Below are 72,089 nucleotides of genomic sequence, written 5' to 3' on the forward strand. Positions count from 1 at the left end.
CAGAGTAAACAATATGTCATTTTCATTTTTTATCTTTGCTTTGTTAGTGGTTTTTTTTTACCAGATTTTAATAAAATTCCAGAAAAAATTAAAACACTATTTCACATTGAGAGATTTATAACTTTCTATTCCAACAAAGTTCTGATTTTTTTTCTCCCTGATTGAAACAATTTGTCCTAATTTGGAAATAGTTTCTGTCAAAGCAAATAAGCACAAAACAGTTTTTCACAAAAAAAAAAAAAAAAAAAAAAATCAGCTTTATTTGTAAGGCTCCCTGTCCCCATGCTACCTACATATTTTTAACATAATTGGTTTCTGAATGTTTGTGAAAGTTACTGCACTGCTGGAGACTTATGTCCTACATTTATCCAAGGAATAGATACATCGTGGGTAGTGATGCAAATTTTCAATCCCATCTTCTCACTTCATCTCATCCCTCATTTAGGGTATGTCTAGACTACATGTCTTTGGCGACATAGGCATGTAGATTAGGCTACTGGGAATAGGCAAAGAAGCGGGGATTTAAATAATCCCCGCTTTGTTAAAATAAACATGGCCGCTGCGCTGTGCCGACGATCAGCTGATCCGGCACAGCGCGGTAGTCTAGACGCGGATCAGTCATCTGAGGAAGCCTTTGCTGATTGATCTCTTATGACTCGTGAAATGAGGCTTACAGGATCGGTCAGCAAAGGCTTCGCCAGCCGATTGATCCACATCTAGATTACAACGCTGTGCCGGATCAGCTGATCCATGTTTATTTTAAGGAAGTGGGGATTATTTAAATCCCCGCTTCTTTGCCTATGCCTGGTAGCCTAATCTACATGCCTCTGTCGCCAGAGGCATGTAGTCTAGACATACTCTTATAGAGGTCACTTTGTTAGTCTTCACAGGAGTCATCACATGCTGACCTCTGCCATAAGATATGGATATGATCTTCTGTCATGAGACTAGGGCTAGTATCTTAGGGTATGTCTACACTACAATGTTAGTTCGAACTAACGGACGTTAGTTCGAACTAACATTCATAGGCGCTACACTAGTGCTCCGCTAGTTCGAATTTAAATCGAACTAGCGGAGCGCTTAGTTCGAACTAGGAAAACCTCATTTTACGAGGATTAAGCCTAGTTCGAACTTACTAGTTCGAATTAAGGGGTGTGTAGCCCCTTAATTCGAACTAGTGGGAGGCTAGCCCTCCCCAGGTTTCCCTGGTGGCCACTCTGGCCAACACCAGGGAAACTCTATTGCCCCCCTCCCAGCCCCGGAACCCTTAAAGGGGCATGGGCTGGCTACGGTGCCCATGCCAGGTGCAAGCCTGCCAGCACCCAGCCAGCAGACCCTGCACCTGGCATGGCACAGAGCCACCCACCCGATGTCCCCCAGCCCACCCCCTCTTCCCGGGACCAGGCTGGCGGCTCCCGGGAGCTTGCCCTGGACCACAAGAGGTGGGCACCTTCCTGGACTAGTGCGGACATCGTGGACCTCGTCCACGATCTCCGCACTAGGCACAGGAAAGTGGCCGTCTAGGGCAGGCGAGCTGCCAGCCTGGCCACCCAGGAGCAGGTGTGCATGAAAATCAAGGGGGTCCACTGAGACCCCCGAACCTGAGCCCTGAGCTTACAATGGCCGTCCTGGGTCAGACCAAAGGTCCATCTAGTCCAGTAGCCTGTCTGCCGACAGCGGCCAACCCTAGGGATCCTGGAGGGGATGGACCGAAGACAGTGACCAAGCCATTTGTCTCGTGCCATCCCTCTCCAGCCTTCCACAAACTTCGGGCAGGGACACCACTCCTACCCCCTGGCTAAGACTACTCCATGGACCCAACCTCCATGACTTGATCTCACGTCCCTTTAAACTCTGTTCTAGTTGTAGCCTTCACAGCCTCCTGCAGCAAGGAGTTCCACAGGTTAACTATTTGCTTTGTCAAGAAGAACAACTTTCTCTTACTAGTTTGAAGCCTGCTACCCATTCTTTTCCTTTGGTGTCCTCTAGTCCTTCTTTATGGGAACTAATGAAGAACTTTTCTGTATGCACCCTCTCCACCCAACCCCTGCTTTTAGAGACCTCTATCTCCTCTTTTCTAAGCTGAACAGTCCCAGTCTCTGTAGCCTCTCTTCATCTGGGACCTGTTCCCAACCCCTGATCATGTTAGTTGCCCTCCCCTCTCCCAGCCTTTCTCTTCCCCCTCCCACCTCCTTTTCCCAGTCTCCCCCAGTTTTGTTCAATAAAGACAGAGTCAATGTTGGAAGAAACGTTATCTTTATTTTGTACATCAGGAAGGGGGGCTAGGGAAGGGTAAGTGGAAGGAGGTGAGGGAGGAATGGGGTACGAGCCCCCGATGGGGAGGACTGGGCTGGCTCTGCTGGCTTCTGGGGGTGGAAGCTCTCCTGCAGCCCCCCAATTGTCCCCTCTCCCCAGATGGCAGCCTGCAGCAAGTGCAGCCGGGCTGATGGCCGAGTGCTGTGATGTGCCCAATGTGGGCACTCCGGGCACTCCAAGCCAGGACTGGTTTTCACGCGGGGCACCCCTGAGAACTGTCTTTCCGGGGTGGGGGTCGGGTCCCTTTAAGCGCAGCCCTCGGCTAGCCTGAGACAGCATCTCCACGCTATAAGTCCTCCTCTGATGCCCTGCCGGCACTGCTTCCGGCCATCCTTAAGCCCTGTTCAGGGTCCACTCAATGTGGACATGCTAGTTCGAATTAGCAAAACGCTAATTCGAACTAGTTTTTAGTTCTAGATGCGTTAGTTCAAATTAGCTTAGTTCGAATTAAGTAATTCGAACTAAGTTAGTTCGAATTAGCGCTGTAGTGTAGACATACCCTTACAGTTAATCCCATGCTACACCTTTATTACAAATATCCCTAATAATGACATGATGGTTTAATTCTCATGGCCCTTTCAATCCTTAGCCTGTTCACTGAGTCTGGCAGCAAGGCTGCCAATTAATGCCAGTTTTGGAGATGATCATTTTTGTGACTCATTCACAGGGAAATAGACTGAGACTCACCATTCTTCTTCAGTGAACTGAAGGAACTTTAACAGCCTGCCATGTCCCCAAAAGATGGTATTAATAAAACTAATCATGATAATGAAAGAACATCAAGATCAAATTAAATGGATCCCAATCCTGTAGACCTTATTATGTGAGCAGACCTATTGAAATCAGTGGCAATGCTTGTGCACATAAGGATTGCAGGATAAAGTCCATAATTATTTTTTTCTAGTAGTGAAAATCCAGTGACAGTAAACAAGAAGAAATCAAGACTTTGGTATCAGCAGAGTTGGGTGAGTAAGTAGTTTTTCAGTTATGTGGCAGTTTAAAAACATTGGTTTGAATCAAATTGTTCTGAAATTTTCAGTGAATCAAAAAAGCCCATTTTAGGTCTATTGTAGAATGGGGATTTGAACATCTCAGCTGAGTGCCTCAGCTGTTAGGCTAAAAGTTATGGATGAGCAGAAGGGAAAATGGTGTGGCAGTACCACCCTTTCTTCCTGTTTTATGAATAGCCACAGCTTTTGTGTCAAATTCACAAATAAGTTTAAGTTGATCGAAACTGCAGTTTTAGTCAAATAAACTAGGATGAGTGTTCCACACAAATGTCTCAAATAGATGTTTAAATTGGAAGAGGCTGTATGTCTATCAGAAACAATAATAAGAAAATGTTATGGCCTAAAAAAAGTCTAACATCCAAGTTCTTTATAAAGTGACAAGCATGCCAGTAAAAGTATGCTGTCCTCTGTAGCCTGCCATAGGGCTTGATCCAAAGACCACTGAACTCAATGAGGGTCTTTTTATTGGCTTTCCAAATCTTGAGATTAGTCCCATACTACCCAAGGGTGAAGATTTCAATGTTTGACCTACAATGAACAGCAGAACATATTTCAGACATATTACTTCCAGGCATCACCCCAATAGTAGAGATTATTATTAAGTATATTTTAGTAGTAATAATATTCACTTTCATTTCAGAGTCAGATCTGGACCAAGACATTTCTTGACAGTATATTTGAAAGAATTTGAGTGAGCAAGTGAGTGAATCTGTCTACCTGTTCAAGAACTCCTCTTAACTGGTAAAAGCTAGGACCACAATATTTAGTATGTGACTTCCTCTTATCATAACTTAAGCAAGGTCAGGGTTTGGTTGGGTGTGTGGGGGGGATAAAAATTCCCCTCCATCCGATTCATACCGGAATGCATAAAACCACACAGAAAAGAGACAGCATTATCAGGCTGGTGAAAAGGCAGTCTGGGAACACTCCCCTTCTGGCACTGCCCCAACCTTGCACACCCCTCCTTGTAGGCACCCTTTAGGAGGATCAGGGGGACTGAAGCTCCTTCCCCAGATTTATATGGGAACATTGTTGACTGTTTCCTTTTGTCAGGGAGCAAGGGTAAAAGTGCACAGTGTGCTCCATTCCTCAGTCTGGCTGTGGGGACACAGGGGACAGACGAACCGGTTGGGAGACATGCACCCCTCCCCTGACTGTGCCTGTAGTGCTGCTGCGGCCATGAAGCAGGGCTTCTTAGCTGGTACCAAGCTGATGCAGTGAGAGAGGACTGGGGTTGTTCTCTCCCCCTGGGGCAGCCTCCATACTGAACCCCTCATCCCAAGCTCCACCCTACAGCAATGATTTAAATGAAGAAAAATAAAAAGGAATTGAGTTAAGGACCTGGGCAATGCAGGGTAAATATTCTAGCATGAGTATAAAACAAACTGAAGACTTGTATAAGATGCCTCTTTCACTAAACTCCAAAATGATTTCATGTTACAAAAAAAGATTTTACCTAATTTTTTTATTATTAACTGTGTGGGTGTGTGAAAACAAGGAACCCAAAACTGAATAATCTCAAACATGTATGTATCAATAACTTCAGCAATAGTGTGACCTTACTGCTTTGACCTTTCCCCTCCAAAGTTTTTTAGTGACACTTCCTCATACAACACCATCCCTCAGACCTCACTTAATGTATAGCTGGATCCCTTTGTTGCTTACTCATACAAAACTCAACTGAGTTTTGCCTCTATTAGCTAGAGAAGGATTGAGTCCTTAGATTATTAACTCTTTGGGAGTAGGGAAACCATTTTATGTCTAAAAGCACTATGCACCTCTATAGCACTCTACAAATAATAATAAATAAAAGTAACTATGAAGAACTATTGTGTTTCAGAGAACTTGATGCATTTCTCATTCCTCAATTCTAGTAAGTTATGAGTATCTATAGACAATATCCAATAAAAACAATGAGGTTATGTCTACACTGGTGGGTTGTTCTGTAAGAACATCTTACACAAGACTTCCTACGCAACAACACTTGACAAGAACACATCTACACAGCCGTGTGTTTTTGCACAAGAGATGTGCTTTTGCGCAAGAGCATCCATGGCAATGTGGATGCTCTCTTGCTCAAGAAAGCTCTGGTGGCCATTTTAGCCATAGGGCTTTCTTGCGCAAGAAACCCCTGCCGCGCATCTACATTGCCTTCTTGCGCAAGAGCTCCTGTGTAAGAGGGCTAACACCTATTAGAAAAGAGAGTAGCTCTTGCCCAAGAAGCCCTCTCTTCCGATGCTGTACTGTAAATCTTCTTTCGCAAGAGTGGGCAGGCAGTGTGGACGCTCTGCGGAAGAATGGCCATTCTTGCCCAAGAACCCGCCAGTGTAGACATAGCCTGAGAGTTATGTGCTCAGCACCCTTCTGGACTAGGTGTAAGCACAGCTGTTTAATGTGGAGTGTCCAAATGAAATGAAAACCATAATTCTGAATTTTCCTGCCTTTCCTGGCTAAATTTTTTCAAACACCTATCATTTTGGAAACTTGTTTCTTTGCATTCAAAATCAACAAGTTGTATTTGTGCTAATTGATTTTGCCATTGGAAAGTGCAAGTGACCAAGTACTCAAAGTTTTGTTGAGATTGAGGAACCTTCAAAATTTTGCCTAAGGGGTAAAATTCAGACATATAAAATATTATTTCAATGTAGATTTTTGTGGTTATAATTTTTTTGCAGTGCATTTGGCCTGAAATATGTTAACAAAATTGGAAACAGCTGTGCAAGAGACTGTTCTCTCTTCCATTTATAGTGTTGTAGCCCAATATAAACTTCATCATTTTCGTATAAAGCAACTTCCCCCTCCCTCCATCCAGATGTTTATGGATTTCTCAAATAATCTTCAGTGAAATTGCCAAAACCAACAAAAAGTCTTAACATGTAAATTCAACATATTGTTTCATACTCATCACAGCCTTTTCTGCATCAACGCCAATCCTCATCAGATTTCAGATGTACTTCAGTTGACACAGCTACAGTAGAGGACTCTGAGTCATCATCCCATTGTGGGCTGGGTTCTTTTTTATTTTATTTTGTTTGATTCATGAACTGCTTTTTGAAATTCTAAAAATGGTTCATGAATTGCTTGAGAGATGGCAAAAATTAATAATGATCCAATTTACAGTACATTGAAATGTACTGATTATGAGGCAACAAGATGATAATTTGAGTTCTTAATGGCAAAGAGGACTCTATAGTGACAGGTTCTTTTTGCCCTCATGCTGGGCACATGTCATTATATTATAAAATAATCATTAAACACTCAGGCCCAGATCCAGCAAAGCACTTAAGCACTTGCATAATTATAAGTTTATATAAACTATAACTATAAAGTTAAACAATAAAGGAATCAAAATGACTGTAACTTAAACCTTATAGTTAAGCATGTACTTAAGTGCTTTGTTGGAGCTGGGCCTTACATACTATGGTGACTGACACTATGCAGAACCCTAAAATAGATACATTTTAATAACATTATTTGCATTGTATTGTTACTGTTATGTGTCATTACCAACTATCTGCAATAGGGATGTTAAATACCGGTTAATTGTACAGTCAATTAACCACATTAATTCTTATTGGTTACTTGACTATTCTATAGTCTCCGAGAGTGGAGCTGGCAGTCAGTGCTCTCCAGCCCCACTCCTGAGGAATCCCCTGCCACTCCGTGCTGCTACCTCTATATCAGAGGCAGCAGTGTGGGGTGCCAGGCGGAAGCTGGTCTGCAAGGGGAGCCAGTTTAAAAACCATCTCCCCTTGTGGACCAGCTGCCTGTTGCCCCACGCTGCTGCCTCTGGTAAAGGTCCAGGACCCAGCGCAAGCCAGGACTGAGCCAAGCTGCCTGCCCACCCAGCTTCTAATAAAATTTAAATGCAGAGTCACAGTGGGGGTTGGTCCCAGACCCGGCACAAGCCAGGACTGAGCCAGGCTGCTTACCAGCCTTCTAAAAAATTTACTGTCAAGATGGAGGAATGCGTGTAGTCTATAGCATTAACCTATAAACTTTTGCTTATCGGTTAGTACACTATTACCTTCCTAATCTGCAACATAGGTGTTTCCATACTGACACAACCATTAGTTGATATATTATTCCATCTAACTCCAGTTGAAGGTAATGGAAAAATTCCCATTTAATTGAATGGGAATGGAAACGATCATTACTTCAGTATACTGCCTCTGGAAGTAGCTTATGCTGGATGCTTCATAGAAAGTATACTCTACTGAGCCTTTTACTGGAAGTGTTTATAAGAGATGAGACCTTTCTGTCTTCAGCTTGTGGTCAACTTATCCACTGATACTGACTTTCAGAAGGAATCAGGCACAAAGATTTTTGTAAGTTTGAAAATCTCACTTTATGATTTTAGCTTAGCTATTGTAACAGGGCAATAGTGTTACAGAAAGTGAAGTTTTTCTTATTCTAACCAATATACTAACCAAGATACTTCTTTCAATGCACTCTTTGTTTATATAAAATTTATCAAATGAGCAATTTTAAGTGTGTGACCTTTTTGAATAATTAATTATACCCGGTTCTTGTGAAAGAATGACAATTAAAATATCTGTTTGAACTTTATTGTACTACTCAGATGCTATTTGGTTATAACATATCAGCCAGAGACTTTTTACCTTTTTTTCTTACATATATCACCATCCAGGTCAGTAAAAATGTTTTGCTCATGCTTTAATGACCTCACTGGGTAGTGAGCTCAGGCCACATTTATAAAGGAATGAGGAAACTTACATTTAGGTGCCTAAATATGAATTTTCATTACTTAAAATTTGGATCCAGATGTAATGTTACACTCCAGATTCCTCATGAAAACATGCTTATGATATGGATGTGACATAACTGAAGTATTCTTTATGCAAGATGGCTCATGTAATATAGCATTGGAAAGGTTATGATTTTCTGAATGTGATTATCCAATTTGTATACAAGTATCATTTCTGAATCTGAAGTTAGAAATATTGACCAGGTATCTGTATTCCAAATGTGCCACCTTGGGTCCCCCTCTCAACTAGCCCTTCAGGTACAACAATGAAAACAATGGGCTGATGGCCCATTAGCCGTGACAATGGACTATGAAAGAATTTAGTCTTCCTGTGGACATTCAAAACAACCTGCTACAAGAAATGGCTGCCATAGCCTTGTCTGGACACCTGTCCTCCCCTTTTGGAATATCAGTGTTTATCCACTGAGGCTATGTCTAGACTGCAAGCCTCTTTCGAAAGAGGCTCTTTCGAAAGCATCTTTCAAAAGAGCCTCTTTCGAAAGAGAGCGTCTAGACTGCACGGAGAAATTTCAAAAAAGCGGCTTGCTTTTTCGAAAGAAAGCATCCAGTGAGTCTGGATGCTCTCTTTTGAAGAAGCCCTATTTACATTGAAGAACGCCTTCTTTCAAAAGAGGAACTTTCAAAAGAAGGTGTTCTTCCTCGTAAATTGAGGTTTACCGCCATCGAAAGAAAAGCCGCGTTCCTTCGAATTAATTTCGAAAGAACGCGGCTTGAGTCTGGACGCAGGGGAAGTTTTTTCGAAAAAAAGGCTACTTTTTTTGAAAAAACCCCTGAGTCTGGACACAGCGGCTACGTCTACACTGGCCCCTTTTCCGGAAGGGGCATGTAAATTTCACTAGTCGTCGTAGGGAAATCCGCGGGGGATTTAAATATCCCCCGCGGCATTTAAATAAAAATGTCCGCCGCTTTTTTCCGGCTTTTAAAAAAGCCGGAAAAGAGCGTCTAGACTGGCCCCGATCCTCCGGAAAAAGCGCCCTTTTCCGGAGGGTCTTATTCCTACTTCAAAGTAGGAATAAGACCCTCCGGAAAAGGGCACTTTTTCCGGAGGATCGGGGCCAGTGTAGATGCTCTTTTCCGGCTTTTTTAAAAGCCGGAAAAAAGCGGCGGACATTTTTATTTAAATGCCATGGGGGATATTTAAATCCCCCGCGGATTTCCCTACGACGACTAGTGAAATTTACATGCCCCTTCCGGAAAAGGGGCCAGTGTAGACGTAGCCAGCCTGAAAGACAAAGGGCTCTTGCTTTACTCAAGAGCTATGGTTCTCCTGTGCCTCCCACCCAAGGAGACTTTGAAAAACATTTGGAAGCAACAACTGAACTGGTGGGGAGAAAAGTTGGGCCCAAGCTTGTGAGTAATAATACTTGAAGTTTCAAGCTGCAGGCCTGTGCAATTGCCTTTCAAGACTTTCTGAAATGTGTTTGTGACAATATCTAGAATGAGGAATTACTATTTGCAACCAAATCGTTTAGTGAATCAAGCTTAGTTTGTGTGTTTTGTTTTATTTGCTTAGTAAAATGTTTTGTTCTGTTTGCTACCTCTTTAACTGCATAAAATCCACCTTTTGTAGTTAATACATGTATTTTTTGTTTATAATATAACCATGTTCATACAATTCATGCTTGGGGTGAGATGGGGTTAAGAGACTGTGAATACTTTCCTCCACATGGAGGGAGGAGGCAGATTTCATCATATACCTTTTGGTCTGCACTCCAAAGGAGGTAGATACCTGAGTCTAGGGGTAAGTCCCTTAAAATGAATCTTCCAAGAGCTTCTCTCATTTAGATAAGTCTTGGAAATCTATTTTCCTGCAGTTGGGTGTGGCCCTGCCTGTGTGTGTGTGTGTGTGTGTGTGCTGGAGGATGTTCAATTGCTTGGCAAGACAAGTACAAAGGGAGCCATAACAAGCTGCCACAACAGGTGGGCTCAGTGGTATCTCAGCACATCAGATGGCCTCCCAGGAGGGCAACCTGTCACACCAGGTTTGAAAATTTTGTACTTGACTTTTAAATCTTTGTGTCAGGCAGTGAGACAGAATTATTCAGAAATTGGTAAAGTAAAACTCACAGTATGGCTTAATTATAAACTTAATGAGAGTTTACATACTATTGCTAAATATTGAAACCATGGGATAAATCCTCAGGTGGTGTTTATTGACATCTCTGGAGCTAAATCCCTTTACAGCAGCTGAGGATTTGTCCTTATATTCAGGAGAATTATGTGTGTTTTTGAATAAAAGAAAATAAGAAGTCTTCCATATCAACTACACTTCACAAAGATAACTTTGTAAAAGAGTGGAATTGCTGTAAAACAGGATTGGAAGTCTTCCATTGAATGATGCATTCAGAACACTGCTTCCTTCCATATTAACATAAATATTCTCTGCGATGTATTGTTCTCTCTTCAGTTCTGTTTAACTGATTTCTTTTCATGGCAACAAAATTAAGCACACTATTGCTCCAAAAAGCTTTCAAAGTTGTAAGTGAACACCTGACCTGATACACGATAGCTATGTAAAATCATTTAATCAGTGCTTCATTTTATATTTTTATAAATAGGATGTGGCATATAAAATCTCAGTTTCCTTAGTAATAAAAACAAGGACAAAATAGATAAACAATGTAATTGAGAAGCATGGAATGAAGTAGCAGAGCAAGAAGAAACATAATGAAGTATTTTGAATAGGGCTGACAACATTATTTGAGAAAGAAGACAAAAGAAATACAGCACAGAGATAGAAGAACTTCAGTGCTGGCAAAAGCATCTGTCTGCCTAACATTATTTGCCTAACATATGGATATTTAAATTCATAATTCCTCTAGATATTAAAATAATGTTCTCAACAGAAACATAGGTTTTATGGCTACTTACAACAATTTGTAACCTACTTATCTCTCCTTTGTCTTATGATTACAGAGGTATTAATTGCCCACTTCATTTTAAGTGGTTTCTTGCAACGTGTGTTTACTCCTTATACTTTACTTCTTGTCTTTAGCTGGAACATTCTTGTTACTTTTCACAGATGGGGCATCTGCCCCTAACTGGCCCTTGAAAGGTTATACCCCAGCCCTGGGAGAGGACTGGAGCTGTGGAGCCAGCAGCTGTGGCAGGTATGAGCCAATTAGGGCCCAGCTGTGTGCAGTATAAATAAAGGCTTCTGGAGGGGAGGAAAGAAAGGCTTACTCTTGCTATGGAGCAGGAGGGACCTGGTTGCTAGGGAAGCTGGAGGCTTCCTGACTTAGCGCAGGGATGGGGAAAGTTAGGCAGAACTGAGGAAGCCCTGGCCAGGCAAGCTCCTAGGCTGCAGGGCCTGAAGGAAGACCTGAGGCTGCTAGGGCTAAAGAGAGTCAGTCAGTGCAAAGGCAGCAGGTCCACACCCCTCGCCAATGGTGAGTGGCAATTTCAGACTGCAGTTTGCTCCTGAGGCAGGGGCTAGATGAAAACTGGCAGTAGGGTCACTGAGGCAAGGCGGGCATAGGAGAGTGGGGGTTCCCAGAGGAGCACTGCAGTAGGGTAGTACCCAGAGAGAGGATGCCACAGTCTAGGAGAGACGTGGGTCCTAATACACAGTGATGAAAGAAAAAGGTAACCGTCGGTAAGACACTGGCTGAAAGGAGGTGCTGCAGGGGCTGAAGAACTAATTCCCAAAGTGACCAGCAGAAGGCCCTGTGGTTGTGAGTCCCACCGTGATACACAGGGTACGTCTAGACTACATGCCTCTGTCGCCAGAGGCATGTAGATTAGGCTACCAGACATAGTAAAATGAAGCGGCGATTTAAATAATCGCTGCTTCATTTAAATTTACATGACTGCCGCGCTGAGCCGACAAACAGCTGATCAGCTGTTTGTCGACTCAGCGCATTAGTCTGGACGCACGGGTGTCGACATCAAAGGTATTTGTCGACCACCCAGGTATACCTCCTGGGATGAGGTTTACCTGGGTGGTTGACAAATACCTTTGATATCGACACCCGCACGTCCAGACTATCGCGCTGAGCTGACAAACAGCTGATTAGCTGTTTGTCGGCTCAGCGTGGCAGCCATGTAAATTTAAATGAAGCGGCGATTATTTAAATCGCCGCTTCATTTTACTATGTCTGGTAGCCTAATCTACATGCCTCTGTCAGCAGAGGCATGTAGTCTAGACGTACCCACAGACATGAAGAAATCTGAAAAACTCAAAAACTTGTTTCTTCTACCTGAGGAAGTTGGTCCAATAAAATACATTATTTAATATTACACATTAAACATTCTTCCAAGAGTCTCTTAAGTCATGAGTTAACTAAAATCTCAAAGATATTCATGTTTAAATTAAAATAGTGTCCACCCTATTTCAGTAAAGTGGCAGATATCAGTATTTCTCACTCATGCTGCCCTTTTCAAATGCAGAACTCTGGTTAAAGTCAATAGGAATTTCAGTGGGAAACAATAAAAGGATAAGGAAATAGTCTGATCCTGCAACCATAGCATGCATGTCCCTCCAATTGAAATAAGTTGGATATCATGTATGCATACTTACTATTTTATTATTGCTTACTGTTGATATTACAAGAGCACCTGGAAGCTCCAAAACACCTACAATTTATATGATCAAGCTTGTCCCTAGTTTATAAGAACAAGTGCTTTTTCAGAGTGCCTGAGGGAGGATGCAAGGGTAAAGCCTTCTTGAACTTCCTCCACTGTTTTGTGTGCCAATACAGAGTCGGTGGTAATTTGCTGACAATCTATTAATTTTGAGAAAAAAAATGATTAAGTGGATAAATGATTTTATATACAGTTAAAGCTTTATTATCTGGCATGTTGGAAGAATGGGAGTGGGGGTGCCAGTTAGTCAAATATTATGGTTAATTAAGAGTTCAGAATGTGAGATGGAGCTATTGGCTGACTCCAGGGGATGCGGTGTGGGAGGAGATATGGGATCTAGGCTGGAGGCGCAGGCTCTTTCATGAGCCCAGAAATGAGGTGTTCAGGGTGCAGGAGGGGATCCAGGCTGAGTCAGGTGCAGGAAGGGGTGAGAGCTTCAGTGGTGGTATGGGCTCGGAGATGGGGCTGGGAATGAGGGATTTGGTGTGCAGCAGAGAGTGCGGGGTGCTGGGCTTGGGGAGGAAGTTTAGGTATGGGAGGAGGTTCGGGGTAAGGGGGTTTGGGGCAATGGAAGGATTTGGGGGTGCAAGATCTGAGCATCACTCACCTCTGGGGGCTGCCTGAAGCTGCAGCATGTCCCTACTACACCACCGCTGCAGCTCTTATTGGCTGTAATTCCCAGCTAATGGAAAATGCAGAGCCTGTACTCGGGTGGAGCTGGACTAGGTAGGGGCAGAACACAGTGCCTCCGTGGCTATTCCTCCGCCTATGAACAGCAGTGATATATCACTGCTTCTGGGGAAACATCCAGAGCCAGGTATGAAGCCTGAAGGACTTTAAATGGGACATTTTAAATGAAGATAAAAAATATAAAGACTAAGTGTGTTAAATTAAGCAAAGGTTGGTGTTTTATCAAAACAGTGGAGTTGGCACAATATCATCTTTTTAATGTATTTCAGCAAAATTAGGGAAAGTTTCTGAGGTAGGAAATTAAACTATTAAGGCAAGATATGATAAATATAATCCCACAAACAAATGTGTGACTTTCACACATCTACCCTGTTAACATGTTATGCTATTGAAGTACAATCTTACTTTTACAGCCCTTTATCCTTAATGCTCACAATTTACATTAAAAATCTCTTATCCTATGTATAAAAAGTACACAGTAAAGAGATTTTGGGCTCATTTAAAAAATAGATATAAGGCCACATGCATATGAAGATAAGTAGTAACTGGAAGTATGACATAGTGAATATAAGTAAAAATGAAGCAGGATCAAAGGCTAAAATAGGTAAAACCAACTTAAAATTACTTTATCAAGTTAGATGTCTTCAAGTCACAATGACCTCATGGAATACATCCTAAAATATTCAACAGCTGACTGAGTAGGTATCTGAGCTGAGCTATCAACGATTATCTTTGAAAGCCGATATAAGACAGGAGAAATTCCAGAGAACTGGAAAGGAGAAAATACGGTGGCCATTATAAAAAGAAAAATAAGGACTACCTGGGGAATTATAGATAGATCAGTTTAACTTCAGTATTTGGAAAGATAATAGAACAAATAATTGAGCAATCTATTTGCAAATCCCTAGAAGATAATAAGTTGATAAGTAACAGTCATCCTGGAGTCGTCAAGAGCAATCATGCCAAACCAAGATAACAGCTTTTTTTGACCAAGTAACAAGCCTTTTGGGTGGCAGAAAGTGGTAGATGTGATGTGTTTTGACTTTTGTAAGGCTTTTGATTCTGTGTAGTACATGGCCTTCTCATAAGCAAACTAGGAAAATACAATCTAGATGAAGCTACTGTAAGGTGTCTGAATAACATAAAACTGTTACTGGACACTAGTTAACAGTGGTTCACAGTCAAACTAGAAGGGCATATTGGGTGGAGATAAGTTATAGGCCCAATTTTGTTCAATATTTTCATCAATGATTTAAATAATGATGCAGGAAGTACACTTATAAAGTTTATAGACAATACCAAGTTAGAATAGTTTGCAAGTTCTTTAAAAGGAAGATCATAATTCAAAATTATATGAACAAGCTAAAAACTGATCTGAAATACTAATACTAATACATAATAATACATAATAATTTATTATATTGATATTATAGTTACTGATTATTCCTTGTTAAAAGGAATAATTTGCATTTGTCCTTATTAAATAATAATAATAATAATAAATTGTTGTTGTTATTAGGAAGGAGAAAGAAGTTCTGCAGAAAGGGATCTGAGAGTCATATTGCATCACAATCTAAACATGTGTCAACATTTATGTAACATTGTTCCAAAAAGCAAAACATTCTGGGATGTATTAGCAAGAGTGTTATAAGCAAGAAACAAGAAGTAATTTTTTTGCTCTACTCCAAGCAGATTAGTCCTCAAAAAGAGTAATGTGTCCACATTTGGGCATCACATTTCAGGAAAGGTGTGGGCAAATTGAAGAAAATCCAGAAGTGCAAAAAAAGATTAAAGTTCTTGAAAACATGATCTGTGAGGGAAAACAGAGAAAATGGTGTTTGTTTAGTCTAAAGAAGAGAAGACTGAGAGGGGACATAATAACTGATGTCAAGACCATAACAAGTTGTTTGAAGGGAAAAGGGAGAAAAAATGTTCTCCTTAGGCTCTGAGGGCTAGACAAGATGCGATGGACTTAAATTACAGCAAGGTCAATTAATGTTTGACATTGGGGAAAACTTCCTATCAGAGGCTATGTCTACACTAGGCCCCTAGTTCGAACTAGGGTGGCTAATGTAGGCATTTGAACTTGCAAATTAAGCCTGGGATTTAAATATCCCGGGCTTCATTTGCATGTTCCCAGGTGGGCGCCATTTTTAAATCCCCTTAGTTCGCACAGACTTCCCGCGGCTACACGCGCCAGTCAGAAGTTAATCCGAACTTAATCCTTAAGGACTTAGTTCGGATTAACTTCTATCTGCCGTGTGTAGCTGTGGGCAGTCACTTTGAACTAAGGGGATTTTAAAATGGTGCCTGCCTGGGAACATGCAAATGAAGCCCGGGATATTTAAATCCCAGGCTTCATTTGCAAGTTCGAATGCCTACATTAGCCACTCTAGTTCGAACTAGGGAGCTAGTGTAGACATACCCAGGGTGATTAAGTGTACCACCTGGTAAATTTGAACCTGGAACCTCAGTATAGGAGCCTCTACAATTTGAGCTATAATGCCAGCTGGCTCTCATCTTAGGCTATAGATCTCCTTTGTTCTTATCTCTCACTATAAGTGGTATAAGGCTACATCTAGACTGCATCCTTCTGCCGACAGAGGGATGCAAATCAAGCACATCAAAATTGCTAATGAAGCAGGGATTTAAATATCCCAAGCCTCAGCATAAATATGGACGCCGCTTTTTTTCAAAATGGAGTTTAAAAAAAAAAGGAGTCTAGATGCGGCTCTGTCAAAAATAAAGTATTTTTCAACATATCCTGTATTCCTCAAAAAATGAGATTTACAGGGTCTGTCGATAAAGGCTTTATTTTCGACATATCCGCATCTAGACTGCTGTTATTTTTCGAAAAAACTCCATTTTGAAAAAAAGCGGCGGCCATATTTATGCTAATGAGATGCAGGATATTTAAATCCCTGCTTCATTAGCAATTTTGATGTGCCTAATCTACATCCCTCTTTCGACAGAGAGGTGTAGTCTAGATATACCCTAAGTGTCACTACATGGGACAGTGGAAAAACACTAGGGGTAAGTCTACACTGCATATCTATTTTGGTGTACCTCTGGTATGCCAAAATAGCTACCCCACATCTACACAAGCTGCCTGTTATTTTGAAATATTTTTCAAAATAATGGGCATGCTATTTCACCATCCTGATAAACCTCGTACGAGGGTTAAGGGATGGCTCGAAACAGCATGTTATTTCAAAATCTGGCACTGTGTAGATGTGCCAAATTTCAAAATAAGCTATTTTAAAATAGATTCAAAATAAGATTCACAATTTGTGTATCTTAAATTGTGTATCTTATTTTGAGCTTAGGGTGCTGTGTAGGTGCACCCTAGGTGAGTGGGTTACATACATCCCCTTGCTGGGACAGTGAATCACATTAAGTGTGTGGGTTACATAAGCACTGGAATAAATTGCCTAGTGAGGTGTGGAATCTCCATCACTGGGGATTTTTAAGAGCAGGGTAGCAAACACTTGTCATTGATGCTATAGGTAATACATTCCCTGCTGTGGATTAAGGGACTGGACTAGTTCACCACTTGAGGTCCCTCCTAATCCTACAATTCTAGGAAAAGGGATTTCCAATGCCAACTATTTTAACTATGTATGGAAATAAAGTAATTGGATATTCAATCCATGGACATGTATAATTATCCTGTCTATGAATGGGTTCACAGTTACTGAATGAGCAAGTGTGGTTTCACATGTATTTTTTTCACATACAAATGGCTTCTAGCTTTCTAAATGTGCTCCTTTCACATTTTCCCAACATTTCCGGAAGAATTAAAGTCCATAGTAAATAGTTTTTACTGAAGCTCTAAGGCAATTATTTAAAGAAAAGTAACTAAGGAAAAGCCTCAATTTTTCAACAAAAAAGTTCAATTTTTCAGAAATAACTGCTTCCATTTCAGAGACACTATAAAGGTTTTCCTTTAAGACTAGTTCCACAACCAATCAGTTTCCAAAGGAATTATCATAATTTATAGAATGTGTTTATGATATCATCCATTGTGAATATTATCACATCTCTTATGCTTCTGGCCAGAACTATTCACATTGGATTTGTCATTTTCATCCCTAACAAAACTTTCTACTGTTTTCATTATAATTATTCATAATCATTATGCCACTTCATGTGAAAACTCTTCACTTGTTCAATAATCTTTAGCCAGGTAACAATCTGTAAATGTAATTTTGCTTTCTCTCCCTAACTTTTTCAAATTTACCTGCCTTTGAAGTTGAGCAATCTCTTTATTTTAACTGAAATAATGTGCTATTTAATCTGTGTGCAACTAAACTTTTGAATATCCTCATCATTTCTGTCTAATTTTACTACATCTATATTGTATGAGCCCTCACAACAAACACACTCACACCCTACACACTCACGCTTATATACAGCCATCGAGCTGCAAGAAATGGCATCAGTGAGTAAATAGTTAACATTCTTCTGTCTAAATGAGCACTGAACCAAAGACACAGGTTCAAATAAAATTGCAATCCCTAAAATAGCAGAACTAAGTCTGAGTACTGGTCTACACTACAAAATTACTTTGGTATAATTACATCACTCAGAAGTGTGAAAAATTGACCCCAACTCTCCAAAGCAATGCAGTTATACTGACCTAATCCCCAGTGCAGGCAGTTCTATGTATGTTCTTCTGGTGGCACAGAAGCATCTTCAGTGAAGTACTACAGTAGTGCACAGTTATCTTTTTCATAGACCTGCCATAATGTCTTGTCTGCTTGAATTTTAACCAGTTCCACCTATTGTGGTACTTCAGTGAAGACATTATACTAATGGAAGGACTTCTTCCATCAGCATAGTTCATCCACATCCCCAAAAGGCAGAACTAGGTCAATGGGAGAATTTTTCCCTCAGCCAAGCCCTGTCAAGAACAGGGATTAGGCCAATTTAACTGCATCATTCAGGGCTGTGGATTTTTCACATACTTGAATAATGTAGTTATACTGACCTAATTTCCTAATGAAGACCAGACTTGAGATTCAAGATTACTGGCGCAGTTTGGATCTCCAACCCGGGAGCTGAATGTAAGTAATTTGTGACTGGAACACAATGGGACAGTTATTGCAAGGGAGAAGCAATGCCTTCCTTCAAGAGAAGAGGGGACTACATTAGAATCATAGGGTGTGTCTAGACTACCTAGTTTTGTCGACAAAAGTGGACTTTTGTCGACAAAACAATACCAGCGTCTACACTACCGCGGAGTTCTGTTGACATAACGTCGACAGAACTCCGCGGTTTTGTCGACGCTGGTATACCTCGTTTTATGAGGCAAAACACCTTCTGTCGACAGAGTTCTGTCGACAGAAGGTGTTATTGCCTGTAACGTTGCGTCCAGACTACGGAATTCTGTCGACAAAGCGGCTTGGTTTGTCGACAGAACTCCATGTGTCTGGACGCAAATTGTTGATGGAAGTTTTGTCGACAGTATCTGTCGCCAAACTTCCGTCGACAAAACGCGGTAGTCTAGACGTACCCATAGAATCAAAGAGCTGAAAGAGACCTCAGGAGCTCATCAAGTCCAGTCCTCTGCCCAAGGCAGGACCAATCCCAACTAAATCAACCCAGCCAGGGCTTTGTCAAGCCCAGACTTAAAAATCTCTAGGAATGGAGATTCCACCACCTCCCTAGGTAACCCATTCACCAAAAGAACTTAAAGGTCACCACTAAAAAATACAGTGAAAATGTTCAAGCTCAGGTGGGAGCCTGGACTCTCATATTATACAAGTGGGGTTGGGTCTCAGAGGTCAGGGTCCATCCCAATCCTAAATATCTACATGATAATTTTTAGCCCTGAAGCCCAAACCCAGTAAGCCCAAGTCAGCTGAGTGTGGGCTCTGGGACTAAGTGCCAGGGGTGTTTTACTACACTCATTTAGGCACTGAGTAAGTCTGGGAGCATACAGGCTTTGTGGCAGCTAAGCCAGGGTTTTGTTAATACTAGTGGTGCCTGGCACTGTGGTTTAGGTTGCTTAAAAGGGCAGTTAGATGCCTCAATACCTTTGTGAATCCAGCCCCAAGTCTCTTAAGAAAATAACAGTTATGCTCTTTCTCAAGCAGGTATCCCTTGACAATTAGAAACCAGTCCAGTTAACAGGGGAGAGGGAGAAGAAGGGCAAAGCGGCAGTTGCTCCAGGGCCTGGTTATTCAAAAAGGTGTGGGACTCCCACCCAGTACTGCTAAGGTAGCAGTGGTAGTAGCTGAAGCCCTAGACCCTTTAAATCACCTCTAAAGCACTGAGTGGCATGCCCTGAGTGGTGCCCAAAGGTTGGCAGGGGGCCCGCCCTTTGTGTCCAAGGCCATGCCCCTTCTGCAAAAATGGGGTTAGGGTCCCCTTTCCCAGAAGCCCAGCAATTGTGTTGGCCCCCTTGTTCGAGTCTGGCTTTTTTAGAGAAGATTATTGACAGCATCTGGAAAGATAAATATCACTGTTGAAAGTTCTGATGGGACAGTCAATGGGATTTTCAACTCCTAAGTATCTGAATCCTTTTGAAAATGAGATATAGGCTCCTAAATCTGTGAGGTGTTGTGATGTTGTGTGCCACAACACCTAAATACCTTTACAAGTCTGCTCTTTAGTCCCTATACACTGTAATAGATGTTACTTTGCATGTGGTAGAGAAGAAAAATGTAATTGTTGCGGTGTCGTAAGGCACCATAAGTTTAGCTGTGAAGGAAATAGATTTACACTTTGTCACAATTATCTTTAGAAAAGTACACTATCTACATGGAGCCAGAACCAAATATAAACACTGGATGATGGATCTATCAGGCTAATTTTCAGCATCATTGCCTATACTGTATATCCCAAGAACAGTGGCAATACTTGGGTGAGATAAAATAAAGAGAATAAGATCTCAAATGTTGTTATACAAATTAGTTATGTATTATAATTACTTATTGCATCTTGATATTTCAAGACCTACTAGAAGCAAAAGCAACTGCTATCATGCCACAATAATCACATTTTATAAGTCTATCTGGCTACCGTGTACTGGAATTACAATGTAATCAGTTCATAATTTCAGTATACTCAGTGTCAGTGCAACATAAAGTACACCCAGAAGTTCTTGAGTAACCTGTTGAAAGTTTGTGACCTGCACTAAGTGCATCTTCTATGACACCCTGAAGGACTGAGACACTCATTAAATGCAATGCACTCCACCAACATTATAGCAGCACCCTTGGAATTCAAGAAAAAGGTGTTAACAAGATAATTAGAGTGGGCTTGATGTAGTTTGAAGCTAGCATAGTGTAGTAAGTAGTTTTGTACTAGAGCTAGTGGTAGATGACACAGCCTTATAATGAAGCTGAGTGTATGTCTGAAATTTTTAGGAGTGTGAAAACTGAAAGGGCATTCTTGCAATGGTATAAGTGACAAAATAGGCATCAGCAGAATTATACAACAATTAAACCATTTTCTTTTCCATATATAGACAAACAATCTTGCCCCAAAGGACCAAACTTTCAAGCAACCTTCTAAAAGAAAAAAGAAAATATAGTACTTTCAGGATAAATACTTTGATCGGTAACAGCCACCTGTGTCTTTTAAACTAGTGAAACTTGATGATATCTGTATATAATGTTTAAAATGTTACACCAAATGAACAATATAAAGCCTTCCAGATATGAAATATATATAGATATTTAATCACTCTACAAATGTGTAGACTTAAACAGCAATATTCTTCACATTTATTTCTTGAAATGCAGATTATTAATCTAAAGTTTATTTTAAATTAGACCTAAAGTGGTTCTATTTTAAGGATTTGACATTAGCTTGGAAAGATTATGGATAATTACAATTTTATCCAATGTAGGGATAATTTATTCTGAAGATGAAACATTCAAATAGGTATAAATCTGAAAAATTTCAGTTGAAATCTCAGGCCAGATTTGCAAAGGCTTATGCTCTCAGGAGAATTGTTACTGAACATAATGATGGGCTAATCATCACTAGAGTGCAAGTTGGTTAGAGATGATTTGCATACTTGTTTTGTAAATGTTACATGGCTGAAATTATTAATTAGCATCTAATTAATATTTGTATTGCTGGAAAAAGCATGCTTTAAAGCTTGGAATCAAGTAGCAAATATGGACTAGTTAATTATCCATCTGTAATTGTTGCAATCCCTTTATGGTAAAATAGATTAATACAAGTGTTTTTCATGGACCCATAGGAGTGACTCCATAGTTAAAGCTGTAAGGCAATTTTTATAATGAGCCTGATTTTAATAACCCCTCTGATAATTCTCAGAACAAAACTCATTGCTGCCCGATGTTTCTCATATGCGCTCTCTAGCCAGAGGACTTTATTTTTTAAATAAGAGGGTTATGGAACAAAATATTTCTGAGGCCATGTTTACACACAGAATTTTCAGTGATTTAAGTTGAACTAATGTTAGGCTAGGTCTATAAATGTCACAGCAGCATAGCTTCAGCACAACAACTATGACACTGTAGAACTTCAGAGTAGATATTCTCTAGAGTGATGGGAAGGGACCTCCTGATGCTGTAGTTAACCCACTTCTCCAGAAAGGTAATAGCTAGGTCAACAGTAGAATTCTTCCATCAACCTACAACTGCCTACCCCAGAGGTTAGGTTGGTTCTAACTACATCTCTCAGAAGAGTGGGTTTTTCACATCCTGTGAGATTCAGGCCATGTCTATACTACAGAGCTAAGATGATTTAAGTTACAATCATAAACTGCTGTAATTACATCTCTTGTGCATGTTCACACGAAGATCCTTATGTCAGGAGAGTCTGTCCACAGTTGGTGCTCTAGCACTGACAGAGACAGCAGTGTACCACAGGAAGCTATTCCACTGTGCAAATTGCCAGCTCTTTCTGCTAGGAGTTCTGAGAATGTTGCGGGATCACTGTCCCATGATGCAGTTTTCAAAGTCCCATAATTTCAAGTGCTTGTGACTACATTTCATGCCAGTTTTCAACTGTAAACTCTGAGCCAGCCACCTCTGTCGAAATGCGTGGACCTTGCACTGCTTATCCCTTGTGCAGCTGGACATAAGAATGCCATGCAGATGCAAACCTGCTACTGTTGTTAACTGTGTAACAAAATAAAGGATACATCTGCCTCGTGTAATCGAGTGCTATCAAAACAAAATGAATAAATACCAGAGTTGCCATTTTTTGCTTCAGGCACACCCGAGCCAGACTGCTGTGACCTCTCTGGAGTCAAAAAGAGTTTCTGACTCACCATGCTACTGGATGAGCCTGTCTCCTGTCCCACTTTCTCCTCTAACTGGATCTTCTTGTCTACCACTTCACCCTTGGAGTTCACTCTGCTGGTCACTGCCTCCAGTTCCCCTGTATTATCTATGAGACGCTTGGTGGTACAGATGGGGTTGCAACAAGGATGGTAGTGCAGATGATGTTGCAAATCTGTGTAGAAGCAGTGTGTTTTCAGTGCTGACCCCACAGCAACTGTTGGCCTCCCTTACCTTCTGGTATTCTCGCCTCAGCTTCTTGATCTTAGCATGGCACTGCTGCATATCCCTTTCATACCCCTTCTCATCAATGCCATGAAAAAGCTACTTTTAGTTACAAGTTCCTACAGCCGGATTGGAGCTGCAACTGCACAGCCGTCTCTCCTCACAGACCCAAGAGATTCAGCAACTCCAATGTAGTCCATGTTTGCTATGGGCATCTGGGAAGGTGGAATGTGAGTTTTCTATGCCAAACAAACAGGAAGTGGAATTTCAAAAATTCTCTGGACTTTAAAGAGGATGGGTTGCATGTCTATGTACCGGACTGCAGGACAGTGGAGTAAAAACTGCTTACCAGAGAGGTTATGATGGGCATTGTGGGACATCTCCTGGAGGCCATATAGGGTGACATAAGTTTGCACAGTGCCTACACTGATACTGCATCACTCTTAATGTGTTGCAAAAAGCTCAGTGCCACTTGTTGACATGGTTTTATTATGCTGGCACAAGAGGAGATTTAAATCAGCAGGGAGAGCATTTTTCCGTGTATGTCTCTGCTGTTTTGCTGATGAACCTAACTTTTGTTGACAAAACTGTGTAGACAAGGCCACAGCTAAGTCGATGTATTTTTTCAGTGTAGCCCAGCCCTTGAACAGATTTAATTAAACTGGTGCAAAAATCTATTCAGATGCTCTTATTTCAGTCTTAAAGTGGCTCATCCAGGCCTGGTCTACACATTGACATTTGATTGGTGCGATCATGTCGTTCAGAGGAGTGAAAATATAAACCCCTGAGTGAAACAGTTGAACTGGCCTAATCCTGGGCACTAGGCCTAATCCTCGTTCCATGAGGCGTACAGATAGTTTGGAATGGCTTGCTAGTTCGAACTATCTAGCCCGTGCCGCGTGTAGCCGCGTGGCACGGGGTTCGAACAAGCCGGCATTTAAAAATGGCGCCGGCCGGCTTATGCAAATGAAGCCCAGGAAATTCAAATCCCGGGCTTCATTTGCAAGTGCGGTATGCCTACATTACCACCCTAGTTCGAACTAGTGGGGTAGTGTAGACATACCCTAAGTTTGGAGAGCTCTCTATTTTTTTAATGTATCTCAAGAACAACATGTTATAATATTTGAATTTGCTACAAAAACTATAACATCATGAATCATTAGATATTATAAACCACACCATAGATCTTGAAGAAATTCAAAGGGCTGGATTATACAGAAAATTTACACTGGGATTGATTGCTGTCTCTTTTAGGGCTGTGAAAAATCACATCCCTGAGAGATGTAACTAAGTCAACCTGGAGTAAACAGTGCTAGGTGAAGGGATGGAATCTTCTGTTTGCTTCTCAGGGAGGTGAATTAATTATGCTGACAGGAGAGATCCTCTCCCATCACTGTAGGGAGTGTCTACACTGAAGCATTATGGTGGCACAGCTGCTGTGCTGCCATAGTATTTTCAGGGTAGACATACCTTACGATAAGCTATTGATGCTTTTTAGCTACACTGAAGAAGATGGCAGGAATTATAATAGTGGGATAAAAACTCTTGTTCAGGGAGTTTTAGAAGCTCTGCCAATGTATTTGATGGAGCTTGATGAACACTTAAAAAGTGAAATAGCTGACAGAACTTGGGATTGCCACAGAAATACCATACATCAAATCATTCCTGTTCAAAGTATATCAAAGCATACCAAAGTATACTGAATACTCCATCCCTTGTACAAATTCTAATGGTTGCAGATTCCAGTGTGTCAAATTATCTGAAACATGAAAGGTAAACTTCAAAATGGGTTCCACATGTGGAGAGATGGAAACTGCTAGGTACATACAATTTATTGCTGATTCATTAATTTTAATGAATTAATTGTCAAAGAATGATTGTCAAGGACTTGAACAAATAATGACCAATGAATAATTTATTTGATCCTTTTTGTCTGTTTTCAAATGTTCTGTGAAATTATCAGACATTTCTCGTGTTTGTCATTTAAAATTGTTCACTAATTTTTTACATCAGATACATTTCTGGTTTGCAGATTGTTCATGTAAGTCACATAGCACATTTTTGTTTAAAACCTCAACTCTAAAATTTCTCATCTATATGGATAATGGGTATTCAACCATCTCTACACCAATATTTCTCCTCCCCTTGGACACTTGAAAGACGAAGAGCTGAACAAATGGCACAACAGAGAATGGAGTGGGCAAGGAGTAAGCAAACCAGAGCAACGTCCCTGCCCTGTGGAGCTTGGAATGGAAAATAATAATATAGATAGTGATTTCTTCCTGTTCTGTGTGCCCCCAGCCTTCCTTGCACACTGAAGATGCCCTTTGATATGAATCCCCAGAATAGTGGCAAAGAAATTTGCAGTGGTTCAACTCAGTAAAACCATGCTGTCGAGGCATGGGGCCAGATACTGAATATAAGGGAGGCACACAACCTCTACAAGGAGGTCCCTAGCTTGCTGCAGATCCCTGGGGCTGACACACCTCAGCTGCTCCATAGTACATGTGGGCAGGCCTTGAAAGCAATTGTGGCAAACCATGACCCCCAGTTAGAATACAGAAAGTCTTTGGACTTATGACGCCAGACTTACATCAGAGCCACTTACCATGCTTTTCAATTGACTGCTTGATTCACCCCTAGTACATTCAATGTGCATAAAGTTTACTTGAAATTGATTCCTGGTTGGGTTATACTGGTCTGGTGCTGGTTCTATTCTGATTCATTTTGAGGCAGAAGGGTAGCTTGTTGCTGAGTAAGGTCGCTGTGGTTTTTTGATGGTCTCCACGCCTAAGGCTCAGCTAGTCAGAAAGCTCCAATAGTGATTGCATGAGGATCAACATTTGTGTTGTTTTCCCTGGCTTTCTGAACCTGTGTTGCTGGCATTCTGAGCAAAACATATGTGAGATTATATGTGTATTAAAATGGTGCTTGCAAAATACAATGTACAGTAAATACATGGAAGTTGTAACAATCATATATAATTAATTTAGAATAAAAATCTGAATTGTTGTAGTGAAAATAGTTCTGGTTTGGGAATCATTCCCCCCCTTTATGCTATCGATTCCTATACGAAAAGCTGGTTTGACTTATGAAGAACGAATTGTGTTGTAAGTCCAAGGACTCCCTGCAAATGGGAGGAAATGTCCATATGGAAAATCTTATAGATTTCCATTACTTAGATTCCACCTGTGAGTTTCTTCCTGTGGGTGTGCAATTGGGTCCCAAATTAATATTTACATAGCAAAGTAAATGTGTATAGTGCTTTATTATTTGTAAATCATGCCAAATATAAAACAAAAAGCATGTCCCAAAGATCAGATACCAGTACAGTGTTGCTGCATTCTTCCTATACCCAGTAGGGCTAAAGCTGAATTGAGCTATGCAACTTCAGCCAAATCAATTGCTTAGCTGAAGTCAAAATAGCTTAATTTGGCTTTTGGTGCTGTGTACACAGCAGGAAGTCGAAGGAAGAACATAATTCCTTTGACTTCTCTTACTCCTCATTAAATGAGAGTTACCATGAGTCCGAGTAAGACGTTCTCCAGTTCGATATTAGTTTGAAATTACGACTTGTAGTGTAGATGTGCATGATGTTATTTTGTAATAATGACAGTTATTCTGAAATAACATTGTTGTGTAGACATGTCCTTAGTGAATATAGTTTATAGAAGTAGTTTGGACTAATATGTGAAAACCATGATCTAGCAAATATCAAGACAATGATGAAAAGAAGAACCTGACAGTTAGGAAAGCATTGCTTCTTATCATCTTATCTGTATCTCATATTATCCCTTGGCTTAATACAAATAAAATCAATAGAAATTTGCAAACTTTTTGCTAAGATCAAATACATTTCAAGTAGTGACAGGGTTATACTATTATATATCAGGAAGGAGCTGTCACCTGTTGAACCTGCCTTATGTAATTCAATGCGAACACAGACAGGCAAACTCTAATGATACTTCTGTTTCAAGCAAATCTATTCTTCCATGATAATTTTAACCCCAAGGCAGTCTATTTTCATGTGAAATGTGATCTCTTGGAGAAAACACTTTTTCCTTTCAATATTTACAATGTAAAGTAATTATAACACTTACCAAACCTCCTGTTATGAGTGACTTAGCAATGGTCAGTTACTTAGCTCTATCATGGCGATGATATTTTAAGTGTACTCCAGTTTGATACCAATAACCTTAGATCCAAACACCCACAAATTAAAAAATTCAAATTCCTGAAGATAAGCATATCTTTATTTAAAAGGTACTCAAGATTTTATACAGATTTTGCTTCATCTTGTGTCATCACAGTGCTAAAACATGAATATCCTCATTGTGACAAGAGACAAAAAAACTATGTACAGAACTCTTCTGGACTAAATTCTCAATTATCCATACATGTTTTAACCAAAATCCACAATACCAGAGGAGAAGTTACTTGTAACACACACAGAATCAAAGCATGCTTAATTTTTAAAATTACAATTTTTACTTAAACCATGTCATTTTTATGACAAGATATAAACTACTATACTCATTATGGTAGCTTGCTACTTACTAAAGCTTGTGAGTATCAATAAAAGGCTTATTAAACACAAACTTGTAGCAAACCATATCATTATTTTGTTATTCAAACATTTGAGAACCTTTATAATCCAACAATGTAAGTAATACCTACTTCATGTATCACTTGCCCATGAAACCTCTGAAAAAGTGTAATAAATCATCATGCTACAGTATTTGCAATCATAAATACAATGGATTTTTTGCATTTGAAAAAAATGCTAATTTTCTGTAATGAGACTTTTTAAAAAAATGCATGAAGCCTTCTATGTATTCCCCTGTCTTGTAAAGTTTTTATCCTAATATGTTTTGAAATACAAGTTAGTGTCCTGCCTGCCTTACAAAAGCTAGGTGTGCATGTGCAAGCACTTTAGCAATTTAAGGCCCAAATGGTCTTGTGGGAATCCACATTCCAAGTGGAAATCCTGTATGTCTCTTCTAGGAGAAAGTGGTTCAGTTGCCTTGACATATTGTCCTGGAGGGGACTCCTTGCAGTTAGGACTGCACATATAGAAAGGGACAATATGGTGGCTGTGGAGAGAGCATATTGCACCGTAATTAATTATCATTCCCAGGAACCTTCTCCCAGACTATAATAACTTTTCAGTGAGCTCCTTTGACTATGGGAAACCCCTCTTCCCACCACAGATGGAAGAATCCTAGCAGTTGCTCCCTAACTTGCTGCAGAAGTACAGGCATATTACTGAATGGTTGTGGTTGCTACTGTATCCTCTGTGATCTAGTGGATCAAGACCTAACTCCCCATTTCTTTGGTGAGAGGTTGCAAACCTAGGTCACTTCAGTGGACTGGTTTGGAGCAATCTGTAGAAAGGGAAAGTCTAAATCTCTGGGGTTGTGTAACGGGAGGGGCCATAACAACAGTAGTTATGCTTATCATCATGATTTATTTATAATATATATTTGCTGGTGCTGCTTCTGAACAATGAGTCACACAGATAGCCACAGAAATACAGAAGCTTCAGGGGGTAGCCAAGTTAGTCTGTTACAGGAAAAAAAAACCAACAAATGCTCTAGTAGCACTTTATAGACTAACAAAACATGTAAATGGTATCACGAGCTTTCGTGGGCACAGCCCACTTCTTCAGATGATCAGAGTTATGAGTAGGGGATATGAAAACTCGAAATAAATAGGAGAAGGGAAGCAGGGGGTAGAGGGAGGAGAGAAAGAAAGCATCTCTCTTTACCCCCCCTCCCTTCTCCTATTTATTTTGAGTTTTCATATCCCCTACTCATAACTCCAGTCATCTGAAGAAGTGGGCTGTGCCCACGAAAGCTCGTGATACCATCTACATGTTTTGTTAGTCTATAAAGTACTACCAGACCATTTGTTGTTGTTGTTTTTTCACAGAAATACAGAAAAAGGTACATTTTTCCAAAATCCCATTTTAGAGAAATCCTTTCAGGACAAATGAAAGTCCAGTATTATTAGGTGTGGGACAGTGTCTTCCTCTGTGTCTGGAAAGCACTCTACCACATTTTGGGTACTCTCACAATCTAAATAACAAATAGAGACGAGAACCTATCCATCCATTTCTCATGAAGAAACTAAATATTATTAAAATCGATCACTGATTTGCTAATTATGAAAAATGGGCCTGAATAACTCAAAACCTTGGGAAGTTCTAATCTGATGCCAAATACAATTATTTAAAGTTTTCCAGCTATCATTCTATTTTTCACATTGCTCCACTTTACTTTCTAAATTATTGTGATGTGATGGTTTTGGCCAACACAGTGGCAGTTGAAACAGGCACCTCCAGAGCTAAAAGCATGAGCTGCCAATGAGCCAGTGTTCTGTAACTCAGAACTAGAACAATTCACAACCTTTGCAGATCTGCACAAAGGAAGACCTGTAACACACACACACATACACTGGTGAGTTATATTGGCATATATTTATCAGACAAACAACTGAAAGCAGTGGTGGGCAACCTGCAGCACAAGGGCCATATGTGACTCATTGGGATTCTATGCATGGCCCACAAGACATTTTGTTTACTGTTGCCCATATGCAGGCTTGCCAGATTCCACTGGTTACCATCCACTTAGGTTTTTTCCCCTACTGTTTTACTAAAATGACACACACTTAAAGCAAGGACAACTGAAGCCAGGAGCATGCTGATTACACACAACATTGATTGTGAGAACTGTGTGCTCCCTCTGCATTAAAACACTTATTTTCTTTTCAGTCCTATCAGACTTTAATAGTTATTGGTTTGATTATTGACAAGATTCAGATATTCTGCTTTAACTCAGATTTCCATATTTATTATAAGAACCAAGCTACATATGGCCTGTTAAATTAACCGATGCCAAAATGACTACAAATGTTGTTGCAAAATGCCAAGAAGCCCCCCTAAGAAATGCTGCAGAGTTTGAATATTTTATAAATAATTATACAAAGCTCAGAATAATATTTTAAAAAATTCTCGCTGATGAAACTCTTCCTAAATTCGGTCAGCAATCCCAAACAGAGATATATAGTCCAATAACTCTGAAAGTACTGGACACAATTTTGCTTCTGCTCTCTCAGTAGCTTTTTGGTATAGTTAGCTATGTGAATTAAGCTTATAAAAACATTTAAAAACTTGCTAGATTGAGTGTTCTTAGAAGCATTTAATGAACACACAATTAGTTTCCTGGTTTTAGTCAAACATAAGGTTGATGTTTATAAAAAATGTAGCTCTTATAGATCAAAGTCTCTGTTGGACAGTAAGATTTTGGCCACCATATTAGCAATTAAAGTAGAGAATAATCAAACAAATGTTTAACAAAGAGATAAAGCAGAAGATAGATTGCCACTAATATTAGAAATTACTTTAATCTCTTTAATTTCTCTGTTTCTTGCCATATCAAGTAATTTTGCCACTGACTACATCAGAAGTTTTTGACAGACTAGAGTAGATTTCCCCCCACCCTCCCTTCATTTGTTCTTATTCTTGATTCACTTTGGGAAAAGTTATTTGACAGGATCAAGGAATATGGCATGATTAAAGGTAAAAATTGCAGTATATCGCTTTAAATCCAGAGGCTAGATTCTAATATCAGTTATATGGTGATGCCGGTTCAGAATGGCTCACTGCCTACAATGGAGGTGCTGTGGATTAATGCTGGTAAAAGGTAGGTCAGAATCTGTTACCAAGGCTTAAGCTGTCTGAGGTAAAGATGTGGGCCTGTTCACCCCTTGTTCATCCTTCATATTTGAATTAATGTCTTTAGTCCTCTAATCCCTTTGTTAAAGCAGTAAGAGAGAATAAAAGGTGGTAATACTGAACATTCAATTGCACACCAGCTAGTTATTTTTTACTATCCATATATTTTCCTTGCCAATATTCCAAAATTATGTGGGACTTTTCCTCAAATGTCTAGATTTAAATTTAAATCCACCTAATTTTTCAGTTGACACAAAATGAACATGTCATAGTCAAAATGCTAGATTTTTTAACTTTAATTATATGATATTCTCATAAAATATAATAGAAGACCTAAACAAGTTGGTTTTCAGTGTAGTTAAGAAAAGCTTATATTGTATATTCTAGTGGTGCTGACTATTTTTTAAGTGTTTCAAAAAATATACTGTCATATTTATTTGGAGTCATAAATACTTTAATATGAGATTTACTAACTTCAAAGGTAGACTGCGCTAATCTGTAAAAATTATAATACCAGGTGGCATAGAGTGAAGCAATGTTTAAACTAGTCCAAGTCCCCAACAATACTGGATAGAAACCTGCAATTTCAACTAGCAGATAGCTTCTTATTACATAAACTAGATGCACCTATCCATGTATTAAGCAAACCACTCCTAAAACATACCAATCACATTTTTTATTGCAGAGTTTGGTCACAAAATTTGCATCTGCCTATTATTTTCCAGTAATGAGATGACTTGTCACTAACGCTTCATTTGACAACTCTATTGCTTCTTTGTCACAATATCCAGGTAGTCCTTGGTAGTAGAGGGGTAGGATTATAGGCTAGAGACTGCAACCATCTTTGAGCCTTTGAAACTTGAGCATATTTTAGGTCGACAGGGGGAAAAGTTTCTTCCATGAGCTATAGCTTGATCACTTTCATAGATGGAGGACACATTTGAGTGATGGCCAAGTTTTTGCATAAGACTAGGTGTGTCAAGGACCAAAGAAATATTTTTAGGATGTCATGAAGAATGTTTCAAAAGAAATATAATCCAGTGCACCTGGAGGTATACCTGCTACTCTGCTGGGTTTAATAGAAGACACATGGCCTTATAAAAGAGCCACAGTTGGATTGACAGGTGGATTGACAGGTGCTTGTGAACACTACAGAGAGGAAGAAGGCTCCTTCAGAGGTCCAAGTCAGTAGGCATCAGCAAGGAAGGCCAGTGGAGGCAAGAGGTGCTGATCTTTAAACAGATCTTTAAAGTCTGGGATGAAACTGGGATGGAAACTTTGCAAATTTTAGTTCTATTTTGAAAGATTTTGTGGAGGACTAGTAGGAACTGGGAACTAGAAGGGAAATTTTTTGAATATCTGACTTGTGTGGATTTTGTAAGAGGCATGAGTTAAGAGGAAACAGAGTCAGGCCTCAGTATAGTGCTTGACTAGCACGGGGTACAGAAGAGCATTCAAAACCTTTAACTAGGGCCTTAATTGATGTTTCCTCCTCAAGGATCAGCAATGGCAATTTTGCATAGATGGTTGACCTGGTTACAAGACTTTGTAGGTTCAGATGCCTCATAGGGCTTGCAACAGCCACTTGTTCAGCAGGGACTGACTACCTGGCTATAATTGTTCAGGGTTTATAAACTAAGTTGCACACTTGTTTTTCAACAGTCATATATGTCTGTCTTTTGTTAGTAACCTGCCTTTAGCAAAACATAATTACAGTTTCTGCATCTATTTAAGTTTGAAGGATGATTAAAAGACACATCTGAAAATAGGCTTGCTGTCCAAAATCTTTTTTGAAATGGTACAGAAATGATTGCACTGAAACCTGAATTCATTACCTGTCACCACTAGGAAGGCACCATTCATCAAATTTCTAAAATTAAGCACTCAAAAGTGAGAAAATGCCAACTAAAGATTGCTTGTACAAGTTTCATTTTGCCCTTTGTTTGAATGCCTGGATCATATGACATTAAATTACATAACTATATACATTTCTGTCTGATACTATCATATTATTCATAATCTTAAATGCATATGTGTGCTCTTTTCGCATTATTATTTGTTTTACTACTGCATATAAAAGCTCTACATGGACCAGGATCCTGCTATACAAACACAGAACAAAAAGTCAGTGTACGAGGCAAACAGAGAGCATGAATATCTTTTACATAAAAGGTACAGAGTAACGTAAACTGCGTGAGCAAACTGTACTTATATTACATAGTGTAGATTAAATGTTCAATGAAGAGTAATATAGTACTAAAAACTTCCTGATATATATAGGCAACATAAGTTTGTAGCTAAGTTAGCTTCACAGCTAATTGTCTCATCACTCAGATTATATTTAAGGAAGTACAGTATGTGCTGCTGATGCAAATTAAATCATTGAGTAACTGGGTAAAATATATATCTTATTGAAAAGGAAAGTTATGTAAAAAGTTACACCAATACAGATATGTAGGAGTACCATCACAATGCAATTAGAGTAAGTGAAAAAGAATGAAAAAATATTACAAAATATTTTATTGGTGTATATGATTTTGTAGGGGGTGATAGATTTTCTTTTTAAAGACATAGTATGCAACCATGTAATTAAAGACTACATTGCAATAAATAAACAGAGAGTGTAACCTTAACTTTGGTATTTCCGGAATTTATTTTATTTTATTTCAAGGAATAAACTCTTTATTGCAATAAACTATCTTGGTAAGTTATTGAATATGGTATTTCAGAAAAATATTTCTGCTGAGTGCCTTATTCTCAACTACTGCATTCAGATCATTAAGCCTATGTGCAACACTCCTAAAAATCAGTGTTCATATGAGATGAACAAATGAACAATATACTAGATGAGAACAGAAGAACAACAGGCAAGTGGTATTTGAGGTGATTCATTTTTAAGAGGAAAAATAAAATCTAGAGATACCTGTCAGAAATTAGGGAAGCTGTATTGCTAGAATTCTTATTATGTTCTGAATTCCCAATAGTATCAATTGTACGAAACAAAGTGACAGGTTGAATTCTATCATTTGTACCCATTAAAAAAATTCTAATGTGCTAGAAACAGCAGGGTTGTTAGAAGTGTATTGGTGTTCTGTAACAGGAGTGGAACTGAGAAGCCTAGGGCTGGACACAGTGCTTCCATTCTTTGTCTCTCTCAACATTCAGTTACCCAAATTCTATACCGAAAATTATCCCCAGATAAGGGATAAGGATTGAATGAACACTTTTGCAGACATATATTTGTTAAAACAATGTTGTAAAAATTCACTAACTGTTCCATTGTTTGCAGAAATAGGCAATTAATCAACCATGACATAAATTAGGAAAATTTTGTTACATGAGGAAAAAAAAGCAGGGATGTCTATAATTAGGCCACATAGACTCCATTCACTGATTTTTGTCTGCAACTCTGAACAATTCCAATATATGGGAGACAAAAATCTCATCTGGTGCAAATCAGTATAGATCCAACATTTTAAAAATTTAAAGACTTACAAATTCTTAATGGAAATGATCCCCTTTAAAGCTAAAATAAATGTCTAAGCTCCCTTTTGAATCTTTGAGATCTGAATTTTAATATACTCCTATTTGAACAGAAGGTCCTTGTGATTTGAACAAATTGGGATTCATTTTTATTACCTTGAGGGTTTTGTTTGTTTTGTTTTTAAAGAGAAAACTTAGCATAAAAGTCTATTGTCTTATTTACATTCATGTAAAAAATAATAATTTTGCTGAACTCAGTGAAGTTTCTGTTTCGTTTCTGGAGACAATTTTAGAAGCAGCCAATCTCGAGGGAGCAAATATATATCAACTGAGTCCAAATGAGCTGGGCCAGATACACCCAAGGAAAGCTAGAACTCAGAAAGGAAATTTTGAAATAGAAGGAGAAGGCCCCATCCAACTATCTCATTTTTGTTTTCTCAGGAAAATAAAATTAATATATTTTGTTATTATACCACATTGTAAAGGAATACAAATGATGATAAAGTCAAATGATGATTAGTCATGGATGGGAGTATTTGAGAGGTTGACTTGAAATATTTCAGTCTGATAAACTGGTAAAGCAGTCTATAAAGAACTTAAAAAGTATCTCACAAAACAAGGTGACCGGCAACAAAATATCAAATGAATTTTAATAGTGATAAATGCCAAGTAGTACATATTGGAAAACATAATCCCAACTATATGTATAAAATAATGGGGACTACATTAGTTGTTACCACTCAAGATAGAGATTTTGGAATCTCTGTGGATAGTTCTCTGAAAACATCCACTCAATATGCAAACAGAATGATGGGCATCATTAAGAAATGCACAGAAAATAAGACAGGGAAATATCTTACGGACTTTATATACATTCATGGTATGGCAATGGACCACCCACATTTTGAATACTGTCTGCAGATGTGGTCACCTCCTCACAAAAAAGATATCTTGGCATTGGAAAAAAGTTCAGAATGGGGCAACAAAAATGATTAGCAGTATGGAACACCTGCCATATGAGGAGAGATTAATAAAACTGGGACTTTTCAATTTAGAAAAGAGAAGACTAAGACGGGGGGCGGAGGAGAATATGACTGAGGTCTATAAAATCATGGCTTGTGTGGAGAAAGTAAACAAGGAAAAGTTATTCATTTGCTTCCCATAACACAAGAACTAGGAATCACAACATGAAATTAATAGGTTGCAGGTTTGAAACAAACAAAAGGAACTCCTTGCCAGAGGATGTAATGAAGACCAGGTCTTTAATAGGGTTCAGAAAACATCTAGATAAATTCATGGAGAAGTCCATCAATGGCTATTAGCCAGGAAGTGCAGGAATGGTGTCCCTAGCCTCTGTTTGTCAGAAGCTGGGAATGGGAAATGGGGAATGGATTACTTGATGATTACCTGTTCCATTCATACCCTCTGGGGCACCTGGCATTGGCCACTGTTGGAAGACAAGATACTGGGCTAGATGATCTGATCTACTATGGCTGTTCTTATGTGCTAGATCCTTAAACAATGGCCATCTGGACTACGTAATCTGAATAGCTGTGAGCTGTGTGTAATTTACAGGGAGTTCAAAGACCCAATTCAACGACAAACAATCACCGTTACAATATGCTGAATCATAGTTGTACACAAAATAGATAGCATCCACAGGTGCATTTCTTATCAGGGTGCAGTACATTCTGACTCTAGGCAGAATCCAGCATGGAGGTGGCATGGAACTGAAAGTGTTAGAAAGCTCACATTATCTTTTGCCTAATATAAAGCTTGAGTACGCAGCCACTCTCTTTCCCTGTAAATGCTCTAATTGTTGTTTTCTCAGCTTGTTGCTCAGCTTGTTTGTTTATATGGATTCTGTTGTTGGGTATTTTATGTTGCATTTTGTGCCTATTGTACTTGGTTTCATTGCTCATTTTAATGTGAATGTTTTTATAAGAAATGATTTTGTACCACCCCTAAGCTATTTCCCAAAACTACTTTATCTCAAATCTGCACGGCTGCCAGAGGGACTCTTGTGTCCCACTTGGCAATGTGACAAGACACGTTGGTTGATGGGTATGTGCTTCACTTCATTAAAAGAACCCAAATACATTTTTAAACGTCAGTCAGAACATGTCACAAGATATTAAAATCAATACAGGTGTATAGCAGGCAAAATGGTTTAGTGCTGTATCAGCTGAGGATCTGCCTACTATGTTTGGGTTTTTTAAAAAGACCCTAAAAATGTGGGGTCTGGTAATGAACTGATTCTTTCTGGGGAATAGTATTTTAGGATGAAAGAGTGTAGTCTGGTCACCATGCTCATCCAAAGCTTGGCCTCACAGCTTACACTTAATGGTTGGGTTTTACCACCAATTGTAGCTGTGGCTTTAGGATGATAACACTTGTCCACTAGGAATTGGATACAGAGCACTAACTCATCTAAGATTGGCCACTGAAATGTCACTAGATGGTCATAAATAATATGATCTAGATTTGAATTGACAGCCTCCAGGAGGAATAAGGTATATCAGATTCACTGCTGACATATCTGGGTACAACACTACAGGCAGTCCCTGAGTTACGTGGATCCGACTTACGTTGGATCCCTACATATGAACGGGGCTTTTCTCGCCGCGGAGGACGCGGGTGGCGGGACCGCCCAGATGCGCCGCGGTCCCGCCGCCTGCGTCCTCCACGGCAAGAAAAGCTGCTCCGTGTCTCCCTGGTCTACCCGGCAGCGCCCCAGCTGCTCTGTCCCAGGAGTCCAGATTCAGCCGCTGTTGAAACTGATCAGCGGCTGTTTCCAGGAAGCCTGGGGCAGAGCATCTCTTCCCCGGGCTTCCTGGAATCAGCCGCTGATCAGTTTCAGCAGCGGCTGACGTGGGAACACCTGGGGTAGAGCAGCTGGGGTGCTTCCAGGTTGGTCCCCGCAGTGCTGCAATGCGCGGACCTACCCGGCAGCACCCCAGCTGCTCTGTCCCAGGCTTCCAGATTCATCCGCTGTTGAAACTGTCCAGCGGCTGATTCCAGGAAGCCTGGGGCAGAGCAGCTCTGCCTCTGGCTTCCTGTAGTCAGCCGCTGGTCAGTTTCAACAGCGGCTGAATCTGGACGCCAGTTCCGACTTACATACAAATTCAACTTAAGAACAAACCTACAGTCCCTATCTTGTACGTAACGCGGGGACTGCCTGTATTGAAAACAATGGTACTATGTCCACTTATACCTGTGATTAATTTGTCCCAGTATCTCATATCCTTTCTGCTTCGTGCATTCTCTTAAGTAATCTTGGATAACAAGGCAAACCTCAGAATATTGATTCATTTAATAATTTTGCACCAATATTTGCTATTCTAGTGGAAATAGTTGGGACTTTTGCATGTACCTAATTTACAGACACAATTGCTTACAGTATTTAATTTTGGTTCAGTGCCACTTTTGCCTTAGTAAGTTTCCTACTGCAGACAATCTGTCTCAGCCCTATGTCCCTGACTCAGTGTCTGGGAAAGTGTCTCCTATCAATCAATGAGAGAAAGTGCTGACTCTGGAGGTGCTGACTTGGCACCATGGAGTGTAGTTAGAGACTGTTGGTAGTAGCCAAAGGAGGTTAAAAACTGTTGATAATCTGTTAAAACTCTTCAGAAACAGAGCAGCTAATAAACAGGAGGGAAAAGACAAAAAAAAGGAGAGAGGCGGGGTTTTGTTCTGCTTTCTTAATGTACAGGAACACAGAGGAGTGCTGGAAAAAATTAGCACAGTCAGGATGCTGAGAGCCATTGAACTAACTGTAAGCCCTTTATACAATGGAAACTACTTTATGTGAGAAGATGCAGCAGTACCCTCCAGCAGCCCTACTTTCATATACATATAACTTGAGTTTGAAACTATGAAATCAGGTGGGAGATTAAGACCAGCCACACACAGAGTGGCTTAGTCATGTCTGGTGGCAATGACTCTGACTAGGAAGAAAAGAGGAAAAGGAGACATATTTATGATTACTTTGGGGTTGATTACATAAATGGAGTTTGAAATACTGTTCTGTAAACTAGACATTCCCAACTGTAGTAGAGACCTCTCTGGGGGATACACAGGAGAAATTATGGACTGTGGATTTTATGTGTTAATTATTTTATTTATTCTTTTTCATAATGGACTACTCAGACAGACCTTTAAAATTATGCGGGAACTTGTTAAAGACCAAGTATCAATGAGAACACAGACACACAGAAATACTGACATTCACAGAGCCCACACCATTCACCGTCCAGCATAGGTACAATTGCGCAACAACTGAGTTTAGGACTTAAGTTAAAAGTCTCAAACTCATGGCCTAGGGGTCTTCTGCAGCCTGAGCACTTCCACAATCCAGCCCACACAAGGCTGTTGGCACATGAGTCCCTGGGGCCTGAGGTGGGTGAAGGTCATATCCTTCACCAAAGTCCAGACCCTGCTCATCCCCACCCTGACTCTTTCCACCTTCTCCCTCCATGACCTCTGCTCTGCCCTCTGCCCCTATGACCCTCCTTTGTTCAAGCCCCCTCCCCAGAGGGACATGGTCTCAGAGATTACTGGGGGGGGGGGGCCTGGCACAGCACAGCAGCAGAAGTTGGGTCCCCACAGCACTCCCTGTGACAGTGGGAGCTGCAGAGAAGCAGAGCAATGCAGCAGCCTCTGCTCTGCTCTGCTCTGCCATCATCTCGTAGGCCAGCCCAGTCACTCCACTTCACTGTGGTGGTAGAAAATGGCACATAGCAGCTCCAGAGTGGGCTGGCTTTGGAGACAGCAGCAGAATGGATCCATGCCAGAAAGGGACACCCATTGATCCACTAGGAGGATCTGAGGACTGGCACTGGCTCTAAGGTAAATTGAGTTTGAGACCCCTGACTTGGGGGAGAGGAGTCTCAGTTGTATAAGTTATACTACAATTATATCTGTATATAACAATGGAATATGGACAGATGGCTAAAGACAGGGAGTATTAAGAAGGACACATGAAGTATCAGTGATGAGAAGGGTAGGGATATGCAGGCAGATGGTAGATCTCAATGGGGTTACTCAATAAGAAAAGCTTGGGAATCTTTGCTCTAAACTAAATACAAAATGTTTTAAATGCCCCATAGAGAATTAGGTGGAGATGGATCAGAGAACAGTATTACAGTGTATTAAGTCTTATTAAAAAGGTCAACAATTTTGTACAATTTTAATTCAGTGAACGTGTGTTATGTGAGTTTGCAATAAAAACTTCCCCTGAAAAATAGTACCAATATTCCACTATGACTATGGCAGAATGGCTGTCATTTACCTTAAGCATTTCCTTGTCCACTGCCTTTCTAAATATTTTATATATAAAATCTTGCAGGGTATCATTTAAAATAAATATTTCACTGGACACAGATAGTAACACATTTAAATTAGCTATAGCAATGTACACTCTCTGTCATAACATTTCAGCATTGCCATTCTGAACAACACATCACATAATTGGCCTGCTGAGCAGGATGAATCAATGTCTGTTCAATCTCATTTTTCAAACCCATGAATTAGGTTTTAACCATGTGGCTACAAAAAGTAACAATACAAAATAATAATTGATGTTGGGGGATAATCTATCTGAATATTTATCTGAGAGTGTCTCATTTTAAAATGTTGTTTTCCTGTTTTGAAATTCCTATCCTACCGAGTCTCATTCTATTGATTCCAGCTTTGAAGCTACATTTCTGAAAATATTTGTCTGTTCATAAAATCTAGGGTATTTCCCAATCACAATAGATGTAGGCAAGTTTAAAATTGTACAGGTAATGTCAGGCCAGAATAACAATATTGCTATAAAGTCAACTGATTTAGTAATTGTAGGTCATATGTAGGAAACTAAATTTAAGATGTCATTTTGCAGTGCATTATCAAGATTAATGAATATGCCTCTTTTTGGCTAGTGAGCATACTCCACCATGACAGATCAGAATTAGCTTCTTAGAGCCATGTGTTATTTATATTACACATCAGTTTACAGTTTCATACATATAAACTACCTATTTTGTGTTCTGCTCAATTAAAGGAAGTGAGCAATTGCAAAACAACCATTTAGGAAGTGGGAAAATGCATGTTTTGTGGGCAGGGGGCCTGCAACGTCACTAATCACCTTCCTTTGCCCTGTTAGTAGGAGGTTCTTGGGCCCATTGGCATCTGACATTCAAATGCTATGAAATTAAGCTGTCAGCCAGTGCACTGAGTCATTCTCTGATTGTTAGTCAGACAGAGAGGATCTCCCTTGGCACAATCATCAACCTCATTTGGATCATGCAATTCTGTCTGGGCTCTGTACCATGGCCAAGATTCAGTCCACTGTGAATTTCTACTCTCATCTAAAAGATAGATCATTAAATTGGGACCTTGATATATGTTGTTGATTTATTGACTATATCCCATTCATAAACTATCCTGCCATGAGGGCAGGGGTCTGGACTCGATGACCTCTCGAGGTCCCGTCCAGTCCTAGTATTCTATGATGGAATAATCAAGTTGGTCTATATGACCACATTCAGTTATTTTGTCCATCTATTTCTCAAAATCCTGAAGAGAGAAACTTACTTCATCTACTATATATTCGAGAGAGTTTGTCTGTTTGTGTGTCTGTCTGTCAGTTCAAGAACTTCACCTAAATGGTAAGAGCTAGGGCCACCATACTTGCTATTCTGCTTCCTCTTATCATAACTTAAAGCAAGATGAGGGTTTGGTTGTGCCAGGAAAATGGGATGTGCCTACAGAAAAGAGACAGTATTCCCAGGTAGGTAAAAGGGACTGGCTGAGGGACATTTCCCCCCAAGTCCAGGACTGCCCCCTTCCCCAAGCCTCCTACTCTCCAGGAGCCATTTCAGGTGGATGGAATGAGAGGTTGAAACCGCTCCCCCGTTCATATGGGAATATTGCGGGCAGTTCCGTTTCATCAGGGAATGAGGGAAAAGTGCACCGTTTGCTGCATTTCTCACTCTGGCTGGAGAGTGCAGGAGGCAAATGAACCTGGACCTGCACCAGCTGGGGGACATGTATCCTTCCCCAGCCTGTGCCCATTGGAGCTGAAGCAGCCATGGAGAGGCACTTTTGACCTGACCCCAAGCTGCTGCAGTGATAGAAGGCTGGAATACTCATCTCTCCCTGGGACCACCTTCATACTGACCCCCTAATACCCAGCCCCACCTCCAAACAATGATTTAATTGGAGCATGTACGTTTTTACCAAAAAACAAAAATTAATTGAGTTAAGGACCCTAGCAACATTGGATAAATCTTCTAGTATGTGCATAAATGAATTCCTAGAGCCACCTCCTCTTCCACCACAGACTTTCTATTAATTTTTTAACTCTTCTTGAATAAGGAACCATTGCCATGAGAACTGAGAATGAGTTTCTTTAATTTCTATGAATAAACAACCATTTTAACAACTCCCACTGCCCCAATTCAATCTGCTTATGTGCCATTCTTTCCCATCAGAGTTTGATTTTGCATGCCTTATACAAAAGCCTCTTATTTTAAAAACTATTAGTATGTCTACCCTGTAGAACTATTTTGGGATAATTCTGGTATTCCTAAATAGCTATTCCATGTCTTTTGAGCAGCTATATTATTTCAAAATATAGTGGGCTTGCTATTCCAAAGTCCCTGTAAACCTTGTTCCACAAGAACTAAAGGACGGTTTGGAATAGTGCTCTATTTCAAAATTTGTCACTGTGTATCCAGTGCCATATTTCAAAAAAAGCAATTTCAAAATTAACTTGAAATAAGCTACACAATATATGTAGCTCAAACTGTACATCTTATTTCAAGCTATGGGTGCAGTGTAGACGCACCCTTACAGATATATTTTTGAATAATTACTTTTTAACTTTTCCTGGAATGACTGATTCTCACAAATCACTGAGGGTATGTCTACACAGCAAAGTTAATTCGAAATAACAGCCGTTATTTCAAATTAAAAAGTTAATTCAAAATAACAGCTGTTATTTCGAATTAACTTTAATAGCATCTATACATACAAACCACTATTTCAAAATTAATTTGAAATAGCAGAGCGCTTATTTCAAATTTTGTAAACCTCATTCTACTAGGAATAACTCCAAATTCGAAATAACTGTTTCGAATTAAGTGCTGTGTAGACACTTAATTCGAAATAGGGGGCCTCCAGCCTTCCCAGGGAGCCATGGTGGCCACTCTGGATACAACCAGGAAAACTCCTCTCTTCTCCCCCAGCCCAGGGGCCCTTAAAGGGGTAGAGTCTGGCTACTGGGCATGTGCGAGCCAGAGGCCTGCCTGCAGAGAGCCAGCACTGCCAGCCCCGCACCCAGTGGCCCTATCATGAGCCGGACAGCCAGTGACAGCCTGGTGTCCCTTGCACAGTCCCCCAGCTCCCAGGGACTAGCCAGGGGCCGTAGATGGCGTGCACCTGCCTGGACTGGTGTGGAGATCGTGGACCTCATTGAGGTTTGGGGGAAGTCCCCCAATGTCCATGATCTCTGCACCAGGCAGAGGAACGCTGCCGTCTATGGCCGCATAGCGGCCACCATGGCCAGAAAGGGCCACAGGCACACACAGGAGCAGGTGCGCTTCAAAATAAAGGAGCTGTGGCAGGCATACACCAAGGCCACCAGGAGTGGCACTACAGCAGGGGCTGATACCTGCCCCTACTGACCCACTCTCAACTGCATCCTGGGGGGCGGGACAGTCTGCACCACCCCAGTGGGCAACAAGCCGGGACCAGAGGGCCCTGACCCAGATGTGGCAGAGGGGCCAGCACGGAGGGTGCCACACCAGCGGGACCCCCCGAGCTGTCCTGGCACCAAAGTCAGCAGGGTTGTCAGGGGAGGCCACACCAGGTAAGTGCCATCACTGTCCCCTACCTAGGGGAAGGCGGGGAGACCAGGGACCGCGCGCATGGGCCATGCCTCCCACGGATCACATAGACATCTGTGCACATGCGGGCATGTGCTGTGCCACCCTTGGGCAGGTGGCTCCAGCTGCGTGCCACACAGGGGCCAGGCCTGATAGCCACAAGCATGTGTGAAGAGACCTGACACGCTCCCGACCCCGGGGCGGGACCCAGCAGGACGCCCTCTCTTCACACGCCCCCTCTACACAAAGGCAGGGGACATCTTCCCTCCCCCTGCCTTGGCCGCACTATACACGGCACAGGGGTATGGGTGCAGTCTTGGGGCAGCTCCCACTCCTGGAGAGAGCGAGACATCCCGACTATGGCCTATGTGCAAGCACGTCGGCTCTGACGGTGCAGGGCATGGTTGCTCACCTTGCAAGGGGCGCTGAGCATCATCCACAGTGTCCCCAGGAAGAACTGACCACTCCCCTTCTTTCTCCACAGCCGCACCAGCTGCACATGCAGGGTGCACCACCCTGCCCGAGACAGCCTCCTGCACTCTTCCAGACCACCAGCACGTAGCAGGGGCACCGGGACCAGCACCTGGGGGCCCTGTGAGCCCTGCACCGCACCATCCAGGGCTGGGTACAGGAGGACCTGCAGCTCTGCTGGGAGTAGCTTGCCCAGGGCTGTGCCATGTGCTCAGACCTGCAGGCCCTGGTGCAGAGCATTCTGCCCCATGCCGCTCCAGCGCCTGAGGACATGAGGGAGGAATGGGACATGAGCCTCTGGTGGGGAGGACCGGGGAGGCTCTTAGTGCTCCTCTGGGTGGACACTCTCCTGCAGGGCCTCCTGGACCCTCCCCCCCCCAGATGGCAGCCTGCAGCGAGTGCAGCCAGGCTGATGGCATTGACCCCATGGGATGCACTGGCATGCCCAGGGGCAGCTCTGGCTCCATGTGGCCAAGTACTTTGCTGTCCCTCATCAAGGTAGACAAGGTAGCAGGGAACCCTGAGAACTGTCTGTCCAGGGTAGGGGTAGAGGTAGAGGTAGGGTCCCTTTAAGCAGGAAGCTCAGTTAGCCTCAGGCAGCAGCCCCACACACTAAGTCTTAACCTGATGCCCTGCTGGCACTGGTTCCGGCCAGCCTTAACTTCGGTTCAGGGTCCACTCAGTGTGGACATGCTATTTTGAAATAGCAAAACGCTATTTCGAAATAGGTTTTGTGTATAGATGCGTTATTTCGAATTAGCTTATTTTGAATTAAGTATTTCGAAGTAAGATAATTCAAAATAGCGCTGTAGTGTAGACATACCCTGAGGGACAAATTTTGCTCTCATATTGTTGGAATCCCGCTGAGACTTCTTGACAAACATTCTGTTTGACTCCAAATTGTGTCACTCGGGTATCTTAATTTGGCACACTACAAAGGTATGGTGAGTTGATCAGACCGAAATGCAGGGAATGAATGCAAGGAATATCAGAGATATAAATTGATCCAGAAAACCTCTTCCTGTACATTGCATTCACTACACATTATGTTACGTGTTTTGGGATTGGCTTGGTCACTTTATAGGAACCAATCCCTGTATAACTGAGGGTATGTCTACACTACCCCGCTAGTTCGAACTAGCGGGGTAATGTAGGCATACCGCACTTGCAAATGAAGCCCGGGATTTGAATTTCCCGGGATTCATTTGCATAAGCGGGGAGCCACCATTTTTAAATCCCCGTGGCTACACGGGGCTCGAACTAGGTAGTTCGGACTAGGTTCCTATTCCGAACTACCGGTACACCTCGTGGAACGAGGAGGGTAGTGTAGACATACCCTTACTGTGGCCAACCATAGCTTACTCTTGACCTCATTTTACATTCCATGCTTATCTTGTCCATTATAAATGATTCCCTGAGTGTTCCTCCTTATATTTGCTAGTACGAACATTCTGTTTCTAGCCTGCTGATCCATTTACCTCAAAAAGTAAGGCCTCATCCATTTTCAATTACTCGTGTCAACTCAGGCCTACATACCACTGCTTTTGTTTTTCTTTTGTGTATTAGTATTTATTTTATTCATATCAGACCTTTGCTTGTATTTTATATTGAGTTTACTACCTAGCAATATATTGCCAAGTCCACCAATGGTGTTATTCTGCCTTTGCAGCTTTCTCTTAATCTTAAATGAGTGAAGATCGTGTGTGGAATGAGAGAGAAATATTTGCCCCCTTTCTTTTCTTGCTGAGTGATTTCTAGATTCTTGACCCCTGCTCACAAAGGTTTGAAATAATAAATTTAAGATCAGAAGTAAATTCATTTTTGCAACTTACAGATGAGATCTAGCCTCCAAGACTCTTCTCACTTCCTAACTCATGACTCCATATGCTGCACCATACAATACAGTTGAGGGCCTAAGAAATACCTGAAATTGTCACCCCATGGTTATAAGCATTCCCAGATTTATAACCATGGGAGATGGAAGAAGATGGAGAATTTGGAGTCATGGATAAAACTAAATGTAGTGGGTGCAAATAGAAGGAGAGAAGACAAACTAATGTTTGAAGATGTTTATAATATGCAAAAGGACTTTTAGTTTGGAAACCTTTCACTGAACAAAGCTGAGATGAAGTCACAGATTTACGGTATTTTGTCAAATAAGGCATAAAAGATGGACAGCGACTTCTGACTCTCTTTTGTGACATGCACTAAGGCTGTGTCTAGACTACATGCCTCTGTCGGCAGAGGAATGTAGATTAGACACATAGGCAAAGGCAAATGAAGCCGCGATTTAAATGATCATGGCTTCATTTACATTTACATGGCTGCCGCGCTGAGTGGACAAACAGCTGATCAGCTGTTTGTCCACTCAGAGTGCTAGTATGGACGCTCCCCTGCTGACATCAAAGTCCTTTGTCGGCAGCCCCGTTATTCCTCGTGGGATGAGGTTTACCGGGGCTGCCGACAAAGGGCTTTGATGTCGGCAGAGAAGCGTCCAGACTAGCACGCTGAGCGGACAAACAGCTGATCAGCTGTTTGTCGGCTCAGCGCGGCAGCCATTTGTCGGCTCAGCGCGGCAGCCATGTAAATGTAAATGAAGCCATGATCATTTAAATCGCAGCTTCATTTGCCTTTGCCTATGTGTCTAATCTACATGCCTCTGCCGACAGAGGCATGTAGTCTAGACACAGCCTTAGTGCATGTCACAAAAGAGAGTCAGAAGTCGCTGTCCGTTGACGGAGCCATGTAGTGTAGACGTACCCTAAGTGAGAATCCCTCATCCCAATATTATTGACTTATGAATTCCTGCTTAAATTATTACTCATCATTAAAATGTGAATTTGTTTAAAAAAAATACTTTCTGTGCCAGAAGCTCAGAGCCCTGTGTACTAGTCCCAATAACATCATCAACAGCAATAAAATATCAAAAATAAAAACAAACAAATATATATAAAAAGAAACATATGTGCTAGAACCTAGTAATTCACATTGACTGGAAGTCACATTGCAAATTACTGTATTTTGTGATTTAATGTAGCAAGTAAGTGAACAAACACAATTAAAACCAAAGAATAATGCATCAGAAAATGCACTTTACTCATTTGTTTGACAAGTATAATTTTGTTATGATAGCACTTCAAAGTATACTAGTAAATGTTCTGTAGTGTATTTAGTTAAACTAATGAAGTTTAAGTAATGTGAGACCTCACTATAGCTCCTTGCATTGCACCTTCATTGGAGAAGTGGACACTGATGCTGGAACTATGGGTGCCTGGGGGTTGCGGCAGCCCCTGGCTTGAAGTGGTTTCCATTGTATCCAGGTTTTACAGTATGATTCAATGGTTCTGAGCGTCTCCACTATACACATTGTTCTAGCACTGCTGGAAGGAGGGAGAGTTTTGTATGAAAATTATGGAGTAGGCAGACTCTCAATGGTTGAATTACCAAGCTTCCAATGTAATTAAAAATATGAAACATTAAGGATGAAATTCCTCCCTTGAATGAGTGTGAATGGATCCCATTGAAGTCAATGGGACCATTCATTCATCTCCAAGACCAGAATTTTTTTTAATTAGGAATACTCTCCAGCTTCTAGGATGATGAATGAATGAATAATTAAATGCCCTGACACTTTCCTTACTTCCTACCCAAGAAAATCTCCTTTTAAATGAATACCAACACCCAAAACCAGCCATGGTCTTTATTTAATCAAATAACAAATTACCAGAGTTTGGCCAATCTTCTCACTGCAACAGTCCAAAGAATCTTCTTTGTAGAGCTGGCCAGAAATCGGTTTTTTTGTTTGTTTGTTGGTTTGTTGGTTAGTTGGTGTTGTTGCTGGTACAGCTGCTGCTGTTGTTGGTTTTTTGAAGAGGGAAGGGTGGAACCTCCTTTTGAAATGCTCTCATTTAGATATTCTGGTTTTCCCATTGGAAGTTTTGAAAATGTAGTAAAGTGTGTTCCTTCCCTCACCTATTCCCTATCCACCACATTCATATTTATCCAAACTTGGTTACTGTTTTCTAACAGTGCAAAATAGGAAAAAGTAAGAAAGCTTTGGAAAGTGGAAAACCTCCTCTCATTTTTCACTTTTAAAAGTAACTTAAGAGCATTAAGTGTTGAAAGATTTATTTTAAAAATTAGTAGTGTTACTTTCTATCTAAAAGTAATATGGTCATTATTTTGTTACTGATTGCAGCTAGTAAATTCTGGAAAACAGAATGTGGAGGGTGAAATAACAATTTTAAAACAAAAAAATTACATGTGTAATATATTTTAATTTTCCCACTAACATTTTTAAATTGGAAATAAATATTTTCCTTGCCCAAAAATGAAATTGTGTTGACAACACTGTATTTTCTGGAAGAAAAAAATCTTCAGAGAAAGTTTGACCAACTCTACTTTGGTGTTACCAGTTATAGTTTGAAGAACAAAATAGATTCTAATATCAATTTTTCCAGCATAAATCCAGAAAACTCCATTCAAATCAATTAATCTGTACCAGTATAACACACATAATAGTTTGGCCAAATATCATTATCAGCCTGGTTGCTCTCTGAATTCACCTAGTCAGTGAAATATTATGCCAGGAATCTCAAATGGGAAATAAAAAATAATCAAAAATCTTTCTCTTTCCAGCAACACAAAAGACCCCAAAAGTGCTTTTATTTCTAAATTGTTGTCATGTTTTGGGGTTTAATCCAGAGCAGCAAAAGTTCCTGCCCTGTAAACTTCAGTGCCTTAAATGATCTGTTGCTTTGGCTCACAGCCCAGACACCACCAGCCAGCAAACAAGGATGTAGATTCCTGACAGTCTGTGTTATGTAAAGCCCTGGTTTAGTGCTCTGACCTCAGCAGCCTATCTACAACCCTCGTCTTCACCAGCCGTGGTTACTACTTGCAGGGTTACTAGGGTGCTGAATAAGGGACATCTGGTACAACTGTTTCTATTCAAGTGAGCTCAAAGGCAATCAATCAGAACTATGCAGTGCAAACTTTCAAATTAATATTAAGTTGACTGATCCCCTGTTAAAAAGTTACATAGTTGGATTCTTTTTATTTATCTTCTTATCTACAAGACGTTAGGATTCACACAGGGATGGGTTTCGTACCCCTATCCCTGCATATACACACTCACAGAGAGATGACACATACACACTCCCATAGACTTCTCTCACACAGGAGAGAGGGAGGATCGACCAACCCAATCCTCCCTGCTCAGCGCTCTGCATTCTTCATGCCTGGCTGGGACCCCTGGGCTCTAGGCTGCAAGGTCTTGGGATTTCCTGTGGTGCTAGCTCAGTCTGAGGCAATGGGGAAAGGAAAGTGTCTGCCAGTTAGGCTGTTGGTGAGCTGAGCACTCCCACCAGGTGCAGAGCACTGGGAGTGGGCAGTTGGTGACACAGAGGCGCTGGGGGAGAGGCAAAGGGGCAAATCAGGAATAGAACAGTGAGCGGAGGGAGCATGTAAAGGGCTGGTTGGTGGGCAGTAGAATTGTCGTGTAACTGGCCACCATCTGGTACCTGCCCACATTCACCAACCACCACAACTCACAGTAAGCAGCCAGTGCAGGTTGGAAAAGGGTCTTGGGATGAGATCCTGATGACCAAGAGCTAGCATTCAGTGGGGACTGCACTGATGGACTAGCAGGGCAGCAGCCAGTCCCAGGCACTGCATCTTCACCCTGCCACCAGCCTTCACAGCCCCTATTGTCCCACTCACCTCTGGTGGGCAGCAGACTGATGAGCAGGGATCCAGCCATTACCAGGAGATGACGTGCCAGTACTGATGTAGGGAGACAGACAGTATTAGGTATTTTTCCCATTTTTAAGAAAAAATTATGGCACCTACAGGAGGTCTTAAATACTGGGCTGTACCTTTAAAAATGGGACATCTGATCACCCTAAGGTTGACCCAACATGCCCCCTCTTTAGGTTCACCCAGAACTGTGTACCTGAAGTGTCCAGACCTTTCCTGGGACATTCAACAAAGTCATAAGGTTTGTTGATCTCTTCAAGAGACAAAAATGCAGATTATCATTTTAATTGGAGCTAACAATTCTTTTAGGTGAAACACAGCACTGAGCTGAAGTATAATAAACATAAAACAAGTTTTTTTCCAAATGGACACAGGTAAAATGTGCCAAATGAAAAGGATTGAGGTAAATGGGTTACAAACTTACATGAAAATATACTTTTTAATGGCCTAATTTAACAGATGACAGACAGCTCAAGGCACTTTTCTCACTAATCATTCTTTGGCCAGCATGGTTGACCGGGCCCTCCAGCCAAGACCCAATTTACAGACCACACAGTGATTGGTTCTTTTGACGCCTCACATGTAGGATAAAGTTGGAGTCTTTCACTTTCACTCACATTTCCAAAGAAATTGTCCAACAAATCAAGAAGGGGTTCTGGGGATTCAGTGTCCTATGTCTCCCTGGGGTGAAGGAGACAGGTTAATTCTTTGTGTCTTGAGTTGTCAGTTTAGCTTGATGGCTTTGCTTACTGCTACCTAGGTAAACTGAGGTAAACCCACATTTCTTTGTTTAGGACAAACATGTTTGTTACTGTTACCTACTTTAAGTGGTCTGGTTTTAAACATGTCCTCGTAATCTTGCACATAAAAAATATAACTTTATATATAAAGTTGCTACATATATTTTACTATATTATTAACCAGCATGTTCCTAGTTTTCAAATTATACAAGGCATAGTTTGTACAAATATCATTGCAGTAGCATGTATGGCATGAATACAGAGGAGTTGAGGGGTCACATAAGGTCTCATGAAAAAGTAAGGGCTAAAGTACATTAGTTCTTAGGAAAGGCAATGAGAATTTGTGTTGGTGTAAATCTCCTCTAGCCAAAGAGCAAAAGAGCACGTGTCACCAGATTTTGATCCTGGACATACAATAAACATACTTGACTGAGATCCATTATCCTTAGTGAACTGATAAAATGAAATCATCAATATTTTGGACCAAATATTCTTCAAATCTATATGACACTGCTGGATCCACTATAAGATAGGATAATTTTTGGCTCATATCTACATTTACGTTGTACCCTAACATCTCTATAGTTTGGGTGTCAGTCTTGGATTCCATTTTAGAGGCCAGAAATAGGTTTTGTCTTAATTCAGCAATCACCAAGATACTGCTGATTGGTACGAAGCACAGATGTAGAGAATTTGAGCTATCTTTGTCAAAGTGTGTGGCGGTTATCTTAAGCTTTGCTTTATACCATTTGCAGATTGTGGCCAAGAAAAAAGCCTTCTAATTTTAATAATTTATTCAGCCATATTTTATTTTAAATTGCACTGATTGCTACCAGTTCTGCTCACTTTCTTTCTGCTGGTATGTGCTCCCCTCAATGGGCAATAATGCGCTGGCTAGACTTCTTTCAAGGAACAAACTATTGATCATCATATTTCTGTAGTGAAGTCATTGATCCAGACACACAGCTGAATGAGGACAAATACAAGGTCAGATTTTAAGTGACAGGCTGTAACTTTATTAAACTTGCTACACAAACTCACACATCAGGCATTTTACATAGTTTCAGTGTGAGACTTGCAGGGATCCTACTGTAGAACCTATCACTTGAAGTAGATTCTATTCAGCCTAGCTCTAGTACTCAGGTTACTCTTCTGAATTCTATCAAGTCCCCTTCTTCCAGGAAGGGAATAATGGGTACTAAGGAGAGGAGATCCTCAGCCCATGAATGCCTCAAGGAATCCCCAAATCCATGATCACAAGGCCCATCAGCAAAATCCTCAGTATGCTTTCCTGCTGAAATCATTGTATTTGCTGTAATAACTAGAGCAAATAGATTTTAAGTACTAGTGTTTATGTACCCTACAAAATCACTCATAATTTTTTTCATCTAAACTACCCCCATGATTCACTAAAACCACGGGCCTATTCAACTCCCAATAAAGTTAGTGGAGAAGCTTCCATTGACATAAGTGATACATATTCAGTGCCTATGACTGAAAATTTGACACCAGTGAGACCAATGGAGTCAGGATTTCTCTTTACAGTGTTTCGACTCAGGGCTTGTTCTGTCTGTTTCAATATGATGATGACTGGTATTCCTCTCCTTTGTCCAGGTCATTGGTCTAGAGACAGGTTAAATTTGGGGAGGGAAAATATTATAGAAAGATGTACAACATCCATGTACCCTGCTCAGAAAGGAAAAGTATTTAATGAATGTTTTGTCCCTAGGCCAGAAAAGCATAGAAAAAAAAGTTTGGCCAATAGACTTAACAGGGAGGAATTTGAAAGCTTTCGGGGGGCACTCCAATATACAGATCTAGACAAATCAGAGTGGGTGGGGACAAAATACATTAATAACAGGTGGTAGTTAGGGCTGAATGTAGGAAGTATGGTCCACTCTTCCTGTGTGACCATGGGCAAGTCACTTAAGCTGAGTCCACATTTAAAAATTAGATTGACATAGCTCTAATGCTCAAAGATATGAAATTTACCCCCCTGATCCCCATGGCAATTCCAACCTCAACCCTGGTGTAGACACAGCTCAGTCAGTGGAAGATTCCTCCCACCAACCAAGTTGCTGTGGCTTGGACAAGTGGATTAGCGACAGTGACAGAAAAACCTTAGAGGAAGCATCTACACCATATTCGACAGAAGCCTTGCTGCAGTGCTGTAGCTGTTCTGTCGCAGCACCCACAGCTCAGACATGGTCTTTAGCCTCTCTATGCCTCATGTGGAGAGGCCAATAATAACACTTTACACCCTACACAGAGGGGGTGTTGTGAGTATAAATAAATTGAAGATTGAGGGTCTCAGATACTATGTAATGGGGGCCATATAGGGTGCAACTACATTGCAGGACAAAGTCAAATCAAGCTACACAACTTCAGCTACATTAATTGTGTAGCTGAAGTTGAAGTAGTTTAACTTGGCTTTTGGCACTGTCTACACTGCCGGAAGTTGAAGCAAGAACACCCTTCCTTCCACTTACCTAAGCCTCGTGAAAACAGGGTTACCAGCATCAACCAGAGTGTCTCTCTCACTTCATTAGCTGTCTTAACTAAACCGCTAATTCAAACCCTAGATTACTGACAGTGGCAGCTTCAATCTTTCTCTGCAGCGCAGATGTACCTATAATGACCTAAGACTAATACATGAATTAATAGGGAAATTTAGAGCAACATCAGTACAGATTTCTTACGTAACCACACTGAAAACCCTGAGTGCTTGCTTTCAGAAGGGGGTGGGTCTCCATTCTTATACAACCCAGTAATTGTCCAGGGTATTTCCATCCTAGATAATGTCATGGAAAGAGCTAAAAGCCCACCTGCTGGTGTAATTTACCCAGAGGTAATATGCAGAGCTGGTCCAAAAAATGAGAACAGGTATTTTGTGAAGAAAATAGATGCATTTTTGTTTTCTCAAAATTAAAATTTTATAGTTTTCTTTAAAAAACTGAAAAAAGAAAATGTGTTGTGTCTTAAACTGAAAAATATTTAGATTTTATTTCCCCATTATCTCTTTTTTTCTCTTTACCTCTTTCCCATTTATTTTTCCTGGGCTCATTTTGCTAGTTAAGGTAGGGGGAGGAGAAGAAAAGAGAGAGAGAAGGTAAGTGTTGAAAACCTAAACATTATCATTTTTGGCAACTCAAAAATTTGTGATTGAATTTTACCATTTTGCAATTTGTTTTTCCATCAAAAAATTGAAAATTTCAGATGGATATATTTTTCAAATAAATAGGCCATTTCTCAATTAAAAAAAAAAAGCTTTAAACAAAAAAATAGGACCAGCTTTAGTAATGTATGTTGGAATTTGTGTGAGTTTAAATCTTGTCCATTTTCTTGTCTTAATTGCTTTCTGACAGTGCCGTAAGCAGTCAAATGGAAGAGCATGGCCCCTAAAATAAAAAAATTGTTAGTGTCTGCAGAGAAAATTGATACCATTCCTGTGGATCTCATGACACCTTCCCTAAGAGTTTTCTCTTGCTTAATAGTAGTCTTTTTCACCAAGGAGTGTTGCTGCCATCTTCACCATCTCATTGTTTCAGGCTTAAACTTCTATAAGCTGTGGTGGGAGAGTTTGTGTTGAAAAGAGAACCATTAAATCCCATATTGATTTCACCAGAGAAACATGTAGGCTAGCTAGGGAATCATGTCACATTGAGCTGCTGTTCCTCAGCTTCTCCTCTCCTCTCACTGTACAAGACCAACCAAAATGCACACAGTCCCAAAAATACAGAATTCACATAGAGGCATTTCTGCAGGCAAAACACAGTATACCTTATAGCTGTTGTTTCTCCTCTTTTCTTCATCTCTTCTTGAACATTTATGGCTGCCCACCATGGAAGGGAACTTTTGCCCCTAAAAATGAATCACAATAAATAAGCTTAGACAAGTAGAGCACACTGTCGTTTAGTTATTCCTATAGTATAGATCTGATTAGTAAAGTCACTTTTGCAAACTGCTATTGTCCCTTTAAAATTTCAGAAGTACTCGCATAAGGTGTGGTGGTACCATTAATTAATTCTCCATAAAAAGAGAGACAACCAAATATACAGCAAGTCATCAATAGAAACTTCATTTTCAGTTGTTTTAGCAGCCATTTTAGTTGTGTAGACCAACACTGTGCTGTTTCTATTTATTCAAGTTGCAGCCACATTATCAAATTCAATGACTTTCCAGCAGTGAAGAAAATACCCTTAAAGCTGAAATGTTCAGCAGCAGTACATTTGACACCATTTGTATATAATCCACTGGAAGCCAAACCAATCAGAGGCCACAGGGAGGCCATTTTGTTGCAAACCCCATCTCCCCACTCACAAAAGGGGGTGTGAAGAATCAGCTTGTAAAAATGTTCTCACTCTTACCACAGAGTTTCTAAGATGTTCCACTTAAACACAACATAAACTGCATTTAAATCTCTAGTGCCAAGCTTCCTCTTTTTTCTTTTCTAGGTTCAAATTGGTGGAGTGCGGGGAGGGGGAAAACAGTCCAGCTCCATTGGTCCTCTACAAGATAAAGCATTATTTTCATTTAAAGAACCATAACGCATATGTCATAACATTTTTGCTACATTATATTTCTATGGGCATGTCTAGACATCAGGGCTAAAGCTGAAATCAGCTACGGTTGCTTATTTCCTAAGTGGAAATACGCTTTAATTGTGTAGCTTAAGTCTAAATAGCTTATTTTGGCTTTTGGTTCTGTCTAAACAGCAGGAAGTCCGAGAAGGAGGACTCTTCCTCTGACTTCCCTTACTCCTCATAAAACCAGAGTGACAGGAGTCAGAGTAAGACGTCCTCCAGCTCGATATTATTTTGACATTATGTCGAAAAAACTGCTTGTAGTGTAGACACGGACTATGTTATTTTGGAATAATGTCAGTGTTAGACGTACCCCAAAAGTTACTTCATAAATCTAGTTGATGGTTTTGTTTATGATTGTATGATGAACAAAAGACCTCTGTTTTAAAAGGTTTTTTTAATTTCACATTTGCAAAAATACAAAAACTGAAAAAAATGCGATGCTGCGATGGCTAATGACCTCAAACCTTGCCTACAGAAATGTACCGTATCCTAATGAAACCCCATGGAATAGAGATCAGTCTTTAACAGAATAGACAAGATAAATGTAGGGCCTGGGTATGCATTGTACAACACAATGGGAGTTTTGTCCCTGATTTCAGTGAGTTTTGTGGTCCATGGTTTAAGCCACAATTGCAACTGTCACATAAATGGTCAAGGCTCAAATTCCATATTAATAAAATCCCACCCCTAAATGGTAGCTACTTCTTGAACAACAGTAAGACTTGAAGTGAGGATCTCTATAGCTAAACAAATAAGTCTCAAGCTTGAGATAAAGATTCAAGCTCTGAAACGAACTACATAACAGACGCACACTCTCTATAAATCAGGCAAAGAGGGAAACATACAACATACACTTACCAGAGAGTTACACAAGCACTGCTTAGCCTTTGAAGAAATATTGATGAACGTTGAAAACTGAAAGTTTCTTTCTGGGGAGCTGTTGCAAACGTCTACAGAATTTGGTCTTTATCTTAATATCTTTAGTTAGTGTCCATTCTTGATGCAGATTGACTACATGGGAACCTACCATTGACATTTTGGCAAAGATGGGAATTGTCCAGCCTCCTTTACTCAGGGACTGGTGTATATAATGTAAAATATACAAGTTGCACTAAAAATTTACCCATATGCACAGCACCAATTTCTTCTTCTGTGGGAAGCTGTCCTGACACATCTTCAACATCTAGTAGCACTTAGCTTAAAAGGGGCAGTATTTAGGGCCAGATCCTGGGAGTAGCACCTTATTTTGTAAGCAGTCCCAGTGAATTGAGCCCTTAATTCTTAATAAATTCTGATGAAATAATGTCTTTTTACTTAAATCCAATAGCCAAAATAAGAAAGCATTTTACTCCCTAGTAACGATGAGAACTGCAGAAACTTAGTTGCATTTTGGTTTCTTTTAAAGTCTAAAAGACACTTTTACCTATCAATTCCCCCCACATCACCCCTCCAGAAATGTAGTATTTTTCCCTGTGAAGCTGCTATGGCAACTGAGGAATGACTATCCCCAGCATGACATAACCTATTTTTTTTAACATACACAAGATAAACAAGCAAATATTTTTGATGAGGCTCCTACCTTTAACATTTTCAAACTGGCTCACAGATTTTGCACAATAAGTCGTGTGATTATTTTTAGTGGTTTATGTATATTTGATGCTATGTACGGAAAGAAAGGCCTTGCCAACATTCTGAAACGTAGGTGTTAAAACGCATCATGCAGAGTTTTTGTAAAATGTGTTAGCAGCAATTTGCAGGTTTCCCAATATTTGATACAAACGGAATTACTGTATATTAGATGCAAAGTATACAGTGTACGTGGGCAGAGACAGATAGCTTATGCACGTAGCATGGCCTAGATGGTCCCTGAACCCTGTTCAGTTAGGAGGAGTTCCTCTTTCTCTTGCATGCTGCTGACATAGACAGCAGCAATCATATCACTCCATATCACTTTGGTCCGGAAGGAGGCAATGAGGGTGTGAGATCAGGGGTGAGTGAGAAGGGTTGTCACAATGGGTCACAACTTCCAGAAGGTGTCAAACTACTGTGCCATTGGGCTGATTTTCTGCCCCCCGCCCCTCGGCATGTTGCCTGGGTTGGCAGCCAAAACATGTTTTTGTGCTGACAGCAAAAGAGAGCCACCAGTGGGTGGGATCTTGACCCTACCATTCTCAGTCCTGTCCTGCATAGTGGTCCAATATATAATGTTGCAAAATTCTGCTGTATCAAGGGTGTGTGTGCAGGGTGGGAAGGGTTATTATTGTTTTACTGTTTGTATTACCATAGTGCCTAGAAGCTCCTATCCAGCTAAGGGACCCATTTTCTAGTTCCTTCAGGCATGATTACATCAGAATCTAGGTATTCATTTAAAAATAAACTGTTTCTAGCCTCATGATTGTGGGGCAGAGGAGAAGCTTGAAAACAGGACCAGAGAGTGTTATTAATGCAGTGATGCCTGCCTGTGTCTGCAAAACCCTGAAATAATAACCCATAAGACATGTGAACTGTCTTCTGCACATTAATGTGTTGGGATAAGAAGGAGTGGTTCATGTCAATGCTACTCAAGTAAAAGATGGAGCTCACTCACTGAGACTTTTCTTTGGGTGGTGAACTAAAGAGGCAGACCAGTAGATTAAGAAAAAGGAGGCCGTCCAAGTTTATCCAAACAGAAATAATACACTTCCTCTACTAGCCATGAAGGCCATTCTTTGGAGTAATTGTAGCAACTCCACACAGGTTTGGGGACACAGCATGCACAGGAGGAGGGGTACAGGTAGTGAGTGGTGCCTATGGCCATGATTGTCTTAATCAGTCTCCAGTTGTAACATGAATCACAGAGGAAGTGATTAGATAACCTAAACATTCTTCCCTGTTTCTGTCTACTGGGATCCAATGTAATTGAAGCCCCAGATTTACTACAAATAATATAATATATGGGGGCAAATCTTGCAGTTTTTACTCAGACAAATCTGTCATTAAGCCAATCCATGAAGGACCAAATTCTGCTCTAAGTTAATCCACTGTAAACCCAGATAAACTCTATTTTAGTAAAGAAGGGTGATCAGATGTCTCAGATTTAAAAGGGACAACTCAGATTTAAACTCTCCTGCTGGTGTCCTGACTTTTTATTTAAAATGGAAAAATTGTCTCATTTTTCTGTATCCCCCCTTCCCCATCAGTACTGGCAGGTCCACTCTTTGTGCAGCCCCTACTACATGCCAGTTCTCAGCCAGAAGGGCTCTATCCCCCTGTCACATTTCCATTTGGCACTGGCTGTGGTGATTAGTGAATGTGGGGAGGTGCTAGGCAGTAGCCAGTTACACATCACCTCTAGTGCCCAGCCATCAGCTCTTTACATGCTCCTCCTCCCACTGTTCTCTCCCTTCTTTGCCCCTTTGCATCTTGCCTTCTCTGCTCCTCCATGTCCACATCCACAGGATGCATCCCACTTTCAGTGCTGTGCAGAGAACCAGACCCTGATGAGAGTGCTCAGCTCACCAAAAGCCTGGATAGCAGGCTCCTTCCTTCCCTCACTTTCTCTGGCTTGGCCAGCAGACCTTCCAGTCCAGGGCACTTGCCAGGTGGAGCCGAGCCCTGCATGTGCTAAAGCCACACACAGCACTGGCACACGTAGCTTCTCTGCCCCTCAACTAAGCTGTAGAGTAGCAAGAAGGAAGCAATTTCCAGCCCTTTTACACCCAAATCTGCAGAATCCACAGCACCCTCTTCACACACGCACAACCCACTGAGGCTCCATCTTCTATGTCCCCTCTCCTGCTGAGCGGTTTTTCTGGCTAGGTTCACTGATGCCCCTGCAGTCAGGTTCCATCATCCCTGGTATACAATGGATCCTTAGGTAGACAATGGACTGGAGGCAGCTGTGCTATGTCAATGGCCAGCAGCAACCTGCAGCTGTTAGCTGCATTTCAGCACTCTGCAGGCAGGATGGGACAAGCTGCTTCCAGTTGGATGGGGAGAAGAAATAAGTTCTGTAAGAACATGGGATAAGTCATCCCTTCTCTCCCCCCCATCCCGTCCCCCCGCCAAAAAAAACCCTACTGCTGAAAGACTGCTGGTTGCATTCTGGTGTGAACTCTAGCAGAAATTAGGGGAAGGTGGCATGTGATTCTGGGTGCCCCCACATATGTTTCTTCAGGAAGACGCAGCATCAGGTATCAGAACAGGTGGGTTCATCCTAGGAACTCCACCGGGCATGGAGGGCACAGAGCACTGGGCAAGAACGGTTGGGTCATTTGATCTCTCCCTCACCTGTGTGAAAGAGGTGTATGGGAGGGCATGTATGTCACCTCTCTATATGGTTGTATGTGGAGGGTATCAGGGACTGTATATCAGTATATATACACCTCTGTGTGAACACTAGAGCCTTAAAAGATAAGAAGGTAAATAGAAAGAATCCAACTGTGCAGTGTTTTGTTTAAGTGGGGGATCAGTCAACTAGAAATTAATTTAAACTGCATAATTCTGACGGGTTGCCATTAACATGTTTGAATATGAGTAATCTTACCAGGCACCCCATATTTAGCATGAGGAAATATGGACACTCTGTAGTCAATGGAGTGATTCTGCATTTATAACTGATGCAACAGAGAAGAAACTGAGCCACTTCCTCCAGAGTGGCAAAGAATAATCAATGTTTATTACACCTTCAGAGTCACAAGCAGGTAACGCTTACACACAGAGAAGGATCAGGAATGAACAAAATGGAAGTGAGTTTGCAGAATTCTAATCAATGCTTTCACTGAGCAGACTGATAAAAGGACATCAAGGCAAAAAGATGTTAAAGCTCTCATAATTTGCCTATAAGGATCTGATTCTATCAATAACTCCATTGACTTTTGTGGTACAGACTGGAGACAATCTCGGCTGATGAACAAAATGTGCCCAACACCTTCAAACACTTACTGGTGTCTGCAAAATAGTGGGAAAAAAATCAGTAGCAAGATGCTATTCTGAAGAGCAAGCCCTGGAGAAGCAGATATGTCTGCTCTCTAAATTTATCACAACAAATTTCAGAATCATTGCTAATAATGAAACACTAGACACCATATATATAGTAACCCAATGTCTGTGACTCTGTAATGCTGAAATGCTGGCTGTTCCCTCTGGGCAGCGCTGTTGCCTCCTTGGCTGTTCCCTCTGGGTGACGCTGTTGCCTGAGTCATGTCCTTCGCCTCCCGCCGTGGTGCTTGGCTGACTTCTGCGCCGCTCAGCCGAGCCGCCACGAGGGAACAAGTGGTGCAAGCAACCATTTGGGCTCCGCACTCCCCATGCAGCACAGGGAGCATGGAATCCAAATGGTTGTTTGGGCTCTGTGGTCCCTTGAGTGAGAGGCAGGAGGGGAAGGAGAAGAGAAAGAGAGAGACAGAGAAAGAGGCAGGAGGCGGAGGAGAGAGAGAGAGATGGAGCGAGAGACTGGAGGCTCAGGAGAGAAGACCGACATGGAGGAGAGACCTGAAAATCCCGTCTTAGGATGGGCTAATTGGCTAGTTGCCTAATACATGTCCAAGTGTCAAGTGTTTGTGCAGCACTATCTCAATGTTAGAAAGCACCATAAACTTTGTTCTGAAGGAGGCAAATGCTGACAAAATGCTGAATGTTTTATAACTGCAGCTTATTAAAGGACTATTTAAAGAGATTATATGATTGAGCCCTTTAGTGTTGAAGCTGGGCTAGTGAATCAGAGGGCCATGCTTTTTGTAATCATTTGTATTGGCACAGAATGTCATATTACTATTGTGTAGAGCAAGTTAGCTTATATTATGAAAAACGTTAATCACAAATGGTGTTTTAATATTAGCATTGATATAGACAATTAAACTGTACATTTTTTCTCCTTTGGAAGATCCAAACTTTAATTTGGAAAAATGTAGAAATAACTTTTGGTAGGGACATCCCTGGTGGGCATTTATTCTCCCCACAAAAGTACTGGAAAATTCAAAGTTGTCAATATTCAAGAAAGCCCCCAGGGCTAAATTAAGCAAGGAGTGTTGCCAGACCAGACTGAATTGTATTGGCAGAGCAATGAAGAAAAGACTGAGGAGCATCTGCCTGGCATATCAACCATACATTTTTAAATGGCAGAATATAGAGGTATCCCAAAGTAATAAATTGCACACTAGCTGTGTAATGAGTGTATATGCAAGCATATCAAGATGTTAGACATCGTTTAGAACTTAGAAATTAAGAAAAGGATATTGAGGTTACTCCCTACATTAAAAAAAACTGCTATGGACTTTCAGTTTCTATCTGTTGCTTTCATGCCTATACAGTTGTACCCTGGATTCAAAAAAACTTGTTTGGAACACCCCTTAAATCAACATCTCTGACAGGACAATGCAAAAACTTGTTTGGAACACCTCTTAAATCAGCTGGAAATATGAGTGTAAAATTTTAGTCTGGTGTATAGAAAAGTATATATTTAAATGTTCTATTCATGGGAAGGTATACCTTACTATTGACACAGCAGTAAATTTACCTCTCATTCAGGCTTATGTGAATGGAGAAGAGCAGACTTTATCCTTTATATTGGTTTATTTCAAACTTTCTGCATTTAATTCCCTGTAATTTTATGTCAGGCGAGAGTAAATACCTCGAAAATGAAAACCTTGGGTTTCTGTGCCAGACAATGCCACATAATGCAGTCTTTGTAATATACTACATAGATATAAAGATTACTTTTGATTTTTTCACATACATATGCATTCGATGCCAATAGCTCATACTTAAAAAAAAGGGGGTGCCAACCAGAGTGTGTAGCCACTAGATGTAGAACATTGACCAAGACATAAAATGTCAAATTCTAGGGTTCCTTACTGAGTTTGTATTCAGACCTATCTTTTGCAAGTGCCAATGAGAGTTTATCAGAGACAGACTCAATAAAAACCAAGACAGAATCTCAGGATTTGGCCCACCATAAGCCTTAAGCCATCAGGTACTTTAGGAGTTAACTCAACCTGCAAAATTTTAAAAAGTTTAATATAAGCATCCCAGCAATAGACAAATACAAAGGCTCTGATCGTAAGCAGTCCTCTGTTGCTATTCAAACTTGAACAATAAAACAACACTTTGAGAGCCTGATTCTGGGCTACAGGCAAGTTCATCTCATGGGGAGGGACGCAAAGGTCTCTTTTGAACTCCCATAACATGAGCTGACCAAGCACTGGGCCAGTCACCAGTGGTGTTCTCTCTAAGCAGTGTGGCAGCACAGCTTCACAGGTGATTAATCAGCCCCGCCCAGTCAGTCAGCTCCGTGATCCGAGTCCTGAGCCTCTGAGGGAAACACTGGTCACCAATGTAAAATTACACTGACTATCAATAAGCCTAAAAGAGGCTCTCCCCTACAGCACATTTCTGGGTTGCACATTTCTGGCCACTCCTCCTTCTCCAACAGCAAGGAGAAAGGATTATGTAGGTGTCATTACAGCAGTCGTATGCCATTCAGGGCTCCTTCTCTGCAAGGAAGGTCCTCCAGTAGCTGGTTAAATTGACTTTAGGACCATGTTGTCTTGATCATAGATCATCAGAATAAAGTGGCTACAGAGCAACTAGGCGAGAGGGCCTACGGCTTTGTGACAAAATAGAACACATATTATTGATAGTTTCTGCTAAAAAATTACCCTATAGCCTCACTTGGAGTGGTTGCTACTAACTATAAAACAGAGTGAAGGTGTGGGTACAGTATAAAATGCATAAAAGTAACTTTTGATGTATTAACCTTTAAATACCGGCATGTGCACTCTTTAAAAATGTTCTAAATGATGTCTGATGTTATGTTGAATATCTTCTTTCAAAATAAATCCTGCCCCTCAAGCATATCTCTCTACAAAGTAGCTATCCTGTAATGTAGACTATAATAGCCCTTCTGTACTAAGAACAGAAATAGAAATAGATACTGTATGACTAAATGCTGATTGACAGTTCCATCACATGCTTGGCTCTTCTTTAGCTGAACTGCAATAAAAAGTTTCATATCCTACTGTTCAACAGATAATAAAACAGTGTACACAGATGTAACCCTGTGGAAGAAAAATTTTCTACTATGCTATAATAACACACTGAATACTTGTTTTTCAAATAAATTAGCCAAAGATCACATTAGTACAGGTCTATGTAAAAGGAAGTTTCCCTTATCAATTACCTTTTAAATGATATTTCTAATAAAAATAGCATGGAAGACAGTTACTATATAAATGCATTAAGGAAAATATGTTTTCATGATATGCAGGAATCCAAAAAAAGAAGAAAAAAAGATTTGGGGGCGGGGGGAGAAGGTATGGAGACACTGACTGAAATGTCTGCCAGGTACATATCCAAGACAGCTTAAAAGCTCTTATGAAATGAAACATGGCTTTTGAAACTGTCAGAGTTTGCCACCTAGATACATTATTGTAAATGTCTGAAGGATTCCTTGACAGAAGAAGTTTTATAAGGAGGAACTGAGAAGCTGGGAAAAAGCAAAGGGCTTCACTCACAGAGTAATGGCTTATAATCACACATGATAAAGAAGTGAGTCATCTCAGTGACTGACAGAGATAATTAAGTGCACAGTATAGCCACCACAACAACCAGCACGGAGTCCGGCAAGAGAATGATCAACATTTTTGTCAGAAATAAGACCATTTACTAGTTGGTACATCGATCCCCTCCTGCCCCTGCCTCCATTTATTCTATTGTGCCTCATTCTGTGATTTGCAAGAGTTATTGGCTCTTATGTTGAAACCAGGTGGTAAGAGAATAGAAAGTAATGTCTCCTCCATTTAGCAGGAACATATTATGCCAAGTAAGTATGAAAATGGTATGAGACGTATGTACCAAAGGTGTCAGGAATTATTTTGCTGTTATTATGCCATTCCTAGATAGAAAACTAACTTTCAGTGGGGCATTAAAAGAGATTTACATGAAATTTTATTTATTATATTTTATTTGTTTAAGGTAGCCCTATAATGATTAAGTACTTTCCAGATGCTCAAGAAGGTCTGTGCCTCAGAGAGTTTATGGACTAAGGACAGATAGACAAGGAAACAGAGATTAGAAAAAAGGGGACTTTTTATACAAGACAACTAGATTCCTCATATGCAGCACAGCAGAAACAGTTTTCTAAGGGTACATCTACACTATGTGTTTATTTTGAAACAAGCTATTTCAGAAAAAAAAAACCCTCTAAAATATCTTATTTTGAAATAGTGCATCCACACTACAAATGCTCATAGAAATAGCACAGAACCATATTGAAATAGTGCCTCCGCTCTGATTGGAGCTTAAATCTCATTTAAAGCGCCCCAGAAGCATTCTGGGCAGGGCATCAGGACAGCAGTCACTATCAAAGGCCCCCCTCCCCGTACAGCAATGTCTTTGCCTACCTCTTTGAGGGACAGCAGACTTTCCTCACTGCTTGCATGAGGACACCACAGCACTTCAGCCATGGAGCTGGACCTGCTGGAAAGCAGTCGCCAGCCCTTAGACCTGCTGCCACACCTCCTGCAGTTACTGCTAGCTGCTTATGTGGCACTGCAGAAACAGGACCTGCAGATCCCTTCAGAGCACCTCTTCTCCTCTCTCCAGGTGCTGCCCCTGCCTTCCCTTGCATATCGTGCACCGCCACTTCTGGTGACAAGACACCAGTTCCGACTGGTGGGACTGGATCATCAACGAGCGGTGGGGCAATCAGCAGTGGCTCCAGAACTTCCATATGCAGAAGGACACTTTCTTGGAGCTGTGTGAATGGCTTGTCCCTGCCCTCAGCCGTTCCTCTCCAGAAGTGGGTCCCTATCACATTGTGAAAGCTCACCATGCCAGACAGCTACCACTGCGTTGGGAACCAGTTTGGTGTGGGGAGATCGACCGTTGGGGCTATGGTCATGCAGTTTGGTGTGGGGTGATCAACCGTTGGGGCTGTGCTCACGCAGTTGGATGTGGGGAGATCGACTATTGGGGCTGTGCTTCACTATTGTCCCAGGAGGGTAGTGAACTACTAGAATGGGGTTCCTGTGGACCGGGGTGGAAGCTCCCTCCCTGGAAGGTTTGTCAGTCCCGCCGTCACAAACGTGAGACGGGGATGGGTTAATTAAAGGTTGGGCCTGGTGTGTGGGAAGAGGGGATGGATTTGGGGAACTCCCAAGGGCTCTGGCAACCCTGTGATTCTCTGTTTGTGAAGGCCATCAACACCATCCTGCTGAGGAGGGTCATCATCTTGGGTGATGTTGACCCCAACATGGCTAGCTTTGCTACCATGGGAATCCCCAATTGGGGGGGGGGACCGATGGCACCCACATCCTCACCCAGGACCCCGACCTCCAAGCCTCCAATTATATCAGCCGGAAGGGGTACTTTTCCATAGTCCTGCAGGCCCTCATGGACCATTGAGGCTGTTTCATGGACATCAAGGCAGGCCTGTGCAGGAACCCTGGGTATGTCTACACTACCACCATAGTTCGAACTAGGGTGGTTAATGTAGGCAACCGAAGTTGCAAATGAAGCCCGGGATTTGAATTTCCTGGGCTTCATTTGCATATTGCCGGGCGCCACCATTTTTAAATGTCCGCTAGTTCGGACTCCGTGCCCGCGGCTACACGCGGCACGGACTAGGTATTTCGGATTAGGCTTCGTATTCCGAACTACCGTTACTCCTCGTGGAACGAGGTGTACCGGTAGTTCGGAATACGAAGCCTAATCCGAACTACCTAGTCCGTGCCGCGTGTAGCCGCGGGCACGGAGTCCAAACTAGCGGACATTTAAAAATGGCGGCGCCTGGCAATATGCAAATGAAGCCTGGGAAATTCAAATCCCGGGCTTCATTTGCAACTTCGGTTGCCTACATTAACCACCCTAGTTCGAACTAGGGTGGTAGTGTAGACATACCCCCTGTGAGCAGGAGCACAAGGTTCCTGTGTGGCAGCCTCATTGCATCTGTGCGCTCTGCACTGGTGTTTCATGTGCATCCACGTGCATCCACATGCACAGGCTGCTATGTGAACTGTGCGGACAAAGAGTGCACAACCCCACACCACCCGCCACCTCCCCAGGTGTGTGTCTAGGAAAATTAATGGATCTCATCCACTAGGCTTTCCCTGGCATTGTCCATTCCCTGAGCGACATCCTGGGAGGGGAGTACTGGATCCAGGGCCAGGATGACCTCCTGGCTGGCAAGCATGGTGTTGGTGCTGGCTTCTCATCTTCCTCCTCCTGCTGCACCTCCTCATCCTCCTCCTCCTCCAGGAGGCTGATGATGGGTGTCTCCAGCCCAGAATCCATAACAAAGGAGGGGAAGGAACTGACCCCCCTGCTCCCAGGGTGTGGTGGAGCTGGTCAAAATAGGGGCAGGTCTTGGGTGCTGTCCCTGACAGTGAGCTGCGCTCCTTACCTTTGTGTAGGCCTGCTGTAGCTCCTTCACCAGACCTACACACCTGCTCCTGGGTATGCAGGTCTGGTGTGGAGATCCTGGAGTTTTGCCTCCTCTCCCCAGACCTCAATGAAATCCAGGATCATCACACCAGACAAGGATGGGGCCCTTCTCTTCCGACCCTGGGAACTATAATGTTTTGATGAGTGTGGACAGAGTGGCTATTAGGGCAGCTCTAAGAAGCCCTGGAGGTCACTTATTTCGAAATAACCCCAGGCGTGCTGTCTACACACACCCTATTAGAAATATCTATTTGAAAATAGGCAAGATTCCTCGTGAAATGAGAGTTACAGATTCTGGAATAAGAAGCCCGTTATTTCAAAATTATTTCAAAATAACAGGCTTGCTGTGTAGACACTCACCTTGTTATTTCAAAATAATGCTGCAATGTAGATGTGACCTATGAGAGAATTATGAATGGACAGGGTGGGACCCTGCACATGATCTTCAGGGAGGTTATATCATACATGTGGGGAGCATGAAAGAAGGCAGAAAAAATGACCACGGGAAAAGACAACAAATGGGCAGATGAGTCCCTGACATAAAATGTCATCCTCTTGCTTAGTATTCATTGGCAGCCAGCTATTCCCCTCCAGTGACCCCAGTCTCCTTGTGGTCCCACCAGTCAATTCCTCCCTTTCAATCCCAATGCACACGCCCACCATGATGAACTGTTCTGTGACATGCAGGAGGCACTGGAGGAAGAAGGGTATAAAGGTGAGGAGCAGGGATAGGTGCACTCCCCATGGATACGATTAGAACTAGGCAGGAAGAGGTGGACTGGGGGCAGGAATGGGCAGAGCCTAGGGCAGAGCAGAGATGGGATGAAGCAGAACCTGGGATAAGGCAGGACAGAGGATTGAACACCCCCCAGACCCAGAGGAAACCAACACCATTTCTTAATGTACTACATTGTTAGTGAGCCCTAATGTCACCTGTTTTGATTCATGTCTGTTTGTTATTTTTCATATTTGTTTAGATTTCATAACCAGAGCCTTAATACACTGTATTAAAATAAAACAAAACACCAAATCAAAGACAACAGCCCAACACTGATGAGCAATCCTGCAATAACAAGTCAGTGTGAATACACAATGAGGGAAAAACAATGCAGTAGAGAAACAGATTTCAGTGTCAAGTTTCCCAAGTGTTATTATAAATAACAGGAAATTAAAAAGTGCTCTTAAAATGTCTGAACATTATTTGGATCTCTGAATCCTGATTTTTCAAGCGGGAGACTGCCAACTGCTTCAATGCCTGCAGATGGAAGGGCTGGCACATAATGTCAGCTTCAGAGAAGTTGCTCTGACTATCCTCCAAAATAGATTTGGGAATAGGTTGCCTTCTGCTGCTTCTCCAGATCTGTATTGAACTGGACATCCAAGAGAGAATTCATCCCTTTGTAGATTTCAAGGCCAAAAAGACCATTGTGATTACCTAGTCTGACCTCTGGTATAGCTCAGGCCATAGAACTTCCCTTAAATAATTCCTAGAGCAGACCTTTTAGAAAATCATTTCAATCTTGATTTTAAATTTAATCAGTGATGGTGAATCCACCATAACCTTTGGTACATTTTTCTGGTGGTAAATTATTATCACCATTAAACATTGAGGATATGTCTAGACTGCTTTGTTTTTTCAAAAAAACTGCCCTTTTCTTTAAAAAAAAAAAAAAAAGTCACCTGCATCCACACTGCAATCGCATTCTTTCGGAATTAAATTGAATGAATGCAGGGTTTTGGTTTTTTTTGACATTGGTAAACCTCAAATTACGAAGAAGAAAGCCTTTTTTGAAAGAGCTCGTTCGAAAAAAGGCATGTGTAGACGCAGAACAGGGACATTTTTCAAAAAAAGAGGCAATCGAAAAAAGCACAGGTGCCCTGGTGGCCATTCCATGAATAGCAATCAGGGCTTTCTTTCGAGAGAGCATCCATGCAGTCTGGACACTCTCTTCTGAAAAAGCAGATCACTTTTTCAATATAGTTTTGAGGTGTAGATGCTCTCTTTTGAAAGAAGCTTGCAGTCTAGACGTACCCTCAGGGTTCATTTCCAGTCATCAGAGACATTAGAACAGGGTGGGGCATTCCAACAGTTGTCATGTCATAGTGCCAAACACCATGCTAAAATAACTACTTTAGTCCTATTTCAGACTCCCCTCTTTGTGCATCTAAGAGCTTTATTAGCCCTTTCGGCCACAGTATTTCATTGGGAGTTTCCATGCAGCTGATTATCCACCAGCATCCCCAAATCTTCTTCAGAACCCTTGCTTCCAAGGATAACCCCCCTCTTGTAAGTAGCCTTATTAAAATTCATATGGTTTCTCATACCCATCTTACAGAGCAATCTCAATAGCATGGTATTAGTACCTGTCACTCCCCCAATTTAAAGTCACTGGCCAACTTTATCAGTGATGATTTTATGTTATATATAAAATGTAAAATAGAATTTGGGCCGAGAATTGATCCCTCTGGGACCCCATTAGGAACATCCCCACTAAACTGTGATATCCCGTCTACCATTACATTTTAAGACATATCTGTTAGCAAACTCTGATATGTGTCATAATTTTATATAATTCCGGGGGGGGGGGGGGGGGGCGAAGTTCAAATCAAAATGTCATGTGGTACCAAGTCAAATGCCAACCCAAAGGACAACGACAGAGGCAACTAGTGAGGGAGGATTTGGGGGAGGGAGGATATTGGTCATGTGACCTCCTCCACCCTAGAGAAGGGCCATGACCACCCTGCTCTATCCCAGGCCCTGCCCTAGCTCCACCCCAACCCTGTTCTTCCCCACCATTTCCCCGCCCTTGCTCCACCTCCACCCTGCCTCTTCCTCCAACTGAGAGGCAGCCTGGGAGACTGTCAGGGCCGTGGAGATCCAGCACTGGCAGAAGGGGTCCCCACACTTACCATCTCCCCACTGGCAGATGGAAGCAGATCAAGGTGGCTCCTGCTCACTTCGCTCCCCCAACCCCATTGCTATACTTCCCACTGAGAGGTGTAGGTTGGTCATGCCCACCCTCCTCTGGAGCAGCATCTCAGGAGAGCAAAGCAGCAGGGATCACCTTGCTCCGCTTCCCCCCACCACTGCCAGTGAGTGTGTGGGGGCAGTCCCCTGCTGTGGGTGCCAGCCCCTCCCTCCCAGTTTCTCTCTGCTGATGGCCAGCCCCTCTGCCCAAAACGTGGGGGTGTGACGGGCCAGCGGCAGCCCACACTAGAATGGGGTGGTCAGTAGCCCCAGCCCCAGCACAGTGCACAGGAGGTGCTGCCTCATCGGCGCACTGCCGGGAAGACGTGCCCGCCGAACGCCATGAGGAGCAGAGCCCGGCAGCCATGGGGAATACGACCAGCTGGCAGAGGACGCCGGGACACAACTCCGCCCCGTGTGTCCCGACGTAGGGATGCCAGCGATGGCGGGGGCAGGGACGAGGGAGCTGATGTGACCTCTGGCGGGAGGTTTAAAAGTCAGCCGTGTGCCAGGACACAGGGTTGGATGCCACAGAGATGATCCCTCCCACCTCCTCGGTGGAGACGGAAAGGCGGGACACCGGAGGAACGGCGGGCCAGCATCCTGCATACGTCCGACGAAGAGGTAAGGACTGGCAGCTCGGATACGGGGATGACGGGCCCAAGGGCAGCTAGGAAGCAGACCTGGGGCAGGGCCCTTCTGGCACCTGTGGGCTGATGCGTTACGGGGTGGAACCCCGTCAGCTGGGTAAGGGTCAGCACCCATACCCTTAGGGCCCTGGGCTGGGACCCGGTGAAGAGGGTGGGCCCGGGTTCCTCTAGCCCCCTGGATTCCTCCATGCAGCACAACGCAGGCGAAAATGAAGTGAGAGAGCAACGGGAGGCTCCGTCACCCCAAGAACTGTGGGGAAGGACTGAGGAGCCCGGGAGGGGAACCAGGAGTGCTAGGCTCTCTGGGCCCCGCTTCGCCACCCCCCTGAGGGAGGTGTCGGGAGCTCATGCCCATCAAAACATTGAATTCGTAAGGACCAGACAGCGGGCTCGCTGGACCGTGACCCTGCGGAGGGGATTATGCACTCGTGCCCCGAACTAGATCTGTCACAGGGGGCATATAACCCCTTGTGCCCCCATGTGTTGCCCCTAGTTAAGGGTATTACATCAATACTATACCTTTATCAGTCACTTGTCATCTCATAAAAAAGCTTTTAAATTAGTATGATAGGATCTATTTTCCATAAAGCCATGTTGATTGGCATTAATTATATTACATTCCTTTAATTTCTTTTTAATCAAGTCCCATATCAGCCCCCTCCATTGCCATGCCTTGGATTATTAGCAGAATGACAGGGTTTTAGTAAGCTGGGTCATCCTGTTTATACTTTTTAAATATTGGCACAATATTTGCTATCTTCCAGTCTTCTGGAATTTCCCTGCTGTTCCAAGACAGATTGAAAATCAACATTAATGGTCTAGAGAACTGTTTATATCCTCTTAAAATTCTTGAACTTGCCCTTGGACTCTATCTGGACCTGCTGATTTATAAATGTTTCACTTTAGTAGCTGTTGTTTAAGACCATCCCAAGATACTATTGGACAGGGAAGCAAAACATTCTGATGATCTATCCCAGTGTTTCCCAATTTTATTTGGCCATGAACCCTTTTGAACTTGAAAGAATTTTGTAGAATCCCTGAGGGTACGTCTACACTAGCTCGTTAGTTCGAGCTAGGCAGGGTAATGAGGGCAAGCGGAGTTGCAAATGAAGCCCGGGATTTAAATATCCCGGGCTTCATTTGCATGTTACTGGGTGCCACCATTTTTAAATCCCCCTTAGTCCGAGCTCCGTGCCCGCGGCTACACGCGGCACAGAGTAGGTAGTTCAAATTAAAGGTCCGAATTCAAACTATCGTTACTCCTCATTCCACGAGAAGTAATGGTAGTTTGAATTAGGATCTTTAATTCGAACTACCTACTCCGTGTCACGTGTTGCCATGGGCACGAAGCTCAGACTAAGGGGGATTTAAAAATGGTGGCACCCGGGAACATGCAAATGAAGCATGGGATATTTAAATCCAGGGCTTTATTTGCAACTCTGCTTGCCCTCATTACCCTACCTAGCTCAAACTAACGAGCTAGTGTAGACGTACCCTGACTGACTGCGCTGAGTAGTAGCATCATCGTCCCCACTCTCTGGCTAAAATGGCATTACACAGGGACACTTATTGTGGCAAACACAAATGAAAATTGTTTTCAATAAAAGTTATAAATGAATGAAAATTCCATTCCATTACAATAATTCAGGTTATAATGGAATTTTCTCACGGGAACCCCTATTTTCACTTTGCCATTTGGGAAACACTGATCTAGCCAGCTATCTATCTACCTTATAGTCCATTAATCCAAGCCATACTTCCTTAACTTGCTGGCAAGAATACTGTGGTAGACCATATCAAAAGTTTTGCTAAAGTCAAGCTATATCACATCCACCACTTTCCCCATATCCACAAAGCAAATTATCTCATCATTGAAAGCAAACAGTTTGGTTAGGCCTGACTTGCCCTTTGTGAGTCTACGTTGACTGTTCCTGATCACCTTCCCCTCCTCCTATGCTTGAAAATGGATTCCTTGAGGACCTGCTCCATTATTTTTCTAGTCACTGAGGTGAGATTGACTGATCTGTAGATCCCCGGATGCTCCTTCCTTTTTAAAAAAAGATGGGCATTTTTCTTTTTCTGATTGTCTGGGACCTTGCCTCATCGCCATTAGTTTTCAAATGGCCAATGGTTCTGCAATCACAGCCAATTCTCTCAGTACCCTCACATGCATTAGATCCAGCCCCATGGACGTGTGCATGTCCAGCTTTTCTAAATAGTGTTTCACCTGGGTACCCCTGACAATTACAGGAGGCAGAAGGGGTGCTCCTGTTTTCCCCCTTCTGCACACACCTGTTTTGGGTAATAGGGAGATGGGAGGCAGCAAAGCTTGAGGTGATGCAAGAGGTGAAGAAGTGGCAGGGGCACCAAAATATTTAGGTGCCATTTTTCCTAAGGCCAGCCCTATTACAATGCAGGCATTTATACCTGTACAATGTGGTTGTAACAAACTACCCAACTAGGGTGTGAGGACCTCAAGTCCATTTCACACTCCTCTAATTTTAAGGCCTCTCTACCCCACCACAGCA

At 41.7% G+C, this 72,089-nt stretch overlaps 1 pseudogene; it reads right to left on the reverse strand.

Annotated features, from left to right (window-relative positions):
* Positions 1–22,489: 22,489 nt before the first annotated feature.
* On the reverse strand, positions 22,490–54,039 carry LOC149524316 (uncharacterized; annotated as a pseudogene).
* Between the last annotated feature and the right edge of the window lie 18,050 nt (positions 54,040–72,089).

This window comes from Pelodiscus sinensis, chromosome 5 (assembly GCF_052426305.1).
Source record: "Pelodiscus sinensis isolate ZL-2025 chromosome 5, ASM5242630v1, whole genome shotgun sequence".
Classification (NCBI taxonomy): domain Eukaryota; kingdom Metazoa; phylum Chordata; order Testudines; family Trionychidae; genus Pelodiscus; species Pelodiscus sinensis.